We start from the raw sequence: 72089 nt of genomic DNA on the forward strand, positions 1-72089 counted from the left end.
CCCACTCGCACCTGGTAAGAGAAGATATACGAAATTGCTCGGGCGTCTGTCAACATTGAGCGAGTACATCCGATCGGCCATCTTCTTAAGGTCGAACTCGAAGAGTCGGAGAGCTGCGCCAGCGTGTTGATCAACCGTGTAGCACGTTAGAGGAATGACACAACGATGACATTTTTCGACATTGGACCACAGCATGTGGCGGAACTATATAGAAGGTCTACTTGGCGTTTCTGAGGACACGCTCGTAAACTTGTGAGCGTCGACAGCGACGTCGTCTCGTTAACAGAATAAGTGGTACCTGTTCGCCGTCGAAACGTGCACGCTGCCCTCAACGGTGTCGATGAACGTCAGCGACTCAAGGTACGTGGATACTGTTGCATATGAACGTGGACCACAGAGGTTTCATTTACTAAAAAGGGTATTTTATAAACAACGAACGATCTAGAAACATCACTCGTATGCGATCCCATTGGAAGTCGGGAGAAATCTCACTTCAGACTGAGTCACCACATTTACTTTCTAGGCGCGCCGTCACTTTTTAATCGTATACTTCATCTCAAAAATTGTGTTTAGTGCACGCGAAGGCACGTAATTGATTGCGTTGTTTGCACGAGAACTCGCGCAGAAAAAACGCTTTTAAAAGCGTCGCGCTCGCAGCTGCTTGGGCACTGTAGACGCCTTTGCAGTGTATTCGCACTTAGGACGTCTCAGTGGCATATCAGTAAATTAACAAGCGGCAGAGACGCGAAACGGTAAAATCATTAGCACGCGCATGCTCCCAGCAGGCTCCCACTTTGTGGTGAGTGAGTCTAGCTGTAGGTTTGAGCAGTATCTTCACGGCGTGGGTTACCAGGGCTTATAGCCACCGTAGGGCAACAAAGAAGCTTCCAAGCAATGGAGCGCGTCAACTTTACTCACTTGGCCTCTTCTCTCTAATGTAGAAGCACAATATATATTGAAATGGGTCATTGTCACGCTGATTTCAGTTTAATGCTTTTGTTTGAAAGCAAAGCATGTGCTAATATAAAACGACCAAGAAAGAAGCTTCGCTTTTAGTGTGCTTTTTAGTATGCATGGGTTGGTATGCGTTCTACCATGCACATTCTTTTTTACCATTTGAACATGTGTGTCTGCTTTGTTGGTGATTGTCCTGAATTTGCTCTTTGCTGTTTGCAAAGTTTGTTCTCTCTTACTTTGATTTCCACAGCCTCGGCATCGTGCATGCAAGGGCCACTTGATGCCGGACCCAAAATAAGACTTGCCCCCCCTCCTCTCCCCTTCCATCTACAAGGTCCTTGTGACATTTGAGGCTAGGCAGTGGCGCAGTCGGCGTTGCAGCCAGTTCGTTCCCTGCTGTGACAAGTGGTGCATGCAGCCACACCGTGGCTATACGCTACGCCTTGTGTTCCTTTCGAAGAATACCGTGTACCTGTCAGCAATAATCCGGAAAACAAAAACATAGTTGTACAATTCACGCACCGATGGAAACAGGATTCGATTCTAGAAAAGGCACGTCGCCTTAGGCTGACGGCCCATGACGTAGGACTTCCGTTAACAGTGCCTATCTACATCAATGAGCACCTGTGCCCCGAACTTAAGAGGCTACTAGGACAAACCGTCGCAAAGAAAAAGGAATCGAACTGGAAATATGTGTGGGTTAGGAACGGCCAAATCTTTGCAAAGAAGGCTGAGAACACGGTTGTTGTCAAGATACAAACTAACGATGATGTGGCAAAGATCGTAAGCGCCTAAAACAAAACAACAATATGGAAAACCCAAAATGCCTAGCACATACGTTGACCCTGCTGACTTGCATAAATTAACCAAAAAAGATAACCTAAATTTATTCCACTTCAATTTTCGCTCAGTGAAAAACAAAACTGAAGATCTTGAACTGCTATTTAATAATGTTGGTGTTAGCTTTGATGTAATTATGTTTAGTGAAACAAGGTACAATGAAGGATCATCCTACTTCACCCTCTCTCATTATCAACATTTTGCTTTAAATCGTACAGATAAGAGAGGAGGTGGAGTTTCTTTACAAGTTCAGTTTCCTACAACTTCGGTGTTGATACCACAATTTACAGTACTAACTGTGAATTACGAGTCACTTACAATAAAAAATGAGTCAAACATCTATTGTGTTGTTTATCGTCCGCTGGATGCCTGTTTTTCCAGATTTAGAACCTTTTTTGAAACTTTGCTGGATTTTGCCTGTGTTAATAAATATATGTTATATGTAGGTGGCGATTTTAATATTGATGTATTGACCCCTTCAGCTTCACGAGCAGAATTAATGAATTTGTTAGAAGCATATTCTGTTCACAACGTCGTTAGTATACCGACACGTGTTACATGCTCTTCCTCTACAACAATATATATTTTTATCGCAAATCCTGTTGTGGCACATATCAGTGCTGGGGCAATACTTGCTGACATTAGTGATCACTTTCCAATTTTTTTGTCTTGTACAAAAATTGTTAGGAAACAACACTAACCAGAACTATGTCCCTCTTTTCAACTAATCACTACTTTTACGCTAGATAAGTTCCGTGAAGATATTCGTTGCGTTGACTGGAACTACATTTTGAGCGAGGAAACTGTGGACACAGCGTATAACAAGTTCATTGATAACATTGTCGAAATATATAAGCGAAATTTTCCGTACAAAAAAGTAAAGAAAAATAAAAAATCCCGTAAGCCGTGGATTACCGCGGAATTACTGCAAAAAATAAATATCAAAAACAAAATATTTACTACTTTTATTAGAACAAAAGACATAAAATCATTGGAAAATTATAAACGTTACAGAAATTAATTAAATTCAGAGTTAAAACATGCAAAAAGGAACTACTATAATAAACAGTTTAACGAAACTATACAGGGAGATATTTTGTGGAAGCGACTCAGAAACGTTTTGCACCCAGTGGCTGAGTCGACCATCCAAAAAATAATTTTGAATGGAACAGACTACGATGGGGAGAGTTTAGCCAGTGCTTTTAATAACTACTTTGTGAATTTGGTCCCCGCTAGCAATAGTGTGTTGACAGGAAATCACATAACCACTCATGGCCGTGTAAGTGACTCCTTATTCTCTTTTCCCACAAGCGAAAACGAGGTTGTCAATACCTTTCATAGCTTAAAAAACAGTAAATCTCGTGACATAGATGATTTACAAATAAAGCCAATAAAATACGTATTAGATTTACTTGCCCCTATACTCACACACATATTTAATCTAGTGTTAGAAACAGGTACCTTTCCTTTACGAATGCAAACCGCTAAAGTAACCGTGATTCATAAAGGAGGCGATATAAATAATCTCTCCAACTATAGGCCTACTTCTATTCTTCCTGTATTTTCTAAGGGACTTGAGAAAATCATTCATTCACGCTTAATTAACTTTTTTAGCAAGCATATGTTGTTGTCTAATTCACAGTTTGGTTTCCGTAAAAATAGGTCGACTGAGATTGCGCTCATAAGGCAGAAAGAGATAATTATTTAAGCTTTTGAAAAAAAAAAAAACTGGTTTCACTCGGTATTTTTATAGATCTTTCTAATGCGTTTGACCAAATCATAACATCTTAATTGCTAAGCTTGACATGTATGGTGTTCGTGGAACAATGTTATCACTAATTAAATTGTATCTCCTAAACCGTAAGCAGTGCGTATCTCATAATTCATTCCTATCATCTACTGAGGATATTAAATCAGGCGTCCCACAAGGCAGCATCTTGGGGCCCCTATTATTTATTATTTATATGAATGACGTTTTCAATATCAATACCGAAGTACAGTCAATAGCATATGCTGATGATATAACCTTGTTTTTTACAGGCACTGACCCCGATAAACTTATAGTTTCTGCTAACAATTTTCTCTTTCCTTAAAAATATGGGCTGACTTGAACTGCTTAAAAATTAACGCCAAAAAAACAAAGGCCTTATTGTTTAGACCCAGAAATAAAATAACATAAAATTGCTTGGGCGGAAATAATACTGAATTCGTTCAGGAAATTAAAGCTCTGGGTGTTTTCTTCTCGGAACATCTTACGTGGGACCGACACATAAACCACGTTGGCATGAAATTAATCAAACTTAATGGCTTGATGAATAAACATAGACATATTTTGCCACAAAACACAAAAAAACTCCTATATAATTCTTTGTTTCTGCCGACTCTCACTTACTGTCATGTCATATGAGGAACAACAACAAATCAGAACATGTTAAAGTTACTCGTCGCACAAAAAAGGGCTCTACGTATTATAACTAATGTTCCATGGTTTACATCAACTCGTAAGTATTTTAATGAATTAAATATTATAAATGTGTTAAAAATGCATGATTTCAGACTAGTTTCTCTTTAAAAAAAAGCTGTAACAATAAACAACGCACCACTGCTACAATTATTTAATCTAATCAAACACATACCATCGTATAATATAAGACAGCCCGAAATATGGAAAATACCAACCGTCAGAACCTCGTATGAACATCAATCTATACTTCATACCTTGCCTGTTCTCCTTAACAACCTCGCAAAACAAAATATTACACCCGAAACATCAACAAAACAGTCCCTGAAGTCCCATTTCATATTTTACTGATACGACGTTTTCGAATTTTTCTTTATGCTTATGTGGTTTCTCGCTGTAGTATTTTTCTTATGTGACCTTGTTGCATAGTATGTATGTATGTTTTTTTTTTGTTTTTTTATGCATCATGAGGTCTGCAATTTCATCACCTTATGTTTTACTCGTCTAGGTATGTAGGCATGTATGTGATGTATGTATGTGTGTATGTATGGCGTGTTGCATGTATAGTGTTATTTATGCTGATTCACCAGTTATAATATTTGCGTTATCATTACTTGATTATTACTTTACCCGGTATATATATCTTTGTGTGCTTATATCTGTATTATTGTCACTCTGCCTCTTCGTCGGTTAGACTTTAAATGTTCTGCTAAGCTTTGAGTGTTTATTTTGGTTTGAATTTTATTGTGTACTCTATGTCAAGTGCCGGGGGGCAGGGGCATGTCAAGCTGCAACTGGAGTTTTTTTCCCTGCTCTCCACACTCCTTTGGAGTGAAACTAAACGATTATATTATTATATATTAAGGGCTTCAAGGAGGCACCACCAGAGCTCTGCTGCGCAGATCTCCGTCAGCAGTGGAGTCGCCCCCGACGTGAAGGCATTCGGCCAATGAGTGTGCAAGATGTGGACTGGAGAATCCCTCGTAAAGGCAGTGTGCCTGTGCCCGTGCCGGTTGTGCTTTTTGATGCGCGTGCCAGGAGGGAACAAGAGCCACGACATCTCGACTTTTTCGAGAAGCTTGGAGAAAGACTAGAGAGGCAGGGTAATTACCACATCGCTGCCACCCTGCAAGCTGCCAATGGTCCCTTCGTTGGAACGAAATTTGGTCTCGCTCATGTTGTGTTCGCCACTGTCATACCAGCAGGCAAGCCTGCCATCGGGATTCCTGACACGGGTCTCGTCCAACATTTCTACGGGAAGCGGCACCCTCGGCCCAGTCCCAGGGGCATTTCTTTTTGATGGAGCTTCGCCGCATGCTTTTGCAGACATTTTCAGTGTCGTTGAGTGTAGTGTGTTGAAGGTAAGTGTTGCTATAAGCATATCATTGTAAAATTCTTTTTTTTATTATTTTTCGGCCACAGTAACATGGATTTCCTCCAATACTCTCACGGCCAGAAATGTTTTACAAGTGCTTCTAGTTCACGTACCCGTCTCCACGTGGCGTATGCACCTTTAACTTGTACGCCGTGTGTGAATACCCACCAAAGCGGAGTGTGTGCCGAGCGAAAAAGCAATAACTTCAAAGATAAAAAAATGATAAGATAATGAGTGTTTTGCAGTTGAAGCATACTAATAACTTTATCATTCTCCCTTTCACTGCATGAATATCCAAGGAAAAATATCGGAAATTCTAAACGAAGTCATTGCGGGGATTTTAATAATTCTCAGTTTCCTTAAAGTGCGATATAGTTAGGTATCTTCAGAGATAGCTGTGTTGTGAGTGAGTGTAGGGCGTAAAACGTATTCTGTTATTAGAGGTTGATTCCGCAGAGGACGTATTTAAGGAGAGATAGCCAGTCTATGTATTTCAGGCACATAATTTTTTACGCGTTTACTTATATCCACTTTCCGCCTGGTGCAATGTTGTCACCGATAAAAAGAGTACATAAATTTAGAACGGATAATAAACGTTTAATGAGTCTAACATGTGAATACAAATATAAAGAAAAAGGTGTCACGCATCTTGCGTCGATGACATTAAGCGTGACTGACTTGAAGCAGCGCGCCACCGGTACCTTCATACACGCGGCATGTTTAGGGATGTTCTGAAGAAGAACACTCGATGACAGCCGTGAATGGGCTATGATTTTTTATTGGAATAGCACAGAATTAATAAAATAAGGTTCCAGGCCTAGCGGGATTGCAATGCGATTCCTCTGTGTGACAGCCGCATGCGTTGCCACCTCCGCCACGCACGCGGCTTTTTCTTTTATTTATTTTTTTATTTGGACGATGACACAAATTGGTGACACACAGTCGCGATAAAACACTAAAAGGACACCAGCCATCTTGGCTATTGTCGAGCGTGCTACAAGTCTTTGAGGATAGACAACACCTCAAGAAGTGACAACCACTCAGGTGTGGGTTTCTGGTCTTTATACATTTCCTTTAAAAAGCACATGTGCTAAATGATATAATGAGTGTGCATGGGGCGAACATCGATATCCGCGTGCGGTAGAGCCATGCGGCACCGCTATGTGTTGTACAGGCCCAGCGGTAGGATCATGTTGTGGGAAACGTCATTTTTCTCTTCTATAGCGCTCAAAATCATATACCATTGGGCGTTAATACGCAGTCTTTTTAGGGGCGTCCCAAATAAAGACCGCGTCCCAAAAGTCTAGAAAAACGTGGTCAACCGTTTTCTGCTTTTTTTAGAGTATGCAGTTGTTAGGCCAAGCTACTACATGGGATGCTTTTTTCAACTAACCAGTATTTAACTAAAAATGTTCGACTATTAAACTTTAAAAAAAAGGTCTTCGTGTTAAAGGGTTCTACCATTCGCTTGACTCGCTTTAAGATATCCTACCCTGATCCTGAACCACACAAACAATGATACAGAGCAATTGTAGGAAGCAAATCAATTTAGATCCTTCATTAGTCTTCTGCATGACAAACCAGATAAGTAATCGCATGACAAAATCGTGACTAAGAATCAGTAAATTATCAGAAAGAAAAAACAAAAAGACGGAGAAGACGAGACAAGACTAGACAAAGATGTCTCGAATTGTTCGTCTTTTTGTTTGTTCTTTTTGATAATTTATTCATCACCAACGCACTCACCATAACTTTAGTTTTAAAAATCAGTAAGTACAAACAACATTTTTCACATGCACCTATGTCCTCGCTAGACGAAACGACAACCTCAGGAAGCGCGCCACGCAATCTGACTTCAATAACGGTTTGTAAAAGGGGACACCTTTGGTCTCTGTGAAAATAAGTCTATTGACATATTGCCTCATAAACAGATAAGACCCCCCCTCTACGAAACAGGTTTCGTACGACTCGTCCGTTGCAAAAATGCTACTAAAGCCAGGTGGATTCATGACTATAAACGTTTACTCTGGCTTAGCACAACAAAAATGGTAACAAAAAGGTTTAGACGTTTCGCCACCTATGCAGGTGGTATCTTCAGTAAATAAGGACAGAGCTGATACGAGCGGTGATCCAAACCGAGCATCGAATAAAGAATGAAAAACGTTTACAATCCCCTGTAACGCCGAATTAGAGCCCAGCTCTTTAGGAGGAGGGGAAGGTACGGAGAGGAGGGTATGCCCAGGGTGTCGAACCGGTCATTATTTCGGTTCGGTTCGGTTCGGGTTCGGATTCAGTAGCATCGTATTTTGTTCCGGTTCGGTTCCAGTTTAGAGTAGCGCACATAATATCACTCCGGTTACCGGTTTCAATAAGCGCGAACCGGTTCCTAACTCGGCCATTGAATATTGACCGAGCACTTCCTGCAGGGCCTTTTATCAGCACGAGATACTTGCAAGAGACCCATCCCAAAACTACTCCCTCTTCAGGAAGATCTCAAAACCCTGCACAGTGAAATGCGCAAAATACACCATTAATGTAGCAAGTATAATAATACTGTTCTTAAGTGAACTATATATAAGCAATCGGCTTTCCATTTTTATGGTATCTTTTGCACTCGCAGCTGTGCAGTATTTCAAGCTCTGCCAGAAGAGGGCGTAATTTCGGGATGGGTCTATAGACCGTTCGAAAAAAGAGCTTGTGGCCTTTGCCATCTTTAGTGTTCGTGCGTATAGCGCGTGCTTTCCTCGCTGTCGAAAGCGGCGAACACGCACGTGCTGGGCTGAGAAGATCGCACGCTGGCTGAGTGGCTCACCGGCCAGCTCGGTCATTCTCAACTAGCACCCCAAAACGTGCGCTTAGGTTAGCCAAAGGCTCACATACTGACAAACGTGCTGTCGACCTTGCCTTACGAAGAAGCCACCCACCGTGTCATACACAAATTGTTTTACTCACTAGCTTCCCAACGAGCAAAAACACGTGCGGAAGGTGTTAGTCTCCGAAAATAGCGAAACATTAAAAAGCACCAAAAATGGCAACAGCCCTGAGGTGCCCAGTCTCAACTGGGCACCCCTCCCCAGATCCTCTCCAAAGGCTTCTTCGCGCGCCGAACAAAGAACTCTCAATAGTCAACAGGTTGGCTTGCGAAAATCGAAAATAAAGCCATAGAAAATCGTTAAACTTCGTGACACCCGTCCGCAAGGTGCTTGTCACCAAACGGGTTGAAAGACAGGAAGTTGGGCAGCAATCGCCGGCGGTCTGCTGCTTGCAAATGGTCGAAGCATATTTGGCGGGAAGATTACGAGGCCGCCCGTGCAGAGACGACATGAACCATGTTAAAGGACCATTCGCGTCGTATCTAAACGAATTTAAGAAGTTATTCAGACCAAGCATTTTTGTTTTGGTACGGGTAAAACATTTTGCTCGTATAATGAAAGGTGACTACATCTTAACAGCGCTTCGGGTTCAGGCGGAAAAACGCTATTCTAAAGATCTCGTGGCGATACTTTGTCTTGTCTCTGACTTTTTATCGCAAATAACGCTCCATGCAAATGACCCGGTCTGAGGGACTCAGAACCAGTTAAATAACATGAATTGTTAACATTAAGTCCGTGATAATAGTATATATCAGTACTCACATTTGAAACTCTCAGCCACGGTACAAAGTTCCGGTAATGCCACCACAGCTAGCGACGTTTCTCGAATGCTCAGTTGAAACGATAAAAGAGAACTGCACACAAAAAATGAGAAAATGGTCGAACTAATGCTTTAGGTTGAATAGGCGGCATGCTGGCATTGGTATAGCCGGACAAACCTACAAAAATATAAAAAAGGAACATTTACTTCTCGCCTCTCCCCGGCCTGCTTCCAAGGCGCGTGGCGTCGGAGAATTATCAACAAATAACGTTGCCTCCAAGAACCCATGTTTTTTGTGTTTTTTTTTTGCAAAGTAACATTTTGAGTACGTTGAAAAGATTGTTTTTCATCGAAAAGGACTACAGGTGACTCTACAAACTATACTGCAGATGCAGCGTGGTACTTGTCCCACTTGCCTTCAGCGTGTCGCCGCACTAAAGCGGAAAATCACGTGGTGCGCTTTCGGTGCTCGATTGGCTAAATGACTCATCAACTGCAACTGCGGTCTATCTTGAGATCAAACATTCCCGGGCGCGTAGACCTCCGTGCCTACAGTGGCGGAATCCGCACCGACACTGTGACATTTCGTAGCCAAGCGGCCAAGCAGTGCTTTGCAATTGCCGCCACCGCTAACGCCAGGGTCAATTCAAGAAACTATCTAAAGTTGAAGCTCTTCCGAGCCTAAGTAGAGGAGGGAACTGGGCGAGCTCGTTGATCATGCGGTCTTTTTGTGTCTCTGCTTTTGATGATGATTCATTTTTGATTACGTATGCAACAAAAACGAAATGTAAAAATATCCGAAAGTATGTAGGATTAGACTTGGCAATATAAGAAACAAGTGCGCGCTAACTTTTCCAATTAACTAATTATTTACAGAATTGGTCCTGAACCGCTTTCGTTGAACCGATAACCGACACATCAGATTATGGTTTCGTTCCGGTTCGGGTTCAATATGCAGCGTTCGATTTCGGTTTCGGTTTTGTGCCGGTTCGGTCAACAATAACAGTTTTGATCCGGTTTTCGGTTCGGGTTCGGGTTCGGTTCGACACCCTGGGTATGCCACTCCTCCTCATCCGTAACCTTCTCTCCTCCTCTCCTTCTCCTCTCCCATTTAGCAGGAAAGTTTTGCCAAATTTCCTGCGAAACAGCGGGAAATTTTTTTCCGCTAAGTTTAGGGGGAAAACTTTCCGCTGAATTTAGCGGGGAATTTTTTCCACTAAATTTAACGGGAAAATATTCAGCTAAATTAAGCTGGTAATTTTTTCCGCGAAACTTAGCGGGAAATTTTTTTCACTAAATATAGCGGGTAACTTTTTCGGCTAAATTTAGGGGGATTTTTTTTGCCATATTTAGCGGGGAACTTTTTCTGATACATTTAGCGGATAAAAAAGGGAGTTTTCGTAGATCGTTTTTGTCGTCCCGCAGCGCCCTCCGCAACCCGTTACGATACCCACAACTCTAAAGTCAAGGCCATCGGTGCGCAGGCGCAGTAGCGGCTTCTTCGTTGCGGAGAACATAGTGGAGGGGAAAACGCGGTCTAAGAAAACTCCCCATTATTTCCCTAACTTTAGCGGGAAAAATGTTCCGCTTAAATTAGAGGGAAAAGTTTCCCGCTAAGTTTAGCGGAGAAATTTACCCATAATGCAACACGTGACCCTCGTGACTTCACACGCGACGTCACGAGTGACGTCATTATGGGAAACGTCCCATAATAGAACGCCCGGTTACGCCAACGCCGACCCCGCTCAAGCCGGAAACGGACGCCCTAAGAGCTGCGCTCTAAAAAAGCAAGAACACGGTTCATACGTTGTATGCTTCAGAGTGCAGCTCTTAGGCGCCCGTTTCCGGCTGGAGTGGCGTCGCCGTCGGCGTCGGTGTTGGCGTAACCACGCGGTGTGTTATGGGAAACGTCCCATAATGCACCGTAATCCATACGGTCGTCGGAAACAAAGCTTGACCGTCATGACCAATCTATGTTATACAACGTTGCGTAGCACCGCCACAAAACCATGACGCTTTGGGTAATTCACAGATTATGTGAGTTGCTCTTCTTCTTCTTCTTCTTCTTCTTTTTTGTGAGGTCCAGAGAAGGACAGGGAAAGCCGGGAGAGATGTTGGCCTCCTGTACGGGGCGAGTCGCTACCCGGCTTGGGGAAGGGGGAGGAGCCGTAGGTGGCTAAAAGAGATAGTGTGGAAATTTGGAAACCAGTCCAATAATGTGATGGGGTTTTGGCACAAGTGTGGATTTCAATTTAACAACCTTTCTGTTTGCGGTGTGTGGTATTTGGTCATAGACGGTCTGCCAAACCAGTCTCACTCAAGAAATCTAAGAGGTCTTTGTAAGCCCTCTGGACTAGCCGACGTGGGGCTTCTGGGATGAGGAGTTCCCGAGGGGTGGAGGAAGGAAGTCCATTGAGTTGCTCTTTATAGTAGTGCCGATTTTTATATCTTTTTCCTGTAATACGCCACACGCATCGGTGATAGTTCGTGTGAATACCTTGTACTATAAATACGAACCCAAGCGCACTTCAGAAATACGAGACCAGAATGTGTAAAATTTAGCTTTTTGTACAATTTAGTGATCTCCGAATAGTTATGTTAGAAACACAAATCTGCACCTAAGCTCTGACTTGAGTAGGCATTTAAGGGGACTGTATTTGATTGTGAATATCAACCTTGTTCGACGTACTCAACTTGAGCATGACATTTGCACCCATTTGCACACACAGGGTGCACCTTACGAAGACATCTTACTGATATGTTGTTTTGCGTGTATGTTTAGACAGTGGGGAAGTTAGCCACAATGGGGCGTCTGTTGTTTCCGGTATTGATGACAAGTTTTGCGAATGCAGTACGTCTCTTGGCCTCAGATGTTCAACGTGCATCGTGCAGTAGTGATACACGACCCCACGCCGATACGATGTTCATCCAGATCGATATGGGCTGGTGTGAGAATGGAACCCAGGATCTTTGGGTTTTGCAGAGCAAGCTTTCGCACCCCTGGTCTGAGCTGCGGTACCTTAACGCACCCGGCCACCGATCCCCCCAATTTTACTGCTGAGTTGCTGTAAAAGCTAAGAACAATGCACAACACAAGTCGTCTTGGCGACTTATTTTTAACGAGAAATAACAAAAGGACGACTGTGTGCTCTAGCCGTATCGATCTCTTTACTCACCCGCAAAATTCACGAGGACAGATGCTACACTATTTAGCCACGATGCGTCCGATCGATTGACATTCAACATTGCCATGAGTCCCAAGAAGAAGATACCAGAATTTTCTTCGCCGATCGAGGCCGCCAACATTGTAAGAGTTGCGATATTGGGAACACGCCCAGAGGAGTCGCATTAAAAATACCACCTTCGTCCCGCGTTCGTCTTTTACGGAGTACTTTCTACATCCATCACTCACCTCTGAGGTCGGGGCAGCGACGTGTCAGACTAGGTGGTGAGAGGGACACAGTAGTTTGATACATATTAACGGTGTGGACCTTGGAACACTTTGCAAAAAGTCTCTCACTTGAAAATTTCAAAGACGTTGTGATACAATTCCGGGCTAATTTCACACACATAAATATGCCACTCTTCGATTCAGGGGTTTGATGTGGTTCGCACAAGTACTAATGCCTTTCGAGCACGAAACACAAAACTATGCCTCTTCGCAGAAAATTAGTCAGTTGCTCGCCAAAAGGCTTCTCAACATAATTTAGTTATTGAGAAAGCATTAATTATATCAAAGTAATTTTGAAATGTGGTGAATATTTTTGGCAGTCTCAAGAACGCTGTCTTAAATCACTTTCCCTAAATCAAATATTAATAGTGTAGACTGCCTGCATATACACAATTTAACAGTACAGTCGCGGCGACCTTTACATGCACAGATACCGCGACAACAATAAGCGTTCGGGATTGGCCACCAATAAATTTAGTTAGCTCCGTGTTTGTCCGGAGCCGCCTCGTTGCATTTAGAAAGAGAGTGTATCACCTCTACGTGAGTGATTTTAGGAGACTCGGGTCGTAACTATTGAAATTTGGATTAGGGAAGCCACTCAGTGACATGCTGGATCAAATGTGAGTCTTCAAAACGAACACGTAATAGCGCGGAGGTTGGCCTTGGTGCTTAGTGTTCAAGAATGAATTACCACATTAAGGTATATATACGGGTTTATTTGCCAATTCAAACTGAATCGCGAGAAGTTGTTAAACCAGCCTAAAATAAAAGGTGCAAGGTCCCCCACTCAGCCTAACCTCAACTTGAACTAAAATCCAAATCAAGAAACTATCGCGCTGTGGACATGGCACAACATAGGCCCTGTCGCAAGAGCAAGATACTCTACCAGTATTTCCTTGTTCTAAACAAATACAGTATTTTGCCGACTTGACATGAATTCCACAGCGCTAAAACATTATCTTTTAAAACCACTTGGCACGAGCGAAGGAAATAGAAGGGTGACAACATTCTGTATTTGAGACTTCTGCAAGCATCGTCTCTTATTTGTCACTCTAAAAGGCGATTCCCTAAAAAAGAAAAAAAAAAACACAAAAAAACAATGAGATGAGTACAAATTATGACGTCATTCCGAGCGCGTTATTTAGAATAAGGGGTTTGTTTTGTTCGAGTTGACGCAGCTGTGTGGCACCACTTATGATTCATATTTTGATGAACCCCTAAAATACATCATAAAGGGGAACATTTACTCTGATGTAATAACGTTCTAAACCAAAAGGCAAAAAACAAAGATTAAAAATTGCATAACACCTGCAGTTTGGGTGTGCACAAGTGAGTCCCTGACGCTATGCAATCATAAGCTAAACTGCCCCATACGCAAGCGCCACTGGCGTGGTTTGTTGGTAAAGGGCACAGGTCCTTTACATCGTGTTTTTCACCACCCTCATCAACCCAAGCTCCTGGTCTTAGTATGCTGCTTTTTTTTGGGCTCTTCACATATTTTGAATAAATTACATCTTATAGACAAAGATGTGTATATTTGACTTAATTAGCAGAAACATTTTAACGACTCTGAAATTGAGTACATTGGTATTTTGTCGATGACTAGGCGTCATGTATAAAACGAATCTTGATCCACTACCTCAACACACGGATACATTTAAACAACTAAGCTTTAGCCCCGCAAAAGTTTTTTTTTTTTTTTTGCGAGTTTCAAGCATGCTGAGACCTCGACAAACTTCGCGAGAAATTTGAGACTACGCGAATACTTCTTGGACAGCCTTTGTGCTCCCAAATGAAGTAACAACGTCCAACGCGCATTTGACGCCAAGAACTAACCGCGACAGTTGCCTTGACTTGTGTATTGCCGCTGTAGAAATAGATATCACAAGGAAATTTCGCAGGTACCGGGAAAACGTTGTTTCCAACATTTCAGGCAGGTTGCCTAATACATTATGCATTACGAATGACCTAACTATAAAACAAGCTGATAAAGAGAAGACAATTTAGATTCGCAGTCGTGCCGACTATAGAGGAGAAGGGTATCGCCAACTCCATGATCCATACGTGCTGACTGAAACCTTAAACTGTGGTTTGAAAAACGGAACACCCGTTAAGTTAGCTCTGTGTTTGTCCGGAACCACCTTGTTGCATATAAGCAGAGAGTGTATCACCTCTACGTGAGTCACAAACTCAGCTACAAATTTATTGTCTCTACACCTTATAGACCCCTCCCCCGAACGTCGCCACCAGCACAACGAACGATCACCGAACCGCAAGCAAAACATTAGAACCACAATACACCGAGCCGCAAACGATACACCAGAACCAAAGGGGAGCGTGCGCTATTGTTTCCACCTTCCCCCAGTACACCGGGTCGAAAATATAAAACAGAAACACAAGGTCGTCACCACCGCACCCGGGGGGAACCCGAACCGGACAATGCATCACAAGCACTGGGGGACGTACAATGCACGTGGGGACGTACTATGCACGTTCCAAGTTTCAACCCCCCCCCCCCCACACACACACACTCAACTGAAACATAAATCACACTCAATCCCCATCATTGCCACCCCCCCCCCCCCCCCCCACCCCGTTATGAACCCGAACCAAACTTGGAAAAAGAACGTTGCGAAGCAACCCCACCCCCTCCTAATTTCACCCCACACAAGGTGTTACAATCAAAGGAACTTTTAGGACTCACTTCCAAGTTGCAATGACGCGTGGCTGCTATAATTTCCCGCTGTTTTTATGCAAACAGTGTCTGGCACAACACGTATCATCTCCTCACGCTCTTTGTGTACGATTTATGTTTCTGACCAGTCTGTTGTACATTAATTGCATTCCTGGAGATGCCTCGTTAACTCAAAGTTTGAAGCGTTAATCCGCACATCCGGTTTATATACTGTTAACCTACCGTTCACGCATCTTGTAGTTTCACCGATATGTTTAAGGCCGCACTCCAAGGGAAGTTCGTACACTACTCCACTTACACATGAAAAAAAGCTATCGTGATGCTTTTATTTGCAATCTTTTTGTCCGTGCTTCAAATGGAGTCAGTTTGGCTAATTTTAAATAAGATGTAAAAACAATGTCAACCACGAATCTCTGTGCACACGCTTTCGAGTTATGTGAAACTGCGTGAAAATATGGGATGGCTTAGCACTCCGCTTTTCTTGCTCTTCTTTGATCTGAAGAGTAAGTTGCCGTTTTATGAAGACCTTTCCATAGCCGGCACTCTCCAGCCTTTCCCATAGTCCTCTTAAAGACTGCTCCATGTAATGGGTGAATGACCTTTCTAGAGCGTTCTGACTCAGAGACTTCACTACCCCTGCCTTTATAATTTTAGAATGGCAGTTCTACTTCGACAGAACGGATTTCGGCGCCTGCTTCCCGTATTCCCAACGCAGTCCATTGCCTACATGAACACGTAAATCCAAAAATTGAATGACATTCTTCTCCGGGTTTTTCACAGTAAACTGCTACTGCGGGGCTGCCTAACTTATTACATTTTGTAGGGAATCCGAGGAGTGATCTTGAAAAGTGCACAGAATATTGTCGTCTACATACCTTCTAACAAAGCCTACACAAGGAGGCAACTCTCATCTTATCAATGGCTCATGTCTAGGGTGTCTAGGTAAAACTCGGCCATAAGTGGCGCGACCGACGAGCCTATGCAGACATCCTCCTGCCTGCACGTATATCCGTTCATCGTACTCAAAACTGTTGATTGCAGGTAGTGGTGAAGAATTGTGGAGAAAACCCTCTACCGACCTTCCCGTCTCTGACTGAAATTTCTCTAGATTTAGCTCTAACAGACTCTCACCCTCGTAATCAGTCTTTTCTTCTCAAGAGATTAATATGGTTCATATTTCAGTTCAGTAGAGGGGGAGGGGGAGGGGCGGGGGTGAAACTTGAAACAGTCATTGTATGCTTCCCAGTGCTTGTGGGGCATTATCCGGTACGGGATCCTTCCGGGTGCGATGGTGCCGACCTTGTGTTCCTGTTTTCTATTTTGGATCTGGTGTACTGTCTGAAGATGGAAATAATAGGGCACGCTTTCCTTTGGTTCTGGTATATTGTTTGCGATTTGGTGTATTGTGGTTCTGGTGTTTTGCTTGCCGTTCGGTGATCATCCGTTGTGGTGGTGTCGACGGTCGGGAGAGGGGTATATAAGGAGTAGAGACAATAAAGGTTCTTGGTGAGTTTGAGAGTTTGTCTGTCCGTTTTACTTTATCCTTCACAGTTTTTTCATCTTTCAAACCACAGTATCAGGTTTCAACTATCATGTATAGCTTACGCCAGCTCGTGTGCTCTTTAGCCTTTATTCAAAAGTTCTATATTTTTTATCCTCTTGCATGCGATCCTACGAAGCACCCCACATGCATCGTATCGTAAGTGCTTAATTATCTCTTCGACAAAGGCAAGGTAACGGTTATCAGGTATCATTTAATAAATCCAGAGCATCACTGTCCAGGTGCTTTTGTATACTTCCAAAAATTACGTGCTTCCCAACCGGGCATAAATCATAAAGTAGACAAGCGAATTAAACATGTGCCTCTATTTTTATTCGAAAAGTTAGGGATTCTACTCGCCTTCTAAGAAAGTATTATATCTACGCTTACCAAAGTGACGAAGTCGTGGCAATCACGTCGTCACTTTCCTTGTCGCGCGTCTTTGGTGAATGCGCCTACAAAGCACTGCCGGGATATCGACGACGTAACTGAAAATACCACGTGACACTTTTAAGCTTCGTTGTTGGCAGGGCATGGGATTCTCTTTTAGGGCTCAATTTTGAAATCGGTCGAGAAGACACGGAAATTCATTGATAACGATATAAAGAAAAAAACACCTTTTGAAAACACTTTAAAGAGGCCATGAAATGAATTTTCGGATGGGATAAATGGTTTTACATTGGGATTTTACTAATGGTATATCGTTTAGTTTAGCGAAAATAGTGTAGATTTTAAATAGCCTGCTTTTAGGTGCGAAAGCTTGAAAATATATCAAACTCTTTCGTACCTCCTTTCCTTCAGAAGCTCTCCGCCTTTTCACTGTGCTACATCCGCAGTACCTACAGCACGTGATCCGACGACAGCTGGCGCATTGGAGAATAGCACTGCTACGCCTTGAAGTGTGCGCTCGTCAAGAGTCAATCCGTCGACGAATATTTATATCCGCGTTCGTGTTCAATGAGTGTGGTGACGGCACTTATCATCTCTTGCGACTGACAATTTAAACACTGCGCTTAAATACCACGGTGCAAGCTTGGAGTTATCGTATTTTGAAACAAACACCGTCAAAGTTGACAATCTGACATTTTTCTTATCTGCGTCGATGACATCAAAATAATCAAACTCGCCAGTTAAGAAATGCCGACCCCTTTGGCAAGATCATTGGGAAGGCTGACGCTGTAGTTCAATGTTTTTCGACTCTTGCATCAGACGCAAAAAAACAGGTATAGCTAACCCCGCCGACCCTCGGACTTGCTGGGAGAACTTTTAGTTCCGTTGGAATACTACGTCACGACAACGTGATTTCTTATTTCGCATTTGAGTTGAGAAGGAAAGCTAAACGGGAAGAATTTTAAAAATAATGTTATGGCCCCTTTAATCTTATCTGGGATCTAATAGTGATGGCCGTCAATACTGCAATTCCAACATGACCCATAAAACCCGTAATTAAAAAAAAAGGTAATTAGCAGACTTGAGTTAGTTAGCTTACTGATCACGACCGTTGTCTTCATACCTAACGTCGACCGAGCTTGGTGAATACTGGGTGAAATTGGCACCAGTATTAGTCTCCTCCTTTAAAAAGATTTGTTTAAATTTATATCCAACACCTTTTATAGAAAGTAGCATGCCGTTAAGTTCTACAATCCTAGTGCGAACCTGACTAACCTTGCATCACTTAGTGAAGTTTCTTGTTTGTGCTTGCTTCACAAAACATATCATAAACCACACTTATGTGAAAAGCTACTAATACCTCCCTTTTACTTATCACTGGGGCTCAATTCCCGAAACAAGATAGGCCTACCATCGTGTAAAACTACACATGTTCACAGTTCAGTCATACCCCGAACCACGTTTTCATGTAACCACCTTCCGGCGTCTGTGGTAACTTTATTTCATGGCATTACATTTAAAACTGCTTTAACAATGTCACTATTTTAGTATTTCTTTAACAAGTAATTATTCGCATTTTTTTAATTTCATATTTTCTTTCCATTTGATATACTTTTAACCCAATCTCCTCCGCAATGCCTTCGTGGCACTGACGCTATTTAAAATAGACAAATGAGTAAATAAACATCGACCACCGTACCGTGAGAAGCCCCCCCAAAAATATTGCCTTACCTTATTATTAGCAGACTTTAATCCGTGTCAGACGTCTTATAGGTAACTGGCGTTTGGCGAACTGCAGATGCGATCTTCTCTGAGCTAGAATCAAATGGGCATATTCGCGATTCCAGCGAACTATAGAGGGCGCGCTGGTCAGGCAAAATGGCAAACGAAAGTAGGTTTTCGTCGTTTAGCACTCCGACCACCATAAATATTTTGCACTAGAGCTTAAAATCGGTGTTACATATAAAAGCAAAGCGATCTTTCGACGGTAGAAACCTTCCTCTTGTCTGTGCGTAGGAATGACACGGCGGAAGCATACAAATAATTACTGGAAACGATGTTTGTTTCTATGCTGCTTACGAGAACCAAGCAGCGATAGCAGACTACAGTGTCGAAACGACCTCCTCTCCTGAGCTTCTCGGCGTTGCCGCTAGGCGGCGTCGATTTTGCTGGAGTCGCCATAGACCACTTTCCAAAGTCACGTGCCGATTATTACACGATCGGAAGCACTGCACAATAACGGAACAACTGACATCGTGGAACGTTAAAGATGTCCCATAAGATAGCGAACGTTGGAGCGCGGTCAAAGCTAGGAGCCGACGAGCCAATCAAACAGCGTGAAAAGTGCAACATCACTGCGCTGTTCACCTTTCTATACGGGTCTGTTTTTGCCTCCTTATCCAACAATACGTTTAAAGTGTGCTTGACGTTGCAGTTTTCGTCCACAATTATGCAGGGACTCCACAGCGGCGAACAGAGGGCAATGTTTCGAAAGTGGTCTATTATGAATGTCATTATTAGTTGCCCTTGCCCCATAGTCGCAGATGGCAGTAAAACGGCGTTTCGCAGAAGATTGCCGCTTCAACTAAGTGCTTTGCGTTTTCTCGTCCAGGCTGCGTTCACGACAGGCAAACACTCGTACATAAATGAAAAAAAGAAAAATATACTTCTATGAAGGTGACGCGTCGCTTGCTGCCATAAACTCCGAAGGCGACTGGGAAATATCTTACTTGCTGTGAACTTTTTAGTGAGGAACTATGGTGCCTGAAACGCGTCTTCAACTAGTGTGTTTAGCGTCCTATCTCGCCCATACACCAAAAGTGGTCCCGAAGTGGCAACAATGACCTCACAGGAGCCGAAGTGTTATGCTGTTGCATATCACGATCCTGGTGGTTGGTCGTAGAAATGCTAACGAGTAGGCTGCAAGGAACACAACCGAACTCGAGAGTCGCTGTCGTCACGGCGTCTCAACCCCTGGCTGCCGAAGCTTCCGTGGAGTGCCACTCTGGAGAGCGACATGCAGCAGAACGGGCGTCTGACACATACACCATAGCTGTTGAGACGCCGCCAGGATCGCGACTGGCGACTGCATGACGCTTTTGATGGGAAAGCACTAATTGTCTTATGCAGCGAGCCGACGTCATCAGTTTGAAGCACGCCAAACGGCACCTTAAGTCCTTTCTCTAAGTGAAGTCAGCTTCCAGCTATGAAACCACGCGAAAGGCCTAGACAACGGCGCCTAGTTTACCCAATCTCAAAGGAGCGGAGTAAAGCTGATGGATTTCGCCTTCGGTCCCATTGGCTGGCGCTCGTCGACGAGGCTCCCATTGGCCGCTGCGCGCGTCAGTTTCAACGACCGCCGGCCCATGGTGCTGCGTAACCGCACCGCGAGCGCGCCTGTAACACGAACGGTCTAAGATCAGAGCTGTGAGGAAAACTGGGAGAGCGCGCGCACGGCCGACGCAAATACGCCGCAAACGAAACACGGGACCGGAGGAACGGCACGTATGCTTTCGCATTCACAACTCATATTAAGTGCTTACCCTAGCTGAAAACAACTGTTTAAGGTGGATTATGGAACAGGAAAATCTAACTGGATTTCTTTCTGGAAACCTGAATTCCAGTTTGCAGACCATTGTCTACAAACTGGATATCAAGTTTCCAGCTAGAAATACAGTTAGATTTTCCTGTTCCATAATCCACCTTAAACTGTTTTTTCCGGTAGGGTTAGGTGTACCTAGAGCCTATGTTATGACGTCATCAGGCGGAAATCCGTCTGATGGCGGATAGGACCAATCAAGCAGCATCAAAAGCGGAATTCACTGGGCTTTTTTGATTCTGACTGGTTAACCAATGGTAGAACACGTACAGGAACATGACAAACACTTTGATGGTGCGTTTTTGAGGCCTTCTTATTGGTCTCATCAGCTCGTAGCGTTGGCTGCGTCTTGACTTTAGGCGAAACAAAGTATAGGAAAGGCAAAGACACTCTTTATGGTTGGAAACCCTATGCGCTGCAATAGACCATTTGCAGTATTCCCAAGCGCCCCGGCCCGCGCTCAAGGAATCATGGGAACGGTGTTCCTTCAGCTCCCTAGTGATCGGCAATTTCGACCGATTCCGTGGTTACACAGTTTCGAGTGTAATTCGCAGTCACCTTGAACAAGCGTCTCATAGACCTCAAGGACCTGTCATATCACTCTTAAAATTTGTCGTCAAGGGCAGCATTTAGGATACTGTGCATGCGATCCACCTTTCAACCTGACTGAGCCGCAGAAATCTCTTACATTATTATCATTGTCGTGAATGTGTTTGTTGTTTTAGCAGGAATTACTTAAAAGCCAAGAAATGACAACAACCAAAACCGGGAATTAGCTCGGATTCAGCGGAGCTGTTTATAGCATTTCTAGCGTTTTCAACTCAATATCGGCGTCTTTGAAGCTGTACGAGAATGATAATAATGTAAGAGACATGTCTGCAGCTCATCCAGGTTGAAGGTTGGACAGAATGGACAGAATTACATTGGCGAGAAATCTTAAAATGATATGACAGGTGCTTGGGTTCCATACGGCACCTGCTCAAGATGACTCCGAATTGAACTCAAAACTGTGTAACCATAGAATTTGTCGAAATTTCCGATCACTAGGCAGCTGAAGGAACACCGTCCCCACGATTCCTCGAGTACGGGCAGAGGCGTTCGGGGGATTTAGCAAACTGTCTATTCGGGCGTAATGTTAACAGTTCGAAATAATTAAGCTACATTGAAATCCTCAAGAAAAGTAGCATAAAACATCCTAAACTTAAGCTTGCCAAAACTGAAGTTTGGGATTATTCGCGAGCTAGTATTTAGATCGCGAACAATGAGTCATTCAACGTTTGCTAACAAAGCACTTTTTTTACTTTTTTTTAACTTTTTTGTATATTGAAAACCGACCGCCAGATAAAGGTGAAAATACGCCAGATTCGGCTGTATATATTCCAGGTGAGGCTTTATATTCGCCACGTAAGGCTGTATATACGCCAGATACGGCTACATATATGCCAGATAAGGCTGTATATATGCCAGATAAGGCTGTATATACTCCAGACAGGGATGGGCAAAATGCATGCAAATATGTATCGATATACAAATACAAAATACTTCGTCAAAAATGTATTTAATTACAAATCTAATTACATTTAAAAAAAAGCATTTAAGTACAAGGTACAAATACAACCAAATGTATTTGGTCGCCTCCAAATACTTTTCCAAATACATTCTCCAAAATTAGCGTCAGCGACTTCAGGGCACCTGCAACGGGCTTTTGGGTATCTCATTTCAGTTTTGCATCGCTCACTCGGGAGTGAGTGTGCGAGGCTCTAGTAACGTAATATAAATATAATCACAGAAAAATGTAATCAGCTTGGACGTATTAGGTGAAAAAAGTACAGAGCTTCAAGCAGCTTTTTTTGTCATTACATTTTGGTACGTTAGAAAACATGATTGCGCTTTGAAGACGGGAACATAGGAAGGACAGACACCACAGAGCGCTAACTTTCAACTGATTTAATTCAAGAACCTCAGCGTAGAAACACACTGCGTCACCGCACCACATCTCAACCAATCCGTGGCCCTGCCACGAACCGCAAGTACGCCAACTCCTTATCCGCCAAGTCAATTGACGCCACACTGACACAACACGTGCCGGAACTATTTATAGCGGTCAGCCTCCATAATCTCTCTAACAGTCCTATCTTTGTGCCTAGCAAGAACAGTAGACGAAGCAAATAATGGTTTGCACCCGCAGTCTTGACAGTGACACGACAGATGGCCTTCCCGAACCCCGTTCACTTTCTGGTAGTGCTCCCTTAGCCGTACATTTAAACATCTGCCTGTCTGGCCGACATAAATCTTGCCACATGAAAGCGGAATTTGATACACCACCCCTTCCGTGCACGCGACAAGCGGACTCCTGTGCTTGATTGGGCAGCCCGTCGGCGCCTTGCGGAGTGGGTCTGTCATCTTGCACATTTTTGCGAGTTTTTCGGGTGCAGAGTAAACAATACGTAACGTTTACATGTTTTGCTATCTTTCCCAGACTGTGCGCTGTTCTGTGCATGTACGGCACAACCGCAACTTTTTGTCTCGCTTGACCTGCCTCTGAGCGCGGGCTAACGTCCTTTCTAAATTTCTTAAGGACGCCTTCTGCTACGGATACAATCACAGCCTTTGGAAATCCGGCACGCTGCAAACGTTTGTTTTCTTCAGTCAGACTCAAGGACATTGCATCAGGGCAAGACCTTTTGAGGGCGTTCGTAAAACAGAAATTAACTATTCCTCTTTTAACTAATTGCGAATGAGATGAGTTAAATCGAAACAACGGCTTGTCGGCCCTTGTGTGGTATGCCCAACACATGTGCTGTTCAGAGAGGGTGAGCTTAATGTCTTTGTCGATTACATTTTGGTATTGACCAACAAAGAACCTAGACGACCAAGACGCGCAGCACTAGCTAGAGACTTGTTTATTGTTGCAACTCACACCAGTTACGAAAATCTGGACGACCCGCGCATTCAGAATGTTCCAGGCAAAAATATGGATGGAAATCAGGCTGGAAAGCATCACAAGTTGTCACGGGCACTTATTTAGCCAGCCTCTGCCTGTGCACGTCGATTTCGTCACTATTCTTGCCCTGGACTAGCACCGTAATCACAAAGTCACTAAACGCTTGTGCTTGATTGAGAGACATTGCGTTCGGTGCAGAACGTAGTTTTCTTCCTGCTCTGGACAGTGACAATAAATTTGAGGGGTGTGTTTTCGCCCACAAAATTGTATTTAATTACAAAGGTATTTGAAATACCCACGTTTTAGTATTTAAATACACACGTCAAATACATTACCCAATTTGTAATTAAATACAAATACAAAATACACAAAGTATTTGAAATACGTATTTCAAATACTTGTACTTGAAATACTGCCCATCCCTGACTCCAGATAAGGCTGTATATAGGCCGTATATAAGCATATAATGTTTTAAATGGCCAGATATGCCCCAGATATAAGATTTCCATACGGAGTCTAAAGGAGGAGGAGGGGAGCAGGCAGAGAGTATTCCCTTTTGCTGGCTTCCCTATTTTAGAGCGCAGCTCTTATGCACTCGTTTCCGGGTTGAGTGGCATTGTATTATGGGACGTTCCCATAATGAGGTCACACGGGAATTTTCACGCCAGGTGTGACGTCAGACGTCAATTTACGTGCTAAATTTAGCGGGAAAGTTTAGCGGAAAATTTACCGCGAAACTTGGCGGAGAAATTTTCTTGATAAATTTAGCGGGTAACTATATTCCGCTAAATATAGCGGGGAAATGTAGCGGAAGAAATGTGCGGCTATATTTAGCGGTGAAAGTTTTATGCTAAATTTAGCGGGGAATTTTTCCCCCAAATTTTTGTGGGGAAATTTTTCCGCTCATTTTAGCGGGGAAATTTACCCATGATGCAATGCGTGGTGACATCACGAGTGACTTTACTGGTGACCCTCTTGACGTCACACGTGGCGTCACGTGTGACGTCCTTATGGGAAACGTCCCATAATGCACCGTGCGGTTACACCGACGGCGACGCCGCTCAAACCGAAAGTGGGTGTCTAAAAGCTGCGCTCTAAAACAGATGCGAAATCATGGATATTGGATATAAATTTTTAAAATTTCCCTAAATATTACAATTCGATATTACATTCAAATTTAAGGCGACGCATCACCACTCTATTTGTTAGACATTTTGTGGGGAAAACGTTACATGCCTTTTAAATAAGTGGTTAATCAAAGTACAATGTGGAGGAGCTTCCTCTCAGGCTGTATTTATAAAGAATTTTAACTTAGTTCAAGACTGTACGATAGGTTAGGTCTTCAAGGTAATGTTTTAAAATGACCTGCGTTCTTATAGTCACCCATTTATTAACAAAAATGTGGCATACTGGCAGAACATCTTCCATCTATTGTCCACTTTATTTAGGCGTCCATGACCTGCTGCTCCACCTATCAAAGCAGCAAACGGTTGAAAATATAAAACCGGCGAAAATTGAAAGTCCCCCGTGGAGCCGATAGTAGTTGTCGTATGACCCCGTGGAATCTCTGAACACACCTGGAACATCAATAAATTAAATAAGTTCGTTAGATATGTCCCCGTGCATATTGACTCAAGAAAACACATATATACGAAGCCAGTTACTTATATATTTATATATGTGTGTGTGTGTGTTATAAATCAGAACCGTACTCTAAAGGGAAACATAGACGCTATATTAAAATACAACACTCCCCTACAAATAGTCAAGAAATACAATTATCATGGACTTCACCTTAAGCAGAATCTCAGATTGTATATCACATTGCCGGTATTAAAACCAAAGCAGCTAACATGCTCCGCTACCTAAGCGGGTATTAAAATCCCCATCTAATGACCCAGAGCTACTAACATATAGAGCATTTTTGCGTCCCATAGGCGAATGCGCTAACGCAATCTGGTTTCCCCATTATAAAACAAACAAAAATGTATACTAAAATAGAAACGATGCAGTGTTTGACTGCAAAACTAATCGCAATAATTTTCGCTAGAGCGGCTCTTTCACAACTATGCTAATTAGTTGATATATCCTTACTTGACAAAAAGGCGAAGATTGCGATCGGCTTACTTTTTTAAAGTTATGAATGACCAATGTCTTGCAAATAAAACTATTTTGTCATATAACCACAGCCTCAAGAGGTAACCACGGCAGGCTACTTACATAATATCGAAGTAATGTTTCTTGTTAATGCCCATTATTTTCGAGGGTCATATCGTTTGTCTGACACCTTTGCTCGCGCTACGTCTGTAGATTCATTCACAAATTCGTTAGACCATTGTGTTTCATAACTTGTGCATACTATCAACTTTCTAAAAATAATATTTTATAACTTTCTCGCTCTATTTTTTATTGTTTTTTTTTTTTTTTTTCTTTTAATATCGTTAATTGTGCTTCTTTCCCTCGTTTTCCCTAACCACACTCAGGTCATTTTTTCCTTCTTCATCTGGTCCCTTTACTGTTCGCTGTAGCTAGTGCTGCTTTGATTACCATCTACTGAATCTCGTCCTCTCTTTGCTGACTTCCCGTCCTTGGCCGTCTCTCAACCATTGCCTTCATGTGTGAGTGAATTTCTGGAAACGTGGTTTTACCTGTATAAGATAAGCTGGGAAAATCTGGAAGTCATATTCTTTCAGGAAGACTGTCCATTGTGCAGGTTCTGCCGTCAAGTATTGTTTGTTGGAAGTCAGATCACCACTTAATTATTGGCTACAGCAGTGAACTAGCGACCATAAAATTCTGGACTAAATTTCCGCACTGACCATATGAGAGTCAAACATTCTAGATAAAATGAATGCGTTTTCTCGTCTTGTTGCTTGAGCCGGCGACTTGGATAAGAAATGACTCAGATTACAATTGAGATCCTCTTAAAGTAGAATAGCACAAAATCCTTGTTCCCTAGCATCTGTTTGGAGGGATGTTTTGACACAAAAGGGTTCAAAATGTGCGAGTACTGGAACGTTTAGGAGGGCCGTCTTTTAAGTTATGAAACGTTGACTGTTGGATTCCCCAACGCCATGGCACATTCTTCCAGACAAACTGTTGAATGAAGTCCCAAGAAAGGCACAGTGAGAAAATAAAACGGGGAAATGTGATGCAAATTTCCGAAAGCTCCACACAATTCTGATAGTTATGGTTATCGGATATTCAGATAAGGCCTGAAGTTTGAAGGAGTCAGGGTTCATCATGTTCTTGCTTACATCATGTACATAATGCGTTACAGAAATAAAAAAAATCATTTTTCAGGCTTTACGCGGATAATGGTATTGCCTAGAGCATCAAGCACAATAGAAAGCCTTCGTATGTGTCCGTCGCATATGTTGGCATAAACGAAAACATGACTTAAGTAGACCAATGTCACAGTCTACTTCTGATTAGCTAAAACCCTGTCTGTGAGGCTTTGAATCGTAACTGGAGCGGTACAAAAGCCAAGGGGAATACGGTTTAATTAGTATAGGCCGTCCTGTGTGATAAGGACTGATTTTGAAAGCATTCACAGTCTCACCTTGTCTCTTTTTTCTCAGAAAAATATCTCAGCTATTAGGGTTTCAAAATATATATCACTCTAACCCTATACTTCGACATTTCGACATTCTCTTTCAGCTCGCTTGCACCTTTGCATTTAATTGCATTACCATTACTTCGCCCCAAGCACTGTTTCCCCTACCAACTTCACGCACCAATCATCAACTAAATGTTAGAATTACCAATTGCAGCGCATTTACTTTCAATGCCTACTTCTTACCTTAAACCTCAAGTGATTAAAATCGCCTTCCCGCAGTCATTTATTCAATCACTAAGATTACTGATTTCTGGATTGCAATTACTAATTTGATAAAATGATGGTTCGTAATAATTTAGTAGTTTTGCCTTTTTATTGTTGTTCCACTTTAATGTCTGCCTAAGAGTACCTAATCCTCTGTAATGTCACACTGAAAAAATAAATGCAAATAAAAAAAATAATGAAAAAAAGACACGAGAGAGGGTAGACGTCTAGCTGGGTTACATTTTTTAGTGTTCTGTAATCAACGCAAAAACGTACAGCGCCATTTTTTTCGGACTAGCATATCCGGGACGATTACAGACTTGTCGATGGACTGGTCGCACCATGGTCGAGCATCTCATTCACTCGACTTTAAATGGTTTCCCGCTCTGCAGGGGCTAAGTGACGTAGAGTTTGGAATATCGGTCTACTCCCTCCAGTGTGGATGGTGTGCTTTGCGTACGATGTTCACCCAAGTTCGTCTGAGCTGAGGGTATTGCAACCTCGATGTTACAACAGTACTATCTTGATATCAGTTTCTTGTTCGCCAGTCTAGAATGATCCGAATTTAAACTGGACTCGCTGTAAGGAATTACTTGTAGTAAAACCATGGCGCAATTGGACTCTCCAACGAGTGATTGGAGCGTTTCAGTGTGCTCCTCCGAAATAATAATAATGTCTGTGCTGCTCACATTGATCATCTCTGCCGTGCCACGAACGTTTTGCTGATACACAAAGCAAGTGTTCAAATTGAAGCTAATACCCATCCCGGCTTAGCACGGCCACGCATCAAAAGCAGCTTGACGGTTAATCTTGGATATTTTGGCCTTGAGGCGTATTCATGAAGCAGCCTCGACAAGTATAATGGCGGTATTTCCCACATATTAGTTTGTGTTATCGTAGATGTGTACTTAAAAACACGCGACCTGACCGCACTGGTAGAAACATTGTAAGAACTTGTGCCAGCTTTCTACGGCGACGATTCACAAAGAACGAACGACGCACATGAGCCGCATCAAAGTACGCTTACATGACGAGGTGTCAACACGTCCTGTTTCTAGGGGTGTGCGAGAATTCCTCTCGGCTTCATTTTGTTCAGGCTTCAGCCGGAAATGTATATTTGTTTACAACCCTCAAAATCAAAGACTATTGCGGAAACGGAGTTTGATAAAACACGATGTCTACATGCGAATATTCCCCAAAAGGGGTGACGAGAATTTAACATGTCCTTCTGTGCAAGTCGTGGCACTGTTGGAGACTAAAAGTTGAGGATCGGGCTGGAAAACACCAGAATCAAGTGACACGAGCGTCGCGTTAATTATGTTGACTGTTGCTCATATATGTGAAAAATATTTTCTTGTGTCCCCTTCCTTGAATTTCTACTTCTATGGTCTGAATACTAGTAAGACGCCTTGAAAGTGATGTGAGGGGGACTCCATCGCCTTCGTTTCCCGTCCTACTCCCCTCGACCAAGAAATCAGTTTGCCGTCAAGTGTCCCTGTCGTCTGAACTCAGACGTGAAATCTCTTTGCCTCTCGCACTGGAAGCACCGCAATTTGTCAGAGTTAGGTGATACTCCTGATGTGGCTGGCGTGCTCGAGATTTACTCAAATAGGCAATTGGCTGCGATCACGTCTGTCAAAGTGTTTAAGCATCCACTGTTGCTGATGCTTAAACCGCGAACTCAAAATTCTGCTTCTGCTTCTTAACGGTGCCTGGAATGGGTCTCCGACTGGTGTGTTTAGCGTCTCGTTCCACACATGCAGTCAAGGTTGTCCCCAAGTGGCCACAAACGACGTCCCAAAAGTAGGAGATTCATGCTGTGTGATTTCGCGATCCTGGTGGTTGAACCTTCCAACTCCTCGGCGTTTCAACTCCTTGCTCTCAGGTCTTCTGTGGACTGTCGAACAGGAGAGCAACCCACAGCAGAACAGGCGTCAAACACGTCCACCACCGGTTGCTGTGACAGCGGCAGGATTATGGAAGTTGACAGAAAGACACTTCTATGATGTCGTCAGGTGAAAATGGATAGACCACTTTATTGGACGCCGTTAAAACACTAGTCGGAGGCGCGCTCCAGGCACCGTAGTTCCGTGATCAGAATCCGCGGTTCGGCGAAGGTAATTAGATCTTTGGAATTTCCGGTGTTTCCAGTGGAAACGTTGGGCTGGCCATGTTGAGCGTGCTCTTCCGTGACAGCCATTGTAATTGAATCCAACCGCTTCTATTAATCATGTTATAGGCCGAACTTTCCGTCGTTTTGCCCAACAATCGTTCTGTCATTATTCTCGTCTTCACCCGCCCTCTTGCTGTTGGAAGTAGCTTGTGCCGCTTCAATTACCATTTGTTATAATACGTACGTTATATGTTGTAGGTTCTATTGTGCTTCATATACACTGATCAATTCAAACATTACGACCACCCCTACACTGTGGGATTGAGCGCATCTATCTAGTGCGTCATGCCCGTTATATACCACCTGCTGATGCGCATGGTGGTTAACGGCTGCCTTGGACACGGCGGGATCATTTTGTCGACTACGTGTGTATATATTGGGAAAGGCTACTGATTTTAAGGACCACAACAAGGGCCAGGTAGTGATGTCCAGACGGCTCGGAACAGGCATCTCGGAAAATACATAGCTCGTCGGGTGTTCGCGAGCTGCCGTCCTCAGTACCTATTAATAGTAGAATAATGACAATAAAACTGTTAGTAGACGCCGAAGCTTTACACGTCCACGCTTCATTACACAATGTTGACGTCGGAGGCTTTCCCGCTTAGTCAATTAAAATGGGTGGCTACCTGTGATTTCACTGACAGCAAGATACAATTTAGGCAAAAATGTAAGTGTTTCTAAGCACATAGTTGAGTGAACTTCGTTTTAAATAGGCCCACGCAGCCGATAGCCCTTCCGTGCCTAAGGTGAATCTAACATGGTGTTAAATAGGTTGTAATAACGTTTTGGCTGATCAGTATATATTCAACTGTGGGGCCCAATTATGGTAACCCTATAATTTGAGTAAGCTGCTCCCACTTACTGCTTCTTCTTAAACTGCACCACCAACTAACGTATGTTCTTCAAGGCATTGTAACCACCCAAATAAAGTTCCGAATGGAAATGGTAGTATTACTAATTAAACAAATATGGGCTTGGTAAGAAACACTGCTATACCATGCCAGCAAGTCATAAGGCAACATTAGGTTGTCTGTTGATGAATTGGTTGGATAAACAAACAAAAAAAAAACCAGCTTCGTTCACTTTTTTGTTGTACTTAAATACAAAAGTCAGCCTTGTAGAAGGAGAAAGAACCAAAGTGCATTAAGGTAACGATCGCTGTGCGTGTATTTTAAATGAATGATTGAATGAATCTAAAAAATATAACAAATTTTTGTTGTTTGATGTAGTCATGACACAACTGCAGGCCGGTACATTGAGAGTTCCTATAAGTGGCAAAAAAAGGAGTTATAGGCCCCAGGCTAGTAGTAAAATACATTTTGAAGAAAATAAAACGATGGACATGAAGATATTTCAGATCTTTCCAGGTAAACATTTTGGCCAGATAACTAATTAATGTGAAAACTCAAATTTTGATGCTCTGAATAATAGTAGGGACATGGTTCAGAAAATCCCAGTTAAAAAGTTACAGCAACATACTAAAACGTATAGATGTCATTATGCAGACTCTTGGAGATATATCCATCCCCCATGATGGATATTAGCAGAGGAAGAATATATGGCCATTCTGGAAAGAGGTCCTTGTTGTTTGATACCATGACAGAAGTATTGGGAACTAAGATATACGAAACTAACTATCAGGACGCAGCTACAGTGCGTTTTGCTTGTGCAGAGGAAGAAGACACGACTCAACAATTGATATCCTGTTGTATATTGCGACTGACCCTACGGTTTTTGAGAAGAAGGTTGATTTAGTAATTGCAGTAGCTGCTAATCACAATGAAGGAAAATTCTGTCAAGCAAACAAATTTAAACACTAATGAATCGATTAGTGAAGCAGTGACAAAAGGCTTCTTTTTTTTATTCTTCAAGAAATATGAGGGTGGCATATATTAATCGTGAAGGTTCAAAACACCGGCTAAGGAAACTATACTACGCCCGGCCCAAAACCTACAGACATTAAGTAAAAACAACTCACCTATTATTGTAGGATTGCACAAAAACAAGGGCATCGTTGATAGTCCCAACAATGCACAACACAATGGGAATGAATCAGCTCCAAGGTAGTCAGTGATAATTGCAGCTTTTATGGCTCCGAGGAATGCTGACGAGCTTGCTACGCAGAAGCAAAAAATGACAACATAGGTATACTTCTCAACTTCTGGAAGGATTAACAGCGAGCAACCGAGAACGATTAGATTGACCACGATCAGTGTGCTTCGTTTCATGAATCCGCGGTCAGCCAGAAGCGGGACAATTAGACATCCCACCAGTTGGGCAACTGATGAATACACAACGATGAATTCGGCTGTTTCCAGAGCGAAACCCTTATCTATAGAATAGTCGACAATTGTTGACTGAAATGCCATGGATGCGAAATCCGATATGATCATATATGAAACAATCGAATAACAAACTGGCTTTCGAAGTACTCTGAAGGACTCTTGAATAATCTCAGCGCCCTTAGAAATGTTCTTTTCGGAGGGATTCCTGATTGGAGAACCGTCCTGTGAAAGGCAAGTTCCGTTCATAGTTACGTAATCCGGAGCTTGATACTTGATAGGCTGTCTGACTTGCGATTTCTGTCTCATCCATTGGGGCACCTTTAGCGTGAGAGAAAAGGCTGTTACGTGCATTGTAATTGCACCGGTGAGAAGTAGGGTGCCACGGAAGCCATATGCTTCCTCAAAATACACGAGGGCCGGCGGGAAAATCAGGGATGCTAAATACACGCCAGCGAATTTTACGCCGCAAGCTATTCCCCGGTACTTGTCGAAGTATAAGACGTTAATGTAGGCGAGAGATAACGTGACGATTCCTACACCGGTACCTGAAAAGAGAAGAAATAGGCAAGTTGTCCAGTTTCGTGCAGTGACAGAACAGATTTTGTATTCTTATAATTTTCAACAGTTCGCATGTTACTTTAAAGGATGGTTCACACATCTACAACTGCTTAGAACTGAGTGCATTAAAACTGAAGCAGGGGACACATGAGCGATTAAGACCGGGCGCCGTGTGGCAGACTCATTCTTACGCGGAATGGCGGCATGGCATTGTTTCACGTCATAGCGTCCGAGGAAGTTGCTATGTAAACTTTCGCGCGGCACGCGTTTTCATCCTTCATGTATCCCCTGCTTTATTGTGATCTCTTACGACAAGATTACATACTGGCACCATCTATCGGTTAACCGTGAAACACTTGCGATTTCCGTACATTTCTTACTCACCGCTCTTGTGGATTTCTGTTCCAGGGCCACCTCATAGATGGTGCCAGCGTGCCAGAGTGTTCTCTCGTCGTAAGCGATCGCGAGATGTTGGTTGGAAGCAAGCGCAAATGTTAGACGAGCCTCACTAAAGATGATGCACGGTCTGCACTGATCTAGAAAAAGTTAGCCTATGCGTGAGATCAGTGCTGCCATTAGGCATTAGGCAAGGAAGGGGTGGACATTCTTGAGCATATAGTTTAAAGCAAAACCGCTATGAAGTGCATTAAATTGCAATAAAATTTTTCCGACAAAACAATGTTGTTAAATCACTGTATAAATTTTAAGATTGTAATTAAATTTCTGAATTACAAACAACTCACTCGATGACTGAATCATATTATTTTAGCCATTGAATATTAGTGTTGATTACTGTTACCATGAATTTACCTTACTTCTTATACACACTTTTGACTGACTTTCTGGTGTATATGGGTAATATCAAATATTAGCCAATAAACGTATTTTGTATCATGGTTATGTTTGCTATACTAGTACAGGTTGTTCGTTATAACCCTGCCCCATTAAGGTAAATGTTGCTGAGTATATCGAAGGTGATTGACCAGCGCATGCCTCGTGTTCTTGAGGTCAGGGTGGCTAGGTTTCCAAAGGAAACTCTTTTATCGATAAAATATATATGGTAGCAAAATAAGGAATAAAGTCTGAGCTGATATAACCTTGACAGCTAGTTATACCTTGGGTACAATGAACGTAATCAACCAATGCGGTACCACGCATGATATCTTGCGTGATGCAAGTCATGATAAATTGGGATTGCTAAAATGGTTAGCACCATGGTTGCGATTTATCGGTTCAGTCTCGCTGTTGCATTATCTTCCATACACCTGAAGCATACCACGTCTGTCGATTGAATCCCCAGGCGGGAAATGGTGCGCTCTAGACGCGGGATGCATTGTAACGAAATATGGGTTGTTCAATGCCTTGTGCTTTGTGATCGTGTTCGAACGTGTCTTCACGTTTGCGCAGTGTCTTGTACGGTTTCTCACACATTTTTTATAATAACGCGCGTGCACAATCTGCCAATGATTCGGAAGACACTCTTCTTCTCAGACGTGACCCCTGCAAAGTTCATGCTCTCCCCAAGCTGAAGATGTCACACTAAAGAAGCTATTTTTAACACTTTTTGCTGCTTTAATTATCTTGACAAGCGGTTTCTTCTCCAGTCAAAGGCAATTTTTAGATGTCTGCACTGGAAAAATTTCTAACAGCTAGAAGCGATCCCAGTGGTCAAAGTTCCGTAGAAACGATGCGCAGATTTCACGCATTGTTAGGCTGTGAGAGGTTAGGACTGGAATAACGATCGAAAGCTGTCTCTACTCATTAGTCGAATTTCTCGCGTCGACATAGCGCCACCGGTAGGTTTCGGTCGCTGCTCGGTCATTACAGCTTAGATTTGTTTCCGAATGTTCGTGAATCTAACGAGGTATCAAGTTCGTTGGAGATAAGGTAGAAAGACAGTGAATCGTTATGCCCCCAGACAGATGTTTTGATTTGCACTGAACCTACCAAAACGTGTATTTGAAAAACCGGGTATCATTTAATAACTACTATAGCGTAGGAAAAGGTACCTCGGAGCTTATACTAGTAAGGTAGATTTGTGTTACAATTCATCAGTGAAGTTAAACAAACTTTGAGAAATTAAACGCCTGTTATAAAATATTAGAAAAATTGCGTACCGTAAATAGCGCCCAATGTGGCGGTCGTCCATTGCATACTGGGCGCAAAAGCTGATGAAACGATGCCAGTCCAGGTAAATAGGCTGCCGATCAGAGAAATTTGGTAAGCAGACAGTCGAAACCTGAGCAGCCAGACCAAGATTCCTGAAATAGATAACAATACACGTAGAGTTATTCACCTTTGAATACGCTTGATCATGTGTAGAGGTTTCCTCGAGAAACACTCTTAGTTGCCTTAACAACAAACCAGATATTTTTTCACGAAACGGTGTTAGAGTGTGACAACCACCCTCAGAACGTAAAATATTGAGACAGCATTGTTCGTTTTATAAAGAGCTTGCATTTTGTGTCGATGAAATTGTAACATACCGTAACGGTTCGCCTGAGACGCCTGCCGGGAACAACGAAAGTCGAAGACGAAGCGCACGTAGATTGCACGTGAAACGGCGCTCATTCGGTCGAATTTTTTATTTTTTCTGGAATTTGTGGACGTCACCTACGATATTAAAGCTTGTACAGTTGTCAATAGCCTCCAGCGTCGCCCAGGGGGCGCTGCGAAAATGGAGTTGCTAAGGCTTGTTCTGGGTAGAACAAACGTGAGTGTCCCAAACTTTCAGATATGAAGAAGCGGGTCTCTCCTGATGTGGAATGCGAAACCACAAGAACAAATACGAAAAAAACTAGAAAAATGCGAACGCCGTCGAAGCGCAGGTCAAAGCTAATACGCCAAGAGCGTTAATTTCACGCGTTCCAAATATAGAAAAGAAACAAAAATCGTCCGGACACCAGATGTTCTGACGTCACCTGGCAAAAATAAGAGACGCGTACCGTGTCAGCGGTGGCATTAATCTGGCACTTTCATTTGTCTTGCGGTGCTGAATCTAGCCGATTTTGGACGCCTAAAGTAGTTTCTCTGTTTATTAACAGTACACAGAAAGATAAAAGCTCAGCCAAATGTGCGAGGCCCCGTCAGGTGAGCTTGTACTACCCAAATTGAGGGCGCCATTATTTATTTAAAGCTTGAAAGCAGTAAGCCTATTCACTCCTAGGATGTTTTTAGGGTGAATGTTTCCTCCATAGGAGCGTTATTTCAGTTGTACAACCTAGCTTCCTTGATTTGGAGTTCGACAGTCTTCGTGAATTAGTTTTGTCTCACAAGTTTATTCTGATATGAACCCTTCCACGATTCACAATTTTGACAAGGAAGTTTATGATAATTAGTGCACTTCAAAAAGTTCAGGCCAACATCACACTCCACCTGCGCCAGAAAAGTCCGGCACTTTCGCGCGTTCCGAATATTGTTGCGCATAATCGTGATACCCGGTGGTCAGGCGGTTATCTTCTCACCCTTGGCGATACGTGGCAGTACAAACATTATGGAGGCACGGAATATACCGGTGCCGACGTTCAGAGCACATTCCAGTATTTTTAAGAATTAACACCGATAATGGAATGGACCGATATTGCCTAATCAACTGACTAAGTTTTCAACCACTACACGGGCAGCACACTGGTCCGAAAATTGTTCAAGTTCATCCCGCACTTACGCGGTTTCAGACCTGGGTTTCTGGGACAATGCTGTGGAAATCGGTTAGCGGAGGTTTGGTGGTTATAGAAGAAAATGGCGAAGAAATCAATTTTTTTCATGACCATGCTACTTCGTTGCGATGCTGGTGCTGGCGATGTGCAGAACACGTCCTGGATAGTTGAATGATTTCTTGTGGCCGTCAAGCGCGACACCGGGAATCTCTGACACCGATTGTAACAACTTTAATAGGTGACATTCATGGCGTCAACACCAGATACGACCACACTAGAAACGCATCGCGTGCAATCTCCACGCGCTTTGTCTTCTGGGGTGCGTGGCACGCGCTTCTGCGCACCGTTCCAAGACCGGCTCTAGCTAGCTAAAATATTAATTATGAGCTTACCACTGCAGTTATTGCGATGACTTGATTATTAGTAGTTTTGGACAAGGGTTGTCCTTTCTTGCTGTTATCGTTTTTGTTCAAGGTTGTTTTTGTGAGATGACTGTATGTTCAGTTTCTTGGAAGTTTTAATGTACTTTGAGTTGTCACCTTTTGCCTTTTGTTGTTTCGCTGCGCTGCTTTTTCATTAGTTGTTTTGTGTGTGAACAATTTTGTTGAATACATATTTCGTCAAATATTGATGCTTTGTGCCATTGTTTTAAACATCACTTTTGTAGTAACCCAAATCCGGACTATCAGTATCAATAAATAAATGACAAATTAATGAGCATAGTTGTAACCCCGACACTGGGGATACGGACACAGAACGACACGGACGAAATCTCAAACGCAGCTACAAACTTTATTTCACAGGGCAAACATATATGTTACTCGCCACCCTTTGCCCCCCTCTTTACCCCTTCCTTTTCTGAAAACCCCTACTCCCTTCCCTCTTCCTTTTCCCGGGCCCCGTACATTCCAGTCAAAAATAAGCTCAGACGGCGCCAACTCAAAGTTGCCGACAGATTCCCTGTTAACAGACGGCGCCAACTCAAAGTTGCCGACAGATCCCCTGTGAACAGGCATTCCCCGCGACATCCCTAGATCACTCCGGTGACCTCGGAATTACAAATTAATGGTTTGTTTAATGCCTCAGGTAATAGCCATTTGCTCTTTCTGAACAAGACGGGGCGAGTCAACGAGGCATTCGATGCCATTAATAGACCCTTTCCGGAATTCAGTGCCATCTGGTGACTCAAATGGCAGTTTATCTTTTACTATACTAATGGCGGCAATGGACCTGTGGTCTGCAGTATTTTATGGGGCACCGTCACTTTTAAAGTCAACAATAAACGAGAATGTGCACTTCACTACAATTATTTTTCAATCTCTCTTAGTGTCGATGGCGAAACAAATGCAGCCAGTCGGAACGAAGCGCCAACCCACATAGACGCCTTGATAGAGTTCTATTCATCAAAGGGCTTTGAAGCCGAGTGAGTGCTACTAACAGACTGACTGGGACCGAGTTAGAAATGAACGCTTACGCAGCTTTTGCGTCCAATCCTTGCTTCACGCTGCGCTAACACCTAGAATGTATTGGCCTCGAATCACCTGCTTAGGAACATCTTCAACTTCTTCCTTCATCAGTAAACAGAGGGCCGCCATTATTATAGCACATATGCCGTTTCCAGATGATGATGATAGTGATCAAAGTGGCTAGACTGAATTCCGGAAAGGGTCTATTCCAATAAGAGTCAACAATATTATAACTTGGCGTTATATAGTCTGTTTAGTATTAATACACGAGAACACATGTTCACGTGCATTGAAACCGGCATGTGTACTTACAGCAACGCTTGTATTTTGAATAAAAGACCCGAAAGGTACAGAAAGAGCATAAGTATAGTATACACAAGGTCACATCTTTTGCGTGCATTTGGGAACTATTTATATATATCCTAAGGAATATTCATATTTATTGTTAAAGCACCCTAAATTCGACGAGAGCATGCATGTAAACGGAAGTGCATTTGATTTGTGTATATCTACACGGTTCCAATCAGGCAGCCACTATGGTGTCTGTATACACGCAGGTTACTGACAAACAAGAAAACTTGCTAAGTTGATGTCCATCCTAACACAACGCTAGCAATCTTGATGTCTTTCTTTCGGGCGTAAAAGAGAAACATAACTAATCTGGTGGTTGTGCTCCGTCGCGCTTTGTACGCACCTGCCAAATTTATGAGGAGAGATGTCACACTGTTTGGCCAGGATGCATCCGATCGATTGACGCTGAACACTTCCATGAGTCCCACATAGAAGAATCCGGAATTTTGCCGCCCGATTGAGGCCGCCAACATTGCCAGGGCTGCGATGATGGGAATATGCCAGCACCTGTCGAGACGATGACTGCTTCCATTATGGGCCTCTTTCACCAGTTTTTGCCGTGTGGTGTTCATCTTCTTTTTGAAAAGAAGAAAATTCCTGAAAAAAAAAAACATTCAATCAGGAATCACTTAAGAGACATTTCAAACTTCATTTGACATTTTTTTAAGAATATTTAAAGTCGACAGTTAGACCTATTACATATTGCCCGGAACGCGCCAAAGCCAAGCATTTTCATCTGCTAGAAACTCTTCCGATCTTATTTAGGCGAGATATGAATTCACAGTTGTTTATTTAGTTTGAAGCGATAATTCGTCGTCTTTCTTATGTTGTTGGAAGTTGAACGAATGTATTGCCACTGCACGAGTAATAATGATTGTGTGTAACCTGAGACGATTTTTGCCTATCAAAAAAGCAGACATATCACTAGAGCCTCACTGAATTAGGGACTTGGACACTTTAAAGTTGAATCATAAAGTTAAATTCATAAACTTGAATAATAATTTACACGACGAACTCAGTTGTTCACGCGTAACTCAAACGACAAAAAAAAAAGAAAAATTCAATGTTCAGTATGAGGCGGAGCGCGCGGGTGCGATCAAATGGGGAAGGTTCACCTGGCGGGTGGAGCCAACTTCTCTTCGAACGAAATAGAATTCGTGTAGTGCCAGTGGGGATGCGGCTGTAGGAATGCTATTTCAAACAAAACAACCGCTTCGGCACAGTCGGAAAAAGAAGAAACAAAACAAAAACGTTTGATGTATCATGGGGCGATGGCAGCGGTCATGACCCCTAATACCTCCAAAACATTTGAGGTATTAGGGGGCATGGCACCAGCAAGATGGAACGCTCACCGCTTCTACTGTTCCAGGTGCTGCTCTTTTTCGGCATACCGGGCGACCACATCATGCTTGGCGGCAACGGAGCGGCCTCTTATGATTACACTGAATGTACCCCCCCCCCCCCCAACCCCTCCCTCATGGAATGCCTTTAATTGGGCCTTTGAGGCACCGTGAATATATAAATATATTAAGTCACAGGAATGAGGTTACAGCTTGCAAAACGCTGTATGCAGCCGCCAGGAATACACAATTAGCCTGACGCTGGTTAATTGTGGAATAGCCGTCCTACAACCATTAGTCCTCTGTAAAATCTGAACACCTACCTTAGATACGTTTCGGGTTAAGAGGCAGCATTATTTTGTTTTATCTGTGTTTAGACCATTAAAACATTTTTTTTTTTTACAAAACACTCGGATCAGAGAATTTGGGGGTATAATGAAACATTGTGAGCCACTTTGAACTACCAAAAAACAAAATTGATAATGGATTTTATAGCGTTCTGTGTATATTTTTTTATTATTTACTTAGAGCGGGCTATTCCTACTAACCGAACAGGCCGCTTGTTTTGAGAGCATGCTCTGGTGCACAACCGTATTAGTTTGGTGGTCTGACAAATTAATTACTTGGAAATCTATACAGCATGAATCATTTATCTATCGAGAAATGAAAACTGTATTTTATAAGCCACATGATTTTAAATGTATTTTCACTAATAAAGGCCTAGCTCGTCAAAATCTAAAAAGTAAAATTTTCCGTTTTCGTTCTTTCAAGCCGGAAGGGAAATAGGATTTCTTAATTTTACTTCTACATAGGCATCTTTAAAATCGGAACTTACTCTAGTCTATTTACGTTTAGTGGAAAATTAATCTAATTGTAAATGTATCAAAATCAAAATAGGCTCATCACTGTAGGTAGTGCGAGAAACTGCGTTTTCGCACAAAGAGGTCGCGTGAGGTTAAACGTAAGTTAGCTCCGAAGAAGTGATCTTAAATTACGTTCCAATCAATGAAATTTAAAAAGAAATAAACTGAAGTTCATCTTTACGTGAGCAATCGTAACCTCAATCCATGTTTTTGGGGTGACACCTGCAATATATTATTGAGAATTTAAATTATTCAAAAGTTTATGTGATGTGAGAAGATATCTTAGTGAATTTGCTTTCTTGAGGAGTAAGAAATAAGCTCAGTTTTCATTATTGTGCAAACACTAGCTCACACTATAGTTCGTTTCAGCTTCGAGGAACAGTGAAATGAAAAAAAAAAACGCTTTTTGATAAGTTTCATTTGTTAAAGTTGCGTCTACTTAAATTGCGTCCGCCTCCACCCAAATTGCTTCTAACGGCGCAAATATTGCACCAGCATTTTCTTAGTATAAAAATTAGAATAAAATATGTGTCCCAGTAATGCCCTGTAAAAAAAAAAAACTTATTTTTCTCTTTAGTGTATCTTTAAGACCAGACGCAACCGACACTATTGGACCAATCAAACAGCCTTAAAAGAGCAAGTCACTAGGTTTTTTTGTCTGGGTATGATTGGTTGGCCTGCTTGACGTGTCCTACAGTACCCCTCCGGATGTTCCGGCGTTTTCTTGACTCGGGGTCTGTCCCCACTGCTTGGAAGTTGTCACATGTGACCCCCATCCTAAAGGCAACCCACCTACCCTCTGACAATCCAGACTCCTACCGTCCTGTGGCCTCAACCTCTGTTGCCTGCCGCACATTGGAATGGGTTATCAACAAGCCGCTCCTTTTTCATCTTGAGTCCTCAGCACTCCTGAGCCCGGCCCAACATGGTTTCCGGCAAGGCCGCTCCTGTGAAACCGCCCTTGCCTCCCTGGTGCACACTGCGAGTGCCCATCTTGACTCTCAAACACCATGCGAGATAGTTCAAATGGATCTCTCCAAAGCATTTGACCGGATCAACCACCATCTGCTTCTGCAAACGCTCCGCCGTGTTGGCGTGGACGGGTGCCTCTTGAGCTGGCTGTCCAGCTTCGTCACTGGACGTTTTCAGTCGGTTCGCTTCGCGGGAGCACTATCAGATCCCTGTCTTGTGGCATCTGGTGTACCTCAAGGAAGTGTACTTGGTCCAACCCTTTTCATAATATTCATAGACGACATCACGACCAGCCTATCCTTCACACCCTTCCTCTATGCTAATGATCTGGCCCTCCTTCACCCTATCAAAACGCCTGTTTCATACACCTCCCTTCAATCCGACCTTGACCACTGTTACCGGTGGTCCTTGGAGAACCTCCTGCCCTTCAATCTATCCAAATGTTGCTCCATGACTGTCACTTCACAACGACCTTCATCTGCTCAGTCCCACAGTCTCTGCCTTGGTGGTGTCCCTCTTCAGCAGGCTACCAACCTGCGCATTTTGGGAGTGTCTGTGGACAGTCGACTCCACTTTGGTGAGCACATTACACTAACCACTGCTAGAGCTCGTCGCCTGCTTGGTTTCGTTGTCCGCGTTACCCGTGGAATGAGCCCTGCGGCTTTTCGACACCTTTACACTGCCCGTCCTCCCCATTCTGGAGTACTGCTCCACAGTTTGGCATCCTCACCAGTCATTCCTGCAATCAAGCCTGGAGGCCGTGCAACGTCGGGCCGCATATATATACGTGCGTCGTACCGATCCTGCCACGGAATTTACCTACAGGGGTACCACCCAAGCTGCGCTGTACCAGACCTCGAGATGGTGCAGTCTTCTTCACAGGAGACAGCGCCTCCATCCGTCTGTTTTGTCTGCTTATGCAGCCCTCCTACTCCGATATCCCAGACCGCCCTCGTTTCAACCTGCGAACTGGTGCCGTTCAACCCGTCCTCGCTCGTACGCATCGACACCGCGAGTCGTGCCTGCTACGTGCAGCGTCAGTGTGGCGAGGCCTACCCTCTTCATTGACTCACTCCCTGCCATCTAACCGCGAGGACATTAGAGCGCTCCAGAGTGAGGCAGCAAGATATGTGTAGCTGCATCAATGACTTAGTGTATCAATATTGTGTGTGTGTGTTTTGTTATTGTTTATTTATTTTTGGGGTATGTAGGGTCAGTTCTGCGGGCACACATGTTGCATGGGCCTCCGCCTTTCCGCAGAACTCGCACGCCCTCCATACTCTTTTTCTTTTTAAGTACAATAAAGTATGAAGCATGAAGTATGAAGTATAATACATGACGCACACCATAATAGTGCATGTTTTATGCAGTCTGATCGGTCTCACCAGCTCATAGCGTCTGCTGCGTCTGGACCTACACTCTAAAAAAAGCCCGTGCGTCTGCTTTCCCGCACAACACTCGGAGAGCCAATCACCGCAACTTACAAAGGCAGCTCAGCGAATGACGATCCCGAAACATATGTCTGGACCAAAAAATGAAAGCCGTTTACAAATCCCTGTAACGCCGAATCGGAGCGCAGCTCTTGAGGAGGAGTAGGGAAGGGTACTGAGGGGGGTCACGTCACCTGCGGGTAGTCACGTGACCCCGGGGGTCACGTGATCTCGGGGGGGATCACGTGACCTCGGGGGGGGGGGGGGGGGGTCACGTGACCTCGAGAAGGGGGGTCACGTGACCTCGAGAAGGGGGGTCACGTGACCTCGGGGGTCACGTGACCCCCCCCCGGTTACGCCGACGGCGACGCCGACGCCGACGTCGACGCCGACGCCGCTCAGGCTGGAAACGGGCCCCTAAGAGCTGCGCTCTAAAAACGCAGTCTGAGTTGTGGCATTAAGCAATGCAAAACGTCACGCTTGCATTGCTTAATGTCACAACTCAGACTGCGTTTTTTGGTCTAAACATATGTTTTGACATCGTCATTCGCTCAGTTGCCTCCGTAAGTTGCGGTGATTGGCTCTCCGAATGTTGTGCAGGAAAGCCCACACATAGGCTTTTTTTAGAGTGTAAGGTGAAACGAAGTACGGACGTTTTCAGGTGCGTCTTCTAGGCGCCACTATCTTGTTGCTGGTGGGGATAGATTATTTGATAGTCAAGCATTGCTAAGGCCGCGACTATCAGACTATCTACCCACACCAGCTGCAAGATGGAGGCTCCCAGACCCCGTACTTGCAAACGTCTGTAGCTAAGACTGACAAAACATAATTCCGGAATTAAGCTAGAACACTTGGCGATATATAAACAAACAAAAATTATATATGTGATTTGTGCTACTTGCCGTTTCCTTGAACCAATGCAACGAATTCTCGCACTGCAGTATCAGCAATGTCAAATGTAACAGCGGTCCTCCACCGTAGTAGGCGCCTAGAGAATGTCGTTCGTGAACACGCCGTCTTAAACAACACTGCACCGGTAGACCTCCACGCACTGAAGTTGTCACGTCGTTGGTCCAGTGCCTTATCTGATAACGGCACAAAGAATACGAGGCCAAACGGTGCCGCGTTCTATGCCGCAGAGGTCAGGTCTTGATGCTGGGTTTGGGATAAGTGTAGGTTCAGTCGCGTGCACCACACATTTATTTTGCGTAGCTTCCTGGTAGAGTCAAGGTGCCCGGTCTACTCTGCTTGTCTTATCTATCTCCGTACAAATGGTCTGAAATCCGGCACAATGTGCCACCAACGGCGAGAAAGGATGCACTGAGCTGCCTTGATGGCTAATAAACAGGCTACGGCTGGACGAAAGACGAACAAGTGTCGGGGGTTAGAACGCAGTTGTTTTAATGACGGTGGTAGTTTTTCTTCCACAGCAACAACCTCAGCATGAACGATAAAACATAAACTATGACACCTGTGGGAGAGCCCTAAAAAAAAAAATTGCCGACTCCAAAAAAAAAAAAAAAAGATTAAGGAAGGTTTTTTCTTTTTTTAACTGACAGATTAATTTTTTTTATTTCTTTATTTATAAATACTACATACTCCAATTTGGAGACATGGTAGGAGTGAAAAAACACTTCAAATACACAGAAAACAACAAAGAAAAAGCCGACAGTGCCTAAAAATGAACAATGGGCTCTCATGTAAATACACCTCGAAGCATAACTACAAAGTTCAACCACGCCAATGGAACAAAAAGGTACACAAGAAAGAAACAAAAGAACACGCCCTCCATATCACAGCCACAGGTCGCAAAAATAATACACACTGAGCAAAGGAAAAATTACAAGTAGTTGTTTAAGCGATTAACAAATCCTGGCAATCCGCAAGAATGACCAATCTCCTCGGGTAACTTGTTCCACTCATTGACTATTCGCGGAAAAAAATGAGCACTTAAAAGCATCTATTCTGCAGCTAAACTCGGCGAAGGCTCTGCTATTTCGATTTCTGGATTCAGGTTTACAATACTGGAACCTAGACTGAACATAAACTTCAATCTGTATACCTTACGTCTATGCTGCGATGTAGGCAAGCCTGCCTGCTCATTGAAAGATGAGACTGAGTCAAGACGACCATATCTATTAAAAATAAAACGGAGTACTCTTTTTTGTACATTTTCAAGTAAGGAAATATTCTGTGGAGTGTAGGAATCCCATACGACCGCAGCATATTTGAGAGTAGAACGAATAAGTCTCTTATAAACGGTCAGTTTAATATATACGCTAGCTTGCTTGAAATTTCGACGCAAGTACCATAGTTTCGACAGTGCCTTGCGCGCTATGTAGTTAACATGGATATTCCAACGTAAATCGTTAGTAATTAGAACTCCAAGGTACTTATAAGACGAAACTTCTGAAAGGATATGACTCTCCATTGCGTATTGATCAGTTAGAAGTTTGCGTTTGCGAGTAATGTGCATGTAGACACTTTTTATGGGGTTTAATGACATTTGCCATAATATCTTATTTTACAACATGTTTGTAAGGATGAAAAGACCAGTCCGTTTTCTAACTCGAAATGATGGTGGTAGCGATTTGAGCGAGTTAATCACTTTTCGCGTGAAGAAACGAGTAAGGCATATTCCTTGCGTCTTGATGGAGGGAGGAGCAGAAGTCGGCATTTTAGGTCGCCCTCACTCACCCTCACCCTCACAGCCACACTCACCTAAGCCCCTCACTCACCCTCACCCTCACAGCTACACTCACCTTCAGCCCCTCACTCATCCTCACTCTCACAGTCACACTCACCTTCAGCCCTTCACTCACCCTCACTGAACCTCACGGCCCTCACGCACTCACTACCCTCACGGCCCTCACGCCCCTCACGGCCCTCACGCCCCTCACCGCCCTCACGGCCCTCACGCCCCTCACAAACTCATGGCCGTCACGCCACTCACCGCTCTCACGCCACTCACCGCCCTCACGGCCCTCACCGCCCTCACGCCCCTCACCGCCCTCACCGCCCTCACGGCCCTCACCCACTCATAGCCCTCACGCCACTCACCGCCCTCACCGCCCTCACGGCCCTCACCGCCCTCACGGCCATCACGCCACTCACCGCCGTCACGCCACTCACCGCCCTCACGCCACTCACCGCCCTCAGGCTACTCACCGCCCTCATGCGCCTCACCGCCCTTGCGGCCCTCACACCCCTCACGCCCATCACGCACTGATGGCCCTCACGCCACTCAGGCCAGGTTCAGATGGGGCAATTTCGCCCAGAAACTTTACGTCGCAACACCAGCAACACGGGCCGCCCGCGATCACACGCAGCAACCAATTGCTGCAATTTGCCATCGTCATCATAAAATTTTATTTTTCTTGCACTATTTAGACACAATTACGCGTTATAAACATGTTTTCATGCATTTAAATCTCGTTAAGAATACTAATGCACCTTTCTGAAACAGTTTATTTTTAAAAAAAACGATCGATTTCAAACCAGAACCAAGTCTTTCGGTGTCATCATCACTGGCACAAGGTATCAAGTGAAAATTTTGCGTCCCTGATTGGCTGCAGCCGCTTCAAACACATTCGAATTGCTCCGAGTTGCTTGCTTATTTGCCACTCATGGCCCTCACGCCACTCACCGCCCTCACGCCCCTCACACACTCATGGCCCTCATACCCCTTACCGCCCTCACCGCCCTCATGGCCCTCATGGCCCTCATGGCCCTCACCGCCCTCACGGCCCTCACGGCCCCCACCGCCCTCATGGCCCCCACCGCCCTCACCGCCCTCACGGCCCTCACCGCCCTCACCGCCCTCACCGCCCTCACGGCCCTCACCCCCCTCACAGCCCTCACCGCCCTCACGGCCCTCACGGCCCTCACCGCCCTCACGGCCCTCCCTCACCCTCACACTCATGAATTTTCCTGGTTCAGAAACTCACTCGCCCTCATTTCACCTGTGAAGATGAGGGTGAGTCAGGGTGAGTGAGGGCCCTCATGAGTGAGGTTTGCCGAGGTATGGGGAGGAGTAACAGGTATTTAGTTACTTCTGGAGAAGAGCGTGTGCAACAATTACCCTATTTTTTTACCCCCTCACGCGCCTGCGACTTTTAAGGCAAAAGAAAACGACAATTGAAAAAATGAAAGCCGTGTACAACTGCCTGTAACGCCGAATTAGAGCTCAGCTGTTGAGGAGGAGGAGGGGAAGGATACTGAGGGGAAGGTATATCCTTCCTCCCTCCTCCTCACCTCCTCATCCTGTCTGCTTCTCCTCCCTCCGAGCGGCGTCGCCTTCGCCTCACGAGGGTCACGTGACCTCACAAGGGTCACGTGACGATGACGATGGCGATGACGTCATCGTCATCGTGATGACGTCATCAGTGGCGTCATCAATTGTCGTTACGTGTAACGTCATCAGTGACGTCACATGACGTCATCGTGATGACATCATCGTCATCGTCTCTGATGGCGTCATCAGTGACGTCGTTGATGACATCATCGTCACTGATGACGTCATAAGTGCCGTCACCAGTGACGTCACGCGTCCCATAACGCACCGCGGTGTTACGCCGACGGCGACGGCGACGATGCTCAGCCGGAAACGGGCGCCTGAGAGCTGCGCTCTAAAATTACAAACTATGCCCATGAATGCGTTAAAAAGCTAGAATTTATTAACGACAAAATCTGTTGGGAGGCGTCCACTGCTTCGGCGACGACGACCCGTACAGTGTAACGATAAAAGAACTACTTCCTTTTAAGCTGTAGTAACGCGTTCCTTTTGCACTTCAGCAACAAGCAACATACTTGGTTACTTTTGAGCGAATAGCAAGTAAGGGAACTTGTTACTTTCTTTCAGTAACGTGAACGTGTCTAAACACAGCCGGCAAAATAAACGGCGAAATAAGAACTCTCTAGTCATAGCGATGGTATGTTGATAATCAATTAAAACAGTGATTTTTTCTCCGACCTACGTGGACGGCAGCGATAGCGTGCGTGACCCAAAACAAACGGGAACACTTTCATTCAACCGTTAGCTTGTTTTAGTGCAACTGGGCGGACATTTGAACACGCAAGTGTTTAAGAGCTATAAAAATAATGGATACAGACAAAAATTTACTGTCTTTCTGTTGTTTATGCTTATTTTATGCACAGCTGTGCAAACGAATCCGTGGCTTAATATTAAACCCTGTTTATTAACGTGTCACAGTCGTGCATCCCAACGGAAAGGAACAGTTTCTGAACGACAGTGAAACACATTACCGGATACATTTTTCGTGCTTTTTGGTGCTAGAGGGAAGCAATGCGTTTTTCGTAGGACGAGTAAAACCAATTTAAAAGGCGAACACCTGGCGTCACTAGATCATCCACTGCCTTGTTGCCCACGCAAACGCAATAGAAGCGGAGATTTTCCGCACAGTACATGTTTTACGCACTCTTCGCCAACTCCTACCGTGAAGACTCTATAGACCTTACTACGATTGCTTTCTTTTAATTGCTTCACGCCTTGATAATCAGTGACTTCTCGTCGAGACGAATGTATGGATATTTGATGTGATTAGTAACATGAATTGTTAGAGTGTGAAAAGAAGTAAGAACTGATATAAGGTCACACTACTACCAATAGAAGTGGTGTATATGTGCCGATCAGAATAAATAAGAAATGTTTTCCGATTTTGTTTCTTTTTTCTTTTGACACGAACAGTTTGCCTGAGACCGGCCGTGAAGCTTCGATTTGCCATTTCCGTTTTAGACATTAAATTGAAGCCTTTTGCTTTTAAACAATCCTCCTAACATGGTAGGTGCACTTCATTATCCACAATTACAAATTCAGTAAGCACTGGAACCAGCAAACATAAAATTATGCATTCCACCTGGTATTTAATCAGACTTGTACACGTTACTGAAAAAAAGTAACCGGTTAAAATTACAATTACTTCACTGTAAAAAGTAACCGATTAAAATTACAATTAGTTCACTGTAAAAAGTAACCGATCACAATTACAATTACAGCCTCAAAAAAGTAATCGAAAAATTACTCTAAAGTAATTTATTAGTTCCCACGTCAGTTTTCCTTCAGGTTTTTTTTATTACGGCAGCATAATCCTTGGGGTCTCGCGCTCAATTGTTCCGAAGAAAGAAAAGGAAGCCTTGATTGTTTTTGCATAGAGCTTAGTCAGTGACGCCAACACACCCAATCTCTCTCGTAAAAAAAAATAAATAAAAAAGGGCACTGTGTAAACACATTACTCACAGGAAGTTGGATAAGATCATTTTTCATACACAGACGTAGTCTCCGTTGTACCAAAAAAAAAATACACCCAGGAAACGAAGCATATTAAAGTGCCTACAAATCCTTAGTGATTTCGAATAAGAAAAAACAAATTGACCGTTGCCCAAAGCTGAGTGACTACAGCACATCTAGCCCCCCCCCCTCCTCCCCCCCCGCCCCCCCCCCCCCAAAAAAAAAGAAATTTAGAAAAATTTTAATCGGTAATTCGGTAATCAATTACAGCAAAAAAGTAATTCAATTACATGCATCGTTACTTCTTAAAAATAAAAAGTGAAGCGTTACAAAATTACAGCAAAATATAATCGATTACAAGTAATCCATTACTTGTAACCCGTTAAGTACAAGTCTGGTGTTCATTGCACGTATTGTTGTGTGTTATACTAAATATGCTTGCGACAGAAGAAACTGCTTCCACTGTACTGTGTTGTAAAGTGGCGTTCACGTTTCACACATATACATTTGTTGCCTTTGGCTAATTAAGTATAGTTAAGTTTCGGAAAATCAGTGGCCGAGTTGGCTCATGCACACCAGCTCGGAGCACGTAGAGTGAAAGCTCACACTGCAGAGCCGGGGAATCGTGGGCTCAATCCCCCCCATCCCCACGGAGTAAATCCGGATCATAATCGGACGCGCGTGTGGACGTGTTTCAATACTTTGTGGTTCAGGATAAACTTCCTATGCAAGAGGTTTTACCGCACCGGCTAAATTTATTATCTACAACTTAGACACCGACACCGATTGGCGCTGACTAATTTCGGTTTCTATATTCATACACACAACACAATTACAGTTACTGTTTGGTCGCCCCTCGGCACACCGAAATGAAGTATATTCGTCGGGTTTATCATGTTATTTACTTAACCAGCAAAATGTGACCTAAAGATAAAGCACAAAAATGTGAATACGACACGATATAATAAAATGCTCTCTTACCTTATAGTATCAAAACGTCTTCAATCGGGTTTTTAAGTTCCAGCAACAATAGGAGTTGTTAAAATGGTGAACATGATCACCTCTGAAAGCAGATTAAATATATGTTTTAATAAAAGTATTGCTCGAAGCTTTTACTCCTCAATCGCAGCTGGCGTTAAAGCAGTTTCCCGAATTCGTGTGGTTTCTTTTAAACTTTGTATGTTCATTCGTCCTTGGTGCGTTTATCGTATCACAAGAGCCCTGCAGATGAAAGACAAAAGAGACTCCAATGAAGTAGAAGTTTTTCGTGCAGTACTAGACAATCGTTACTACTAGGAACCCAAAAACGTCAGTTTTTGTGGAGATGTAATGTGTGCCTATGTTACCAACTGAGCTAACCAGGAGTTGGATGCTAACCAGGAGTTGGACGGCAGCTGATAATACCCGTTTGCTCTACTGACGTCCAACTCCTGAGTTAAATATGTAGAAATCCTGTTTATTAATTAACATGTTTTTTTTTTTTTGTGTTAGAAAAGTTTATCTTTCCAAAGTTGCGTCGGCATTTTTTTTTTTTTTTTTTTGTCCTTTCTATGTTGGGTGTCGGCGTTTTGGAGCGAGCATATGTCGGGGCAGAGCGGCCGAGAGGCTGGAGCAGTTCCCCCGGGGTTGTTAAGAAACGTCTCGGTTTCGGGAGTCTCCTTGGATAAATTCATAGGACAGCCTGTAGTTGGAGCTGCTTGTGGCAGTTTACCGAGTGTGCCTGTGTATAGAGAGTTTCGTCGCTTAGTGTCAGACTGTCGTTTTCTGCCCGATGTGATCATTTAACTGTTGGCTCCAGCCAGACTGGGAAAAATGAAGGGAACGACTCTAGAAGAAATTTGGTTTTGGCGGTTGGAGCGCCACGCTGACAGCTCGCCGACCATTGGGTGACAGTGTACCACATGAGAGATGGATTTTCAAGGGATTGGTTGGTCCCTGAGGGGTAAGGAGGCCGCTACGGGTCTACGAAAGGAGTGCCGAGAGGACTCTCGAGGATGGGAGTTTGGGATTTTGAATTAAATCTGATGTAGGGGGTTCGGGGCCGATACTGTAGACGGGGGCAGGATGGTCTCCCAAGTTGGGACTTGTAACTAGTGTAAATAAATGCACATAGTTCTCAACAAGGAGTGAGTCGACCCGTCACTCAGCGACGCTTATGCCACCACGCCCCAGACCGCCCGAGTGGAGCCTGCCTCCCACTCCACCTGGAGGACCAACAACTTAACTTTATGGCTAGCTCAGTGGGTAGAGTGATCCGTTGGAATTTAAGAGGGCCCTTGTTTGACACCAGGACCAGGCGGATTTTTCGGTCGCGTATCTGTCACGTAGCTGTGTTTAGAGATTTTTGTGTTTGTCCTTTGTCCCCCGTGTCCCCTTCTCTTGGAATTATTATCATGATTCTTGCCCAGCTCGCTTGCTCCTTTGCATTAATTGCATTCTAAGAATAGCCTCAAAATTCAGGCCGTTCACCCTTTTTTGTGTTAGACTGATGGCAGCTGATAAAGCGCGTGTGCACTACTGACGCTCAACTCCTGGTTACCTCAGTTGGTAGATAGCTCCATTGGAAATAAAGAGGTCTCTGGTTCGATACCAGGACCAGGCGGATTTTTTGGTCGCGCACCAGTCACGTAGCTGTGTTTGGAGATTGGTGTTTCTCTTTTGCTCTTTTATTCCCCATCTCCAGGCATTAGTATCATCATTGTTGTCCAGCTCACTTTGCACTAATTGCATTATCATAAAGACAGATATTATCAGCATTGAATCTATTAAGTAAACATGGCGTTTTTCAGCATATCTTGCCCGTAGATTGTTCTATGAGTGCTAACTTTCCAAAGCTCAGTATCGCACGTTGAGTAGGCATTAATTGGCTACTCAACGCACGATGAGTAGCGAGTTGACAAGTTTTTTTTTTCTTTTTTTAAGAAACGATTATTTATTTTTGAAGAAAGAGTAACTAAACACTCGAGCTGGTTGATATTCCACACTTCTGAAAAAAGTAAGAAAAAAAAAAACGGAGACGACGGAAGTAGAAGACGTTTTGTGTTTTACCCTTTTTTGTCGTCTCCGTTTTTTCTCAAAAATGTGATTTAGTTTTAATTTTTTATTTAAACACCTTACAAAGCCGATAGGCCTACATTTTTAGAGATTGGTAATACATTATATTTTACGAAGAATTCATGTGTGTAAGAGTAAGGAGGAACATTTCTAGAACTCTTAGGAACCGTTTTTGCAGGACATGAATTTTATATAGATTTTCTTGTGTTGTGTATCCCCAGACTAAATTACAGCATATAAGTTTGGACGGAAATTTGATAAAACTGGTGCGTGCGCAGGAAAGACGAGTACGAAGGGAAAAGAGGGCACAAACGAGGAGTCTGCCCTCCCTTAGTCCACGTCCTTGCTACGCACGCACAAGTTTTATGAAATTACTAACCAACTAGCCCAAACAGCCCCTCTTGAATGGAAACACTTATAAATTAAAATTATAATATTTCATGGCAGTATATGTCGAATGCGATATATAAGTCCAGCTATTCTTATGTGCATATTAAAAAGAAAGGTGCCCAAAATACTGTGGTCTGGTACGGGTCAGGGTTCTCCCCAGGAAATTCTGAGAGGTGGACATTACCGGGGGGGGGGGGCGTTCGTTTTTTAGTTTGTCGCAACTGTTTAAAGCCTCCCCCCCCCCCCCCCCGCCCCGGGCACCGCCGCCGGCGCGCTGCTGAGATAGAGGAAGCAAAATTAAAAAGAAACACGCCGAGCGCCCGCGCTCTTTGTTTGAAGCAGTGCGACTGTGGCGGCAGTCAGCGAGCGATAGCGAACGATAATGTGGCGCTGCGCGGACCTGCTGAGAACGGCGGCGACGGTCAGCAGCCATGTGCACAGGCAAAATCGCATCGTCATCCCGCAACATAAAAAAAAAGATCGAGTGGTGGGCGGTCAGTTGGAGCGGTGGGCGGCCAGTCGGAGCGGTGGGCGGCCAGTCGGAGCGGTGGGCGGCCAGTCGGAGCGGTGGGCGGCCAGTCGGAGCGGTGGGCGGCCAGTCGGAGCGGTGGCCGGCCAGTCGGAGCGGTGGGCGGCGAAGCCACTACCGCCCACCGTGGAGAGAACACCGTACGCCGTAAGAAACAAGAAGTGGATAGGAGAAATTACCATCGATACGGACTAATTGGATACGATGGTGGAGATAAGATGTGAACAAGGATGCAGCCTTACCAAGAACACCATTGCGGTGAAGTTTTTGAAAAAGCGGTGTGTGATTTATATGATAACATTCTTTAGTTAAATCCACGAAGATACCCAAAACCTATTTTCCTTCTTCAAGTGCAGAGAGGATTATTTCCATCTGCGCGAGCAAAGCAGATTCTGTACCGAGCCCTTAGCGAAAACCAAATTAGGATTCATTTAGGAGGTTGTTTCTGCTTAAAATCGCTGAACTATTTTATAATTCTTTCTGGTGCTTTCGAAAAAAAAAAACGTGGAAGTATTGGTATGGGACGGTAGTCGCCCATGTCATTTTTATTACCTTTTTTATGCAACAGAATTACATGGGCGACCTTCATTTTACGTGGAAAAACAGTCCAAGGCAAAGGTTATATATATATGCGTTATATAAAGGGCAAGAAGATCTGCAGCCTGTTTAAATGATTTTGTCTGAAAACCGTCAACGTCCTTAGCGATGCTGTTGATTAGATTTATAATTGTTGTAATAACTTCATCTTGGTTTACAGGGTTAAGGAACATAGAATTTCGGTTTGATGGAATGTTCGCAAGATTAATATTCGGTAGTTTTACTGATAATGTTCACGAAATATTTATTAAAAGCGTCTGCAAGTTGTTTTCCAGTTAATTTGCAATTATTAGTGTTTATCTTGTTGACTTTGTCGGGGAAGACATTGTGCTTTAAGGCGGCATTTAATATTTTCAATATTAGTTCATAACAAACACCCAGCAAAGAAATGAGCTGGTTTGCGAAATAATCTCGTCCATCGCTTTTCTTAGTTCTTTATCTAGACGATTTCAACACGTTTTAAACTGTGGAATATTTTATGGTCTTTAGTTTTAATAAATTGGCTTTAATAGCTTTTTCTTTTAGACTGCAACTCTTAGGCGCCCGTTTCCAGCTTGAGCGGCGTCGGCGTCGCCGTCGCCATCGGCGTAACTGTAACGCGTCGGCGTAATGCTTTTTCGTGACACGTCGCCGTCGCCGTCGGCGTAACCGTAACGCGTCGGCCTAACGCTTTCTCGTGACGCGTCGGCGTCGCCGTCCGCGTAGCTGTAACGCGTCGGCGTAACGCTTTTTCGTGGCGCGTTGGCGTCGTCGTCGGTGTAACCGTAACGCGTCGGCATAACGCTTTTTGTGACACGTCAGCGTCGCCGTCGGCGTCGGCGTAGCCGTAACGCGTCGTCGTAACGCGTCGGCGTAACGCGTCGCCGTCAGTGTAACCGCTAGCCGCGCGGTGCATTGTGGGAAACGTGCCTGCCATAATGCACCGCGGTGACGCGCGCCTTGCATTATGGGTGTTTCCTGTTATGCATCGCGCGGGAGGGAAGAGGGAGGAGGGGGAGGGAGGAAGAGGAGAAAGAGGGAGGAGGAAGAGAGGAGGGGGAAGAGGCGAGGAGCAGGTGAGGATTAGATGAGGAGGGAGGACGAGAGACATACCGTCCCCTCCGTACCCTCCCCTCCCCCTCCTCAAGAGCTGCGCTCTAATTCGGCATTACAGAGTTGTAAACGTCTTTCATTTTTATGGATACTTGAGGGAAGCTCGGAGTTAACCCATGGGTTACGAATTTTTCTGCTTTTTTCTAATGCGCTCATAAAGGAAGCTAGCGGTATATATGGATTTTAAGATGCCAAGAAATTCATTATAGACATCATTTGCGTCTTTGGCGTTAAGTACATTTTCCCAAGTTGGTGGTGCAATTTTATCACGAATGATTGACATGTATTTTGTGATTTTCTGTTTTGAGTGTGCCAGGTAATATTTATTTTTCGTTCAAGTAAATATTGGTTGATGGTCGCCTATGTCATAGGATATAAAAATAAAAAAAGAACTTCCGTCTAACATGAGCCGAACACCAGCAAAAAATGCGTTCGACTTTATATGCCCTCTGTGCGTGTCCACGAGAATCGCATTTTCCCATACGTGGCTTGCACGTGGCGCCATCCATAGATAGCTCCGATTATCATCAGAGAAGAGGGAAAGAAAGAGCTCCCTTCTTACCAGGGCCCTCGTTTGTGTAACCCAGATTTTCACAGACTTCGCTATTCTCCTCCCAGAAGATTATATAAGATTACCCCTTCACTCAAAATTCCTACAAAGAGAGCTTCAATCTCTCTCTCTCACATGGTGGTCAAAAGTAGGCGATGCGACATCAGTACAAGCCGTGTTTAGGTCGGTCGTTTTCTCAGTCAACGCGGCGTTCATTAATTTTACAAGCCATCATGAAAATAGCTAGCACCACCATTTGTCACAGTATATTGAATATTTATGTCAGAGTTTAAAACGATACAGAGGGCGAGCCTCGGCCATCAAATGAAAAAGGGCCATTTTAATTGCTATTTTAATGACTTGATTCCGAAGGAACTTACTTACCTTAGGAGTGCTCGGACAATATAAAGCCTTTTTGATGTCTAAATTTGAATACTCCCGACAATAGACACAAACAGCTTTTTATTGGGGTTACGAATGCACGGAAGAATAGTATTTCTTATATTTTTCTCTGGAAAAAGGACTTGTTTGATTTCCATATGGTAAGGTAATTTCAGACGCGATCACACAGACGGTGGGCGGTCGATTTTTTCAGTTAACTTAATATTATCATTGCATATGTTATAGGTAGGTTTCTGTGTTTTCGGTAAATACCAATAAACTCTGAGAATTATCCTACGAGCCGGTTTTTATAAAACTTGAGGATGAGCGGAAAACAACGTGTTTGAGCTCTTGAAGAAAATTCCAACCTTCACAAGAACAAAGCCTTTATCTGCAGCTTTATTTTGTCTTGACCTGGAACACACCCCCATTGCACTGCATAGCGAGGCTGCTTCTTTCCTCGGAACTACACATTATCTTGTTTACTTCTCTTATCACTACGGTGGTGTTTTATGAGTATTCAGGTCATCCGTATGTTCCCTGAAGGTTGGGGATTCTTGAGCCCGTGTCCTAGTTTCTTTAACTTAAGCCCCAATAAACAACTATGTTTTTGTCCGATTCTTAAAATTTATATTGAAAAACAGAATGTTTGAGACAAAACAATTATTTAAAACACCCCCCGGGTTGGAAGAGAAATAAAACCCCGGAAACATTGAGCCCTGAATGTAGGGCTTGTCTCTGTCCCACCCCAGCAAAGGGAAAACCGCCCCCGAAATGTTTTGGGGAGTTTCTTGCCCGCAAAAATAAGCGAATTTTATTCATTCTGATATATCTAAAACTGAGTGATCATTGCAACAATGCCACCGCATATTTTCTACTAAGTATACTTTTGTTACGCATCACCATACCAGGTTGCAATATTTTTGTATATGTTGTTGTGTGATATTGGTAATACCGCAATTAACAATTACTTTTGACCAGCAAATAATGTCAAATCAAAAGTATTGTGCATCACAAAAAGTGCACTGTCACAGCTATGAATACAACAGCCTTGACGACATTTCATGAATAACCTAAAGCGTAGTGTGAGAAAAGTTTAATGTTTTTACGAAAAACCCAAAAGTGATCGAGTGTGAGTACAGAAAAAGAACATTATTCGCGCATCGAAATTAAAGCTCTTTCTAGTATGTTTTAAGCCTTGGCCGCTTGACAAGGTTGTGGGAACTTTGACACTAAAGCACAAAAGACATATACCAAACAAATAATGCTAATTCAATCAAATATGCATTTAGAGTTTAGAAAAACTTTGCGCCAATTCTACAGCATTAAGGCTTTTGTTGCCATTAAATATGCTTCGTAATGTTGATGACGGCACCGTTAATGAACCCCTTTTTTGTCTTTTTGCGAGGTGGTGGCCTACATAAAAAGTCATTGTAGCATTCTGCTTAATTAAATTTGCAAGTTTTTATTTTAAATTTAATGAGGTCAATATTAAACAGCAAAATAGGTAACTACCTATTGACAGCAATAAGCTGCAAAACCTAAATACTATTTCGTGTAAAACGGGTTGATTTAGAATAGTATTATGAAACAATTCACAAAATATTTTTTTACTACACTTGACATTTTACGTTTCTTGTACTTCACTTTTACTATACACCGTGTAAATAACTGCTTTGAACACAGTTCAGAGAGTTTGCTAGGATAGTTTCTCGACGTACCACGCTAAAATTTACCGCAAAGGAGCGGCACTCGGTGTCTTATGGTCCCTTGAAACAAGACCCGAAAATATTGAGGATGTACACAAATGTGAGCTTCTTTTTACCCCGATTTTTGAGTTGATTATGCCTTGTATTAAAGTAATATAGTCAATTTCATTAATGTTCAGATATAGTTAGTTGCTCCATAGAAAAAAGCAAAATTTATGTAGGCAGATCCTACACATTCTCTATCACACTGATTTTCGAATCCGTAAAATCATATTTGTGGCGGCTGCGCAAAATATTAGCTTTCTAAGTGTTGTTGCTATGTGCTATACTTACATACATACATACATATATATATATATATATATATATATATATACATATATATATATATATATATATATATATATATATATATATATATATATATATATATATATACTCAACAAAATATTAGCCCTTAAAGGAGTTAGCTGAGGAGGTTGCCAAAAAAGTGAGATTGATGAAACGTTTCGGGCCTGGTAGGCTCTTCGTCAGTCAAGTGAGAAGACTTCGTTCTCCTTTTCTTTCAATCAAAGAAAAAACGGCCGGAAAAAAAAAGTTAATTGGAAAAATGCTTACCGTTTAGCGGGTACCTACTCAGCTAAATTCTCGCTTAAAAGTTTAATATATCCCGATACCAATGCAATAAATACTATGGAAATAATTAAATATAATATTATTACTGCCATTCTTATCATAAAACCAGTTTTTGGGACATGTGGTTGGGTATAACCCAACTATACCTGGTGTCATGTGAAGCCAATGAGAGGCCCAATGTTACGCGTTTGCTCGTGTCACATTAAGCAATGAAGCGAGAAGAAAAAAAAAAGCAACAGTGCGGTACCGATTAGAAGATCTCAATTAAATGTCCATAAAAAAAGACGGCAATGATCCTTTCGAACCGTTAAGGCCCTTCGGTTCTAAAGTATTAAATCTATAGATAAATTCAGATTCTTTATTTTTTCGATCTCTGGTGGTTCGAAAGCCCCCCTGGAGTATAATAAAATTAAAATCAGAAAGTCCGTTATGTCCTGCGGAGTTTAAGTGACGGGAAACCGGTCCGGCAACGTGTTTACGTATATGACTTTTATGTAGATTCATGCGTTTTCTTATGCTTGTTTTAGTTTCTCCTATGTATTGAATTTGGCATTTTCTACATTGAAATAAATAAATAACATTTTCCGAATTACAGTCAAAGGTACCATTTATTTTCCAATTAAAGTTATTCGCTGTGCTACAAATAGAGTTAGCTATAATTATGTCCCCACATAAACTGCATTGGTTATGATTGCACTTGGTGCAACCAATCGGGACCAGGCTGCGTCCGATGGAGTTTCGGGACTGTTTAAATAAATCTAATAAATTACGTGGTCTCTTGAACGCTATACCAGGGGGTCGAGGGATAACTGCCTTTAAAGCTGTGTCCATGTGTAAAATATTCATGTGTCGTCTAAGAATATTGTTTATGTTTGGAAGTTTTGATTGGTAAGGTAAGATTAGTCGTAATTCATGATTATTTCTTATATATATATATATATATATATATATATATATATATATATATATATATATACTTTATTCTCTGCCCCAGAACGGCTGGTCTCAATGGGGGGCACAACCATTTTCACAACATGAACAACACATAAATAGAAAAAACATGATTGTTCTGAGGGAAAACCAATATTTCTAGTTCACGTTTAAAATACACATAGTGTGTAAAAGCAAGGTAAGAAGTATTTAATGACATGGCATTAAAAGACAGTTTAAAAAGTGAGTTCGGACGAAGTTTCTCAATTGAGCCAGGATAAAATAAACTGGCCTGTTTACTTGAACGTAGAGACACGTGAAAATTAAGATAACATAGGAAGCATGCTGTCTATCTTGCCCTAAATTATTCTGTGTAACACTAGTAAGTCGCGCCCAACTCTTTGACTTGATAGCTTTTGTAAGTTCAGAGTCTTGGCTATGTACGCGAAGTCAAAAAGACGTCTTCGTTTAAAATGGCGATCATAAACGATTCGAATAAAGCTCTTCTGAACTTTTCAATTTGAAATGCATCGGTTGCTGTGATACATTTCCACACAACACTTGGGAACTAAATCCGAGAACGGATCGGACTGTAAAATAAGCGAATAATGCTCAATGACTAAAAAAGAAAATTGATTGGTCAAACGAGAAATGAAGCCCAGCAATCTTACAGCTGATGCGACAATTTCAGAGATATGGTAGGAAAAAGAAAGATGATCATCAAAATAAACACTAAGGTCGCAAACCACAGACGCCCGCAAAAAATTAGTGGAACCTAGAACGTAGCCATTTAAAATTGACTCCCGCTTTCTAGACACTGATCGCACTTTAGTTTTATCGGGATTGAATAACGAAACGTTTGCCTAGAACCACTGAAGCACGCATGAAACATCGTCTTGTAAATGTGCGCTGTCACAGGGTGACTGAATGTTTTATATAGCTTCAAGTTATCGGCGAATACCAACAGCCGAGAATCGTTCACGCACAATTTGATATCATCAATATAAATAAGGAACAATAGTGGTTACAGACTAGACCCCTGAGCGACACCCGAAGACAAACAGAGGTATCAAAATTATTTTAAATTCGCGCACGGCTTTTACGGTCGGTAACATAACACTGAAACCACCTGGCGGGTGCAGGAGAAAAACAATAACAAGATGGCTGACGCAGAAGCAATTTGTGGCTTACTCTGTCGAACGCTCTCGGCAAGTCGAAGTTAAACTGTATATCAACTTCATCGCAATTGAGAACAAACGGCACAGAAAAGTGAAGGAACGAGCAGAGGTGCGTTTCCACCAAACGACCCCTTAGGAAACCATGTTTGAAATCATTTATCTTATGTCGGAAGTAGTCAGACGTACGGGCCAACATAAGAATCTCGAAAACCTTAGAGAAGTCACACAATAAGAAAAAAGGTTTTTAGTTCCTCGTTGCACAAGCCTCACCACCTTTGTGAACAGAACCCACAAGCGACCTTTACCACAAAGAAGGGAATGAGCCCAATCGCAGAGAAAAGTTTAAAATATGCTCTACAAGTTGTGCGAACAACTTGGAGCAGCCCATGACAATGAAGCTGGGTATCTGATCAATGCTCATGGAATGCTTTGGCTTCAGTTTTCTTATCGCCTCCAAGACTTCAGATGTATCCACATTAGTGAGATTAAAATTGTCATGACAGTTAAAATCATAAAACGTAGCGCAACCAGAAATATCGGAAAAGTAGTACCCTCGGAAATGACTTGCAAATCCATTTGCTATATTTTGAGGCGAGGGTACTTATACACCAGACTTATTCCGTAAAAAAATACTGTAAGTCGCAGTCTTCAAATGTTGTTTGCAAATCACCAGAACTTATCTGGCTTTCGGATCAAGCTATTTTCTGCCCGTATTTGAGGCACCCGTTTGTCGCGCGAAAACAACTTTTTGAAGAGCGTTCTATAAATCCTGAAATTTGCGTACCACGGAGCCACACCTCCGGACTTAAAGAGTTTGTGAAAATGAGCTTTTCTGCGCATATAATATCGTGATTTCTTGGAAATCCAAGCTAATAATTTAGGGAGAGCTCTTTACGCGTTTCGGTCTGAAGACATCAATACCCCTTTTCAATAAAGGTGTAAAACATTCAGTCGCGGTATCCGCACTGTTTTTAACTTTAAAATTATCAACCGGTTAGTGTTGTGGAAAAGGTTACATAGGCCTATGTAGTCGCCGTTGCCGTACAACTAGCTAGAAGAGACCTGACAGACACTAACGTAAAACGTAAAACGTTGGCAATGAACGAAGTGCCATTGACGGGACGCGTTAGGCTGGATTCGCGAAACTCTCCCCGAAACGGTCGTCAGAGGACAAGAATTGGGCACACATCGGCCTTCATGCTGGGCAGCTGCTGGATACGTGAGCATGCAGGCTGTATTGTTCACCAAGGCTGAAGCGGTTTGAAGGGATAGTATAAACGGCTTTGGGCGACGTGAGAGCTTCCCCTGAGATGAGACGGGTGAGGAGTTCTGCCACCGCGATGTCCTTGAGTGTTTAAACTTTAAAGTCACACCCTCTCCTCCCTAGCACCTCAGACTGAGCGAATTACTGTGCAAAAGGACCATTCTTGTGATAGTGGTATCCTCTACTGCGTTTTATTTGTTTGCCACAAATTATTAGGCCATTACAGCTTTAGAAAAAGCGGAGATGTGTGGCCGACACCCCTTAATTTGATTGCGAATTCATAAAAGCTTCCTGGGCCTCTTCATTCACATAGACTTCTCGCAAGATTTGTTAACTGCATTAAACGAGCACTAAGCATCATCATCGTCCGATCGTAGTTCAACGGCACAAAAAAACCATCCCACGATACAGAAACTTTATACGGAAAACACTGCGAAACTTGTAAAAAGAGAACTCAATTCACAACAGAATGTAACATGCTTCGTATTTCAAAAGAGCGCTCCTGAAGAGAATATGTACTTATGGAAAGATAATTCAATATAATTTATGTTTACGCAAAAATATGTGACCTCAAATAGTATCACCAACTGTAAAAAAAGAATGTCCACACTAAAACAAGTTGCATCGTGAAACTCACATGATGAAAATGTCATGGCCAGTTAATACAAGATAAACCGCTTTTCCCAAGTGGCTGGTTAGCGCAATAGACAAAACAATATCTTGGATAGCGGAGTCGGTCCGGGAAATATGGTCACTTCAACGATATAAAAAGAAACCAAAACAAAAACACTAATATAAGACGGTTAGCACAAAAGAACCAGTGGAAGCCCTCTATTGGACTACATGATCGCGGCTTTTTAAGTTGACTTCACACAACTAATAACGTAATAGCTTTTTTTCTAGAACAGTCGACCTTTACTTCCTGCCTATAGTTTTGTCTCCTCTCTCCGTGAGCCTTGGAATGCACTGAATTGCCTTCTTACTTTCAAAGGTGGTCGGCAGAGTGCGGGTTCAGGCGAGCCTTCTTCAGACCCAAACCAATACCTACATTGTTTTCATGTGCGCTGCCCGGAACACATTCAAAACAAAAAAAAGAAAGAAAAGAGGGTACGTGTTTGCCCAAACTCGTCTGTTCGCATTTGAGAAACCCATTCCTTTGAAATCTCGGTATCGGAGTGGAAAGGGCGGTAAGCGAAACGGAACAACTACCAAGAACGCTGTTTGCGCAAACAGATGCCTACACGGGAGTACGGCATCGTGCAACTGCACGAGTCAGCTGCTTCGCTGCCACTAAAATTTAGCGAACCCGTAAACAAACACGAAAACAATCAATCCGTCGAGCGACTGAGTCAATAGCATGACAGGTAAACGAATAAAAGCAAGCGCTATGCAGGGCAGAACGACGACGGCTCGAACAGTCGGTAGCAGCAGCCTATGAGGGAAGAGGGGCCAGCGGCAGCGGGGTCCTCCAGCCTGTCCTTTTGTTACGTGACGGGCTTCCTCCTCTGTCCCCTTTTTCTCTGCCTTCGAGAGGCGTGGCTTCAGCACTAATTTGAAGGCGCTTTTCCGGTGAATCTGCGAAGAAAATGACTAAACGAATACGATATTCGCAATGGCTTGGGTCTAATTAACAAAGCTGAGGTGTTTTTTTTTTTTTTCTCGCATTTAAAACAACTTCAGCTTTCTTTTAAACAGAAGACACATAGAGATTAGAATTGTTTTTTTCCTGAATTTGTCAAAATCTTACAATTTGATATTATGTCCAAATTTAAGGCGCCGCATGACCAGTCTATTTAAAGGGCACTTTGTTAAGAAAAAGTTACCTGTCTTTTAAATAAGTGGTTATTAAATATAAAACCAGGAGGAGCTTTAACTCAGGCTGCCTTCCTAAATAACTTGTGACTTAGTTCAGAGCTTTACGATAGGTTACCTCTTCAAGATAATGTTTTAATACGTTAAGTTTTTATGGTTATGTGTTTCTTACCAAAAACGTGGGATACTGGCAAAGCATCTTCCATCTATCGTCCACCTTGTTTAGGCGTCCATGACCTGCTGCTCTTCCCATCAGAGCAGCAAACGGTTGAAAATATGAAACCGGCGAAAATTTGAAGTCCCCCGTGCAGCCGATAGTAGTTGTCGTATGACCCCCTGGAATCTCTGAACACACCTGGAACATTGGTAAATTATATACTTTCGTTAGTTATCTCCCCGTGCATATTTCTTCCAGAAAACTCGTAAATCCCGAGCCAGTGACTGATTATGTTATGAATCAGGGCCGTACTATAGGTAAAAAAAAAGAATGATATTTACAAATTTCTGTAATGCGAAATTAGATCCCAGCTCTTGAGGTGGAGGAGCGGAGCGTGCGGAGGAGAGGTTACGTAAGAAGTGGAGGGGAGGTACTCCCAACCCTCCCTCCTCATGCGTATCCTCCCCTGCTCCTCTTCCATGCCCTCTTCCTGCGTACCCTACCCTCCTCCTCTTCCGTGTCCCCCACCTTCTCCTTACCTTCCCCTCCTCTCTTCCGTGCCCTCCTCTTCGGTACCCTCCCCTCCTTCTCTTCTATACGCTCCCCTGCTCCTCTCAATACCCTCTTACATACACTGTCCTCCTCCTTCGTACACTCCTTCGTATCCTCCCCTCGTCCTCATCCATACCCTCCCCTCCTCCTGCGCACCTTCCCCTCCTCCGTACCCTCCCCTCCTCCTCCATAGCCTCTCCTTCTCCTCCTGCGTACCCTTTCCTCCTCCTCCATACCATCCCCTTCTTCTCCTTCTTAACCTCCCCTTCTCCTCCTCCGTATCGTACCAAAGCTTTGACTGCACCCTCCCTTCCTCCTCTTCTGTCTCCTGCCCTCCTCTTTCGTACCCTCCCTTCCCCTCCTACGTGCCCTCCCCTCCTCCAACGGTTGCGTCGACGGCGACGACGACGCCGACGCCGACGCCGCAAAACACGGGAACGAGCGCCTAAGAGCTGTTCTTTAGAATAGAAGTAATACACCAGTATAACAGTTCCCTTCAAATAATGAGACAATACCAATACTCCCGACTTTACTTTCACAGAATCACATATGGCATACCACATTGCTGCTCTTACTACCAAACCAGCTAACAGGTTCTAGTACCAGAGAAGAGTTTTAAAATGAGCATCTGGCTCAAAACTGCTACCACATAGTGCATTTTTCGTCCTAAGGTCGTGTACACGACGTAGTCTGGTTTCATCATTCACAAATAAACAAACATGTATACTGATATGGAAGCGATGCAACGTCTGTCTGCAAGATTAATTGTAATCAATTTCGCTTCAACGACCCTCTATGACATTACAAACATCAACCCTACGGCGAATTCGTTTTAATACGCAGACGACACAAGTATTTCCTTTTTTTGACATTACATCCATGAACTGGTAGATCAATGTAATGTTACAATGAAAGAACTAGAAAAGTGGCCACTAGAAAAGTAGCCAAATGAGGCAAAACCTAAAGCAGTCATATTCAGACAAAAACAAGCTAGTTCCAGAACATGAAGGTATCACACTATATTTCCATCCTAGAGAAATTGTTGAACATTTTAAGTGTCTTGGTGTGCTCATTTCTTCAGCAATGTCGTGGGAGAGCCACATAAACCACACAGTAACCAAAATAGCTCAAATCGCGGGCGCTAAAGGTCGTATTAGATACCTCCTTTCCAGAAAAATTAAGTACCTCCTTTATACTAAGCTCTTTTACTCCCATATAAACTATTGTCAATTGGTATAGGGAACAACAACATTAGGAAACCTACAACGTGCTTAGGTATTGCAACTTTTTTTTTCTTCGGTATATTTACAACGTGCTTTATGCAGCGTCAAGTGCGAACTTGTTTTACCGTTTCCATGTGATTAGAGTGTTCAACTCGTATAGATATCAATAAGGTTTGAGGTATACATTAGAAACACGAAACAATATCAATGACATGCGTGATCTGGCTCATCTTCAAATTGAATACATGGCTGGTTACTCAACAAGATATAGAAAAAATTGGGTAGTGCCCACACATTGCTCAAATTATGGAAAATATTGCTTATGTTAGGTACTACCATCTCTATTAAACAGATATCAGCTCGTGCATTTTGATTTATTCACCTGTAAAAACAGTGAACTCCGTGCAATGTATGAAACAGAGAGTGTGATTTTTACGATTTTTTGTTCCAATGTCTGCGCCCTGAACTTTCATGTCGACAATATTTTTTTCCTTGGGATTTTATCCACTCAGCGCTTGCTTGCTTTTTATTTTTTTTATATTTTTTGAGTGTGCAAAAGCAAAGTATTGTTATTGCACATTGTGATGCTGCTTAGCTGTGATGCTATAGCTGCCAATATTAAGGGTCTGTGGACTCGTCAAGCTGCAATGCTGCAGATTGTTTTCCACAGTCCCTTCGTCTGTACCTGGTCCAGGTGAAAAATAAACTGATTTGATTTGATTATGCGAATTAGCTGACGTCAGTAGCGTCTACTGACGCCTAACCCCTGGTTAGCGCAGTTGGTAGAGCGCTCCACTAGAAATGGAGAGGTCCCGGATTCGATACCCGGACCAGGCAGATGTTTTCGGTAGCGCACCAATCACTTAGCTCTATTTGGAGATCTGTGTTTGTCCTTTGTCCCTCTTGTTCCGCTACTCCAGGGATTATTTTCGTCCTAACAACGTATTTTTATACTCATTGTTTCCGCGGGTAATCTCTGAAACGCATTGTTTCTTTGACACATTTGTTTACTCCATGTGTGTAGATTTGTTTGCAGATGCGTTAGACCATTATCTTGCCTAAGTAGTGTACACTGTGAACTTACTAATAATGTTATTGTATTATTTGCTCACTTAAAATTCTACTGATGTAAACAAAATTTTTGAAGGCCTGCTTTCTTTCGTTTCGCCAAACTGCCGTCAGATCAATCGTCTCTCCTTCACCTGACCCCTTACTGTTCGCTCTAACTTGTTCTGCATTCATTACCATGTGTCAGATCCCCTCCCATCCTTGCTGACTTCCCGTCCTTCGCCGTCTCTCCCGCGCCACCTTCGTATGAGAGTGCATGCCTGGAAACGTAGAGTTGTACTTGACTGAGATGAGCTGGGAAAATCTAGCTAGCTCTTTGAGATGTATTTAGATTTCTCAGTTGATAGCTGACTGCGTGTCTGTCGAAGTACTTCAGATTATACCTCGTATTTCTTTAATAGATTCGGTGCCCTTACGTCCTCTTTTAAAAGCTTTAATTATGGCTACACGATCACGGAGTCAAGCTCCATTGAGTCGGTCTTTGGAACGCCTAGTCATCTCTCGACGTCTATGTTCCCACATGATTCGTGGCGTTAAATATTGCCGCGCGCGCAGCTGGCCAAGTAGGCGCGCGTGGCCTTAACGGTTATCACTCTTGCCTCCCACGCAGAAGGCCGGGGTTCGATTCCTGGCCGCGGCTACACATTTTTGTTCACAGTGTAATTTGATGTTCTGGTGAATTCGAGAACCGTCTTGCTGATTCGAGGTCAGAATGTTCTACACGCCGAACCTTCTACGCCGATCATTCCAGAAGCCCACACGTGTACATAAGGGGCTCCGCGTGACGATCTGCAGTCAGTTTCGCCCCAGCGTTCGACTCTGCTGACACGCCGACTTCGACGCCCGCGACGCTCTGCTTTCTTCTGTTTCCTTCTTTATTTTTGGCACAAGTTCGCCACATTAAACTTTTATTTATTTCTGTTTATTTCTTGTTTATTGGTCACCGCCCGTGACATTCGGGTGGAGCTAGGTGCGGGGTAATCGCATGTCCGTACAGCGCAGCCCTCCAAGTTCCCGCAGTACAAGTCCAAACCCAAGCTCCGGAGGACACGACAAAGACCAGATCGAGATCCGGTCAAGTCGCCGCATCCGAGATCTACCCCCGGAACACGGACTTCTGCCACCCACGACCAAGCCGAAGACGACGATGGCCAACCAGGCGCAGACCCCGGCCGCTTCTGCCGTTGTGTACCTGCCGATCGCACCCAGGACTCCAACGCCTTTCCACGGAGACGTCCACGAGGACGTTGAAGACTAGCTGCAACACTACGAACGCGTAGCCCGCCACAACGGATGGACGACTGAGCAATGCCTCCACAATCTCTACTTCGCGCTTGAAGGAACTGCTAGGCATTGGTTTGAAAACCACGAAGCGTCCTTCACTACGTGGGAGTCCTGCGCCGCGGAGTTGAAGCGAACGTTCCTCAACCACCACCGTCGGCAGCGAGCGGAGGACCTTCTCCAAACAAGGGTGCAGGGCCCCAACGAAAGCGTGACCAGCTTCGTAGAGGATGTCATGCGCCTATGTGCCCGAGCCGATCCGGAGGCAACCGATGAGAAGAAGCTTCGCGTCCTCATGCGTGGCGTGAAGGCTGAAATTTTTGGGGGCCTTGTCCGCCATCCCCCGACAACCATCGACGGTTTTGTGGCTGAAGCCATTAACATCGAGCGAGCGCTGTCGGCCCGAGCAAGCCATTACCATCGACTCGCCGGCGTGCCTGCTCCTCGAACCGCCGCATCTTGCCGACTAGACCTGAACGCCACCGGTGTCGACGGCCTTCGGGAAATCGTCCGCAACATCGTCCGGGCGGAGCTCCCCAAGCTGCTGCCTGCTGCCAACCAGCCGGCTGAGCTGTCGATCGCCGAAGTGGTGCGCGAAGAAGTCCAGCGGGCAATTCAACCGGAGGCTCCTGCCTGCGTAGCACCACCCGATGAGCCCGCCCTGACCTACGCCGCAGTGGCCCGACGGCCACCGCCTCCTCCTCCAGCCTATTTTGCGCCACCCCGACGTCGCTCTCCTGCGCCGTAGCACGACCACCGCCGCGACGACCAGGTGCAGTACGCCGCCCAAGAGCCCCGCGCACCTCGGAAGACCGACGTGTGGCGAACGCCCGACCGACGTCCACTGTGCTTCCACTGCGGAGAAGCAAACCACACCTACCGCCAATGCCCATACCGACGACTCGGGCTACGCGGGTTCCGCCCGAACGACCCGCGCCCCCGGTATGGTGAACGCCCTCGGGAGATCGACGAGTACCTGCGACGACCCCAGTCCCCCGAGCCTGCGTCCGGCCGAGAGTTCCGGTCACCATCGCCGCGACGTCCAGCTTCGCCGATGCACCGACCCCGACGTGAAAGCCTGTCGCCCCTCGCTCCTCGCCGGGGAAACTAGGCGCGGCAACCCCTGGAGATGGAGTTGCCGAAGACGACCGTAGTAAAGAGCCTCCAAGAACGACGGAGCGCTCCCACTCTCTCGACGCTACGGATCCCAACGTCGTCCCTGCATCGGTGTCCAACAACCTAAACGTTATAATCGACGGCCACGACGCATCGGCACTTGTGGACACCGGAGCAGACTACTCAGCCTTGAGTGGGAGGCTCTCCCGCCGCCTTCGAAAAGTCATGACGCCGTGGGATGGACCACAAATAAGAACCGCCGGAGGACACCTCATTACACCAGTCGGGAGATGCACTGCTCACGTCGAGATCCATGGTGAGACGTGCCCTGTCAAGCTCGTCGTTCTTCAAGACTGTTCGAGGGACGTTATCCTCGGAATGGACTTTCTCTGCGAGTATGGCGCAGTCATCGACCTCGGGGCAAACCAGTTGACGCTGCGAAAGCCTCTTCTGCCGCCGGTGGAGGCCAACACGACGTCATCCGCGATCCGAGTTATAGCCGACCATGTGAATCTGCCGCCGCGGTCGAGTGTTTTCGTCACCGTCATAACCGACGCAGCCATGCACGGTGAAGCTCTTCTGGAAGGCAGCGTCCAACTGCTCCTTGAGAAAGGAATTGGCGTCGCACGAGGTGTAACGGATCTTTAAGAAGGACGAACAACTGTTCTCGTGACAAACGTTCGAGAAGAACCGCAGCACCTAACGAAAGGTACCACCATGGGCTACGTCGAGAAGCTTCAGGCGCCAGCCGTGGTCACCGCAGTCTCCGAGGAAACCTCGTCGCCACAGCAGAAGAGCACGACGCCGCCGCCGCTCGACATCGACCCCGAGCTCCCAGCTTCGAAGCGCCGGCAACTGGTTGATCTCCTCGCCGAATACAGTGACTGTTTTGCCACGACACCGAAAGTTCGCCAAACACCAATGGCGAAACATCGCATTATTACCGACGACGACGCACCCCCTGTCCATCAGTCGCCGTATCGAGTATCCTTAAAGGAAAGGAAAGTGATTCAAGATCAAGTTCAGGAGATGCTCGACGACGACATCATTCAACCCTCAAGAAGTCCATGGGCGTCCCCAGTCGTGCTTGTAAAGAAGAAGGACGGAACCCTGCGATTCTGCGTGGACTATCGTCGACTGAACGCTGTGACGAAGAAGGACGTCTATCCGCTCCCCCGCATCGACGATACGTTAGTCCGACGGCGCCACTCCCGATATTTTTCGTCGATGGACCTGAAGAATGGTTACTGGCAGATTGAAGTTGACGAACGTGGCCAGGACAAAACTGCCTTCGTCACTCCCGACGGACTGTACGAATTCAAAGTGATGCCGTTCGGACTTTGTACAGCACCAGCAACCTTCCAGCGCGTCATGGACACCGTGCTGGCAGGTCTGAAATGGTAGAGCTGCCTCGTTTACCTGGACGATGTTGTGGTATTCTCACGAGATTTCGATGAACACCTCAGACGACTTCGAGCCGTGCTTCAAGCCATCAAGACCGCCGGCCTGTCACTCAAGCCAACAAAGTGTCGGTTCGCCTATGGGGAACTAAAGTTCCTCGGCCACGTCGTGAACAACAAAGGTGTTCTACCTGACCCCGAGAAGACCCGCGCCGTAGCTGCATTTGCGTCGCCGTCTGACAAGAAGGCAGTAAGAAGATTTCTCGGACTCTGTGCCTACTACAGGCGCTTTGTTCGAGACTTCGCCAAACTATCCGCACCGCTGACACACCTCACGAAGGACGCCGTAAAGTTCGAGTGGACAGAAGAGCACCGGAGGTCATTCGACGAGCTCAAACGAAGACTCCAGACGCCCCCGATTCTTGGCCACTTCGACCAGTTTGCTGAAACCGAGATCCACACCGACGCCAGTAACACCGGACTGGGTGCGGTACTAGTCCAAATGCAGGACGGCGCAGAGCGAGTCATCGCATACGCAAGTCGGACGCTGTCTAACGCGGAGAGGAACCATTCAACTACTGAAAAAGAGTGCCTCGCTGTCGTCTGGGCAATAACGAAGTTTCGCCCATATTTGTATGGAAGTCCTTTTCGCGTGGTTACAGACCACCACTCGCTCTGCTGGCAGGCGAATCTGAAGGACCCCTCCGGACGCCTCGCCCGGTGGAGCCTACGACTGCAGGAGTTCGACATGACCGTGGTGTACAAGTCCGGCCGGAAGCACAATGACGCCGACTGCCTGTCGAGGGCCCCAGTCAAGGCCGGTCCTTCCTGCACCAGAGAGGACGACGATGAGTTTTTCCTCGGCGCTCTGGGTACCAGCGACATGGCAGCACTCCAACGAGACGACCCTAAGCTGCGAGCGCTCATTGAGCACCTAGAGGGACAAGGAAGCGCCGTTCCCCGCGGTTTTGTACGAACACTGCCAACCTTCTCCATCCGACAAGGTGTGCTCTAAAAGGAGAACTTCATCGACAACAGCACGGCGTGGCTGTTGGTGGTCCCTTCCAGTCTTCAAGAAGAAATTTTTCAAGCCTGCCACGATGACCCGACGGCGGGACACCTTGGTTACAGCAGGACTCTTGCCAGGATACGCGAAAAGTACTACTGGCCCAAGCTTGCGAAGACAGTGCACCACTACACCCGATCTTGCCACGAGTGTCAACGACGGAAGAAGCCACCGACGAGACCGGCAGGACTTCTTCAGCCTATTGCGCCGCCATCTGCCCCATTCCAGCAAATCGGTATGGATTTACTCGGACCTTTCCCAACGTCGACGCAAGGAAACCGATGGATCATCGTCGCAACCGATTATCTCACGCGGTACGCCGAGACAAAAGCCCTTCCATCAGGAACGGCTGTTGAAGTCGCGAAGTTCTTCATCGAGTCCATCGTCCTCCGGCACGGCGCTCCCGAAGTCCTGATCTCAGACCGTGGATCATCATTCATGGCCCAGCTGACGCAAGAAGTCCTTCGTCTCAGCCACACCAGCCATCGCCGCACCACGGCGTACCACCCGCAGACCAACGGGCTAACGGAGAGACTCAACAAGACCATCGCCGACATGATCTCCATGTACGTCGACGTGGAGCACAAGACATGGGACGAGGTGCTGCCGTACGTCACATTTGCCTACAACACGGCCGTACAAGAGACTACCGGAGTGACACCCTTTCAACTGGTGCATGGACGCAAGGTAACGACAATGCTGGACGCTATGTTACCCCACGAACCGGCTGTCGACGCAAGCGACGACGCCCAGGTGGTTGCCCAAAGGGCAGAAGAAGTCCGTCAGCTCGCCACACTCCGGATTAAGGCTCAACAACGTGTCGACACTGGCCGCTACAACCTTCGTCGTCGGGACGTCCACTTTCAGCCCGGAGACAGGGTGTGGGTGTGAACACCGATTCGCCGCCGCGGTCTCAGCGAGAAACTCCTAAAACGTTACTTTGGACCTTACAAAGTGCTTTGTCGACTCGGGGATCTGAACTACGAGGTGATGCCCGACGGAACACGGACTTCGTCACGCCGCCCTCCACGACCGGAAGTCGTCCACGTCGTGCGA

General features: G+C 44.3%; 1 protein-coding gene across 1 annotated transcript; it reads right to left on the reverse strand.

The window, feature by feature from the left end:
* Positions 1-25324: 25324 nt before the first annotated feature.
* LOC8042566 (monocarboxylate transporter 11) lies at positions 25325-39523 on the reverse strand. The gene is made up of 7 exons (XM_042290184.1): positions 39494-39523; positions 39312-39376; positions 38540-38793; positions 34841-34984; positions 32418-32710; positions 31859-32237; positions 25325-25461 (listed from the first exon to the last, which is right to left on the reverse strand). The coding sequence occupies exons 1-7, from the start codon at positions 39521-39523 to the stop codon at positions 25325-25327; spliced, it is 1302 nt and encodes a 433-aa protein (XP_042146118.1).
* Between the last annotated feature and the right edge of the window lie 32566 nt (positions 39524-72089).

This window comes from Ixodes scapularis, unplaced genomic scaffold, assembly GCF_016920785.2.
Source record: "Ixodes scapularis isolate PalLabHiFi unplaced genomic scaffold, ASM1692078v2 PGA_scaffold1__304_contigs__length_218370807, whole genome shotgun sequence".
Taxonomy (NCBI): domain Eukaryota; kingdom Metazoa; phylum Arthropoda; class Arachnida; order Ixodida; family Ixodidae; genus Ixodes; species Ixodes scapularis.

Coding starts and splice junctions, on each gene's coding strand:
- LOC8042566 (XM_042290184.1), bottom strand. CDS start 39,523: ATGCCCCCTAATACCTCAAATGTTTTGGAG. Junction 39,377..39,493: donor ATACCTCAAATGTTTTGGAG/GTATTAGGGGTC, acceptor GCATTCCTACAG/CCGCATCCCCACTGGCACTA. Junction 25,462..31,858: donor GTGCAATCCTACAATAATAG/GTGAGTTGTTTT, acceptor TTGATGTTCCAG/GTGTGTTCAGAGATTCCACG.